At 45.5% G+C, this 68,429-nt stretch overlaps 2 protein-coding genes across 4 annotated transcripts; one reads left to right on the forward strand and one right to left on the reverse strand.

Moving 5' to 3' along the window:
• Positions 1 to 2,741: 2,741 nt before the first annotated feature.
• On the reverse strand, positions 2,742 to 36,415 carry cgna (cingulin a). Of its 2 annotated transcripts, none has more exons than XM_084192317.1 (20): positions 35,543 to 36,415; positions 28,646 to 29,594; positions 28,457 to 28,521; positions 28,287 to 28,356; positions 16,717 to 16,812; positions 15,921 to 16,042; positions 15,556 to 15,667; positions 15,230 to 15,442; positions 14,601 to 14,749; positions 13,342 to 13,462; positions 13,042 to 13,254; positions 11,096 to 11,317; positions 10,750 to 10,998; positions 9,777 to 9,947; positions 9,189 to 9,440; positions 8,901 to 8,984; positions 8,687 to 8,805; positions 8,296 to 8,404; positions 7,865 to 8,028; positions 2,742 to 5,373 (listed from the first exon to the last, which is right to left on the reverse strand). In XM_084192317.1, the coding sequence occupies exons 2-20, from the start codon at positions 29,591 to 29,593 to the stop codon at positions 5,232 to 5,234; spliced, it is 3,621 nt and encodes a 1,206-aa protein (XP_084048443.1). In that variant the 5' UTR covers position 29,594; positions 35,543 to 36,415; the 3' UTR covers positions 2,742 to 5,231. The 2 variants fall into 2 exon arrangements, with proteins under 2 accessions (XP_084048443.1, XP_084048442.1); XM_084192316.1 differs by having other exon boundaries at positions 28,457 to 28,545; positions 35,543 to 36,414.
• Positions 36,416 to 36,973: 558 nt separating this feature from the next.
• LOC311117361 (SH2 domain-containing adapter protein E-like) lies at positions 36,974 to 47,805 on the forward strand. Of its 2 annotated transcripts, none has more exons than XM_084192318.1 (6): positions 36,974 to 37,786; positions 39,779 to 39,905; positions 40,948 to 41,196; positions 41,407 to 41,731; positions 45,242 to 45,361; positions 46,127 to 47,805. In XM_084192318.1, the coding sequence occupies exons 1-6, from the start codon at positions 37,313 to 37,315 to the stop codon at positions 46,317 to 46,319; spliced, it is 1,488 nt and encodes a 495-aa protein (XP_084048444.1). In that variant the 5' UTR covers positions 36,974 to 37,312; the 3' UTR covers positions 46,320 to 47,805. The 2 variants fall into 2 exon arrangements, with proteins under 2 accessions (XP_084048444.1, XP_084048445.1); XM_084192319.1 differs by lacking the exon at positions 46,127 to 47,805 and adding an exon at positions 45,789 to 45,885.
• Positions 47,806 to 68,429: the final 20,624 nt, after the last annotated feature.

The raw sequence follows: 68,429 nt of genomic DNA on the forward strand, positions 1-68,429 counted from the left end.
TAGTAGCTTAAAGTAAAGAGTTTGGGAAAGGAAATGGATTCCCAATAACATGCAAAAACAAAATAAGTTCCTTTCATAACTCTTGATATTCAGTCACACAAACGATGTAGTACTTCTGAGAAAACAACAAAAACCATTCTTCACACAGAGAATGCCCTTGTGTAGTCTTACAATAACAGATAATAATTCTAGCTCATTCCTGTCCTTGAATAATAGTATGTGTATAGATATACAGGGAGTTCTTGTCTGTTATCTGTGGATATTCAATAGCAAAGCAATTATTAAAAAAAAAAATATATATGTTTTATTGTCCCATACACTGGATAGGTGCAGTGAAATGTGTTGTTTTACAGGGTCAGCCATAGTAGTACAGTGCCCCTGGAGCAAATTAGGGTTAAGTGCCTTGCTCAAGGGCACAGACAGATTTTTCACCTTGTCAGCTCGAGTATTCGAACCAGCGACCTTTCAGTTACTGGCCCAACGCTCTAACCTCTAGGTTACCTGCCGCCCTACAAACCAATATGCTGTAATGTTGTGGGATAATAGGCTATCTATGATTAAACAACAAAGAAAAGAATACACCTCCATACTGACCCTATTCAGCTAACACTGATCATTAAAACTAACTGCACTACAGTCTTTCCCACAACTTAAATGTAACAGGCTCTTTAAAACAAAGTTGGGCCAGCACAACACAGATACGTTTGTATCACAGTGCTAGCATATTCCTGTTCAGTCCTTATCATTCTCACACATTCCAATCATTCCTTTCTCAGTAGCTCTTGCTTCAGTAGTTCTGTTGGGAGTGATACACAGAACAGAAGACATCCATCAAACTAACTTACATTATAAACTGGGTGGTTCGAGCCCTGAATGCTGATTGGCTGAAAGCCGTGGTATATCAGACCGTATACCATTCGTATGACAAACTATTTATTTTTACTGCTCTAATTACATTGGTAACCAGTTTATAATAGCAATAAGGCACCTTGGGGGTTTGTGGTATATTTCCAATATACCACGGCTAAGGGCTGTATCCAGGCACTCCGCGTTGCGTTGTGCGTGGAACAGCCCTTAGCCATGGTATATTGGCCATATAACACACCCCCTCGGGCCTTATTGCTTTAGTAAATTCCTGTGTTCATTGCCAACCTAGCTGAACAGAAAACAGTGGGAGTCAGGCATTTGTCCAGAAAACCACAAAAACAAAGTGTGGCAAGTTTATTACAAAGCTAATTCCAACTGAATACTATGAAAGGTAAAGAGTTTGGCATCTGCAGTAATGCTGCCTCTATCTGTGCACTAATTGCATTTCACGCCTGCATGGCCTTATCTGCAAATCAGAGAACTGTGATGTTCACCAGTGGAGGCTGCGGAGGGGAGGACGGCTCATAATAATGTCTGGAACGGAGTAAACGGAATGGTAACAAACACATGAAAACCATGTTTGATACCATTCCATTCCGGCCATTATTATGAGTCATCCTCCCCTCAGCAGCCTCCACTGATGTTCACCACATCATCAGGGTTTATGTATGCAACGTGTGTGTGTGTGTACCCAGTGAGCAGCAGTGCTTTAGCAGAGGTAATTGTGAAAGGCTAATTGACCCGTTTCCCCTCCATAAATACGTGGATGCCACACACAATCTAAGGCATACATAATACAGTTGAGAGCACAGCCTTTAGGGAGACCGGCCCCCATCCCAGTCCCTCCCCAGAACAGGGGAAACCGGATCAAACCACCTCTCTGCCACAAGAGATAAAAGTTCAGACAATATTGATAGAGAAACACACAGGAGTGTACTGTGGGTTCTAGAAATATATCAACAGGACTGTACTGTATGTGGTCCTCTGTAGCTCAGCTGGTAGAGCACGGCGCTTGTAACGCCAAGGTAGTGGGTTCGATCCCCGGGACCACCCATACACAAAAAAAAATAATGTATGCACGCATGACTGTAAGTCGCTTTGGATAAAAGCGTCTGCTAAATGGCATATTATTATTATTATTACTACTGTATCTTAACTATTTCCCCACATGAAAGGCTGTTTTTAATACACAACAATAAGGGTGGGGTGTGTGGTGGGAGGTAGAGGTATCCAAAAAGAGGCAGTGAGGGGACTGGAGGTAGGTGGGGGGGGGGGTGGGGATTGACATAGCTAACACAGGTGAATGACAAAGAGATAACCACAGAGAGGAGGAATGACTGTCAGATGTTTTTTTTTTTTACAGGATGTTGAAGACAAGGAGATTATAGACAGCCCACTAACAGAGACAGAGTAATGACCCATTACAACAGAAGAGCCATAACAACAATGAAGTGGTTTACCAGTGTAGTGTAGTAAGGTGGGTTACCTAGCTAAACATAGACGTTGATGTTTTGTTTTGAAGGATAGATTTCCAGAGAAGGCTCAATTATTACTGTAATTAAATCAACCGCCCAATAAGAACACTTTGATGAGACACAATGCTTTCTGTTTGAGCAGGCTGCTCTTCCACAGAAAGAGTTTTGGAATGATGGCCGGATGTGGAGGAAGAAAATCATAACAGTTCTAAAGTAAGGAAGATTAAAGGAGGTACATAACTATGTGGTTTATGATGTATAACTATGCCCATTTGCGTTCCAGCTAAAGAGGGCTCTCCTTCCAAAGAAAATAACACAGTGAAACAAAGTCCATTCCATGGAAGGCTGACAGAGTGTTGGGTTATTGGGTGTCGTTTCAACTTGTGCCAGAAAGACAATGAATTTGATTGCTGCGCAATATTTAATTCAATAGAAAACAGATTGGTATTGTGAAGTACAAATTCACAGTATAAAATGACTAATCAGTAATGATCATGTACCATCCCCTATACTCATAGTTACAACAGAAGCCATACAGATAGAAACAGTAAGTATTTGTAGCATACAAGAAACAGGGTACCATACTGTATACAGTCTTTCAAGCCAACTGAACAGTTGGAAGATATGAACATCGCAGCAATTTAATTTACAGTGGTAACTATCATTTAATTTACAATGGTAACGTTCATTGATTGAAAATACAAGATCTCAGATCTCCCCCAAAACGAATTAAATAGAAACAAATAATTTACAAAAATCTATCCAGAGTACACCGAAATAACAATAAGTAGAACTGAAAATTATCCATTACAAAATCATTTAAACAACTTTTAAGGCTGAGTGACTAAGATCTTCACAGGCTTCTCAGAGTATGAACTGTAAGGACTGCATAGAAGTTGTGCACAGATGCTACAGATACAATGTGTAAAGTGTGTGAAAAAATGGCGAGAGAGGATTGGTATCAGAGCAAACTCCATACATGCATCTGTAGTGGCAGGCAGTCAAGTAGTAGAACATACAGCAGAATAGGAATCAACTGTCAGATTTGGTTTATAAAACTATGATTACTTTGACATCACATTCAGTAGAATATTGTTGATTTCATTTGTTAGACAAATGATCTCATTTGTTCATCATTCTCATATATTTGTCAGTATTTATTCCAACCAGGTTTTAAAAACTTAACTTGCATATCGGATATCCATTAAGGAATGTAAGGAATAGTGTTTGCAGCTGCACAGTTGCTGTGCATCAGGTCAGTGTGACAAGACACCAGTAGCATCAGATTAAACAGTGTTTACCCAGTGATAGTAGACATTAACCAGCTAGTGTCAAATATTCACAGTACATGTCCGTGTGGTTGGTCCTATCAGTACTCAGTCAGTGTGACCAAACTCCTTTTCAGTAGAGTAATAGAGTATTGAAGAGTACCATAATAATTACAGTATTAAACAGTACCACAGAATATTGAAGAGTACCACAGTGTAATTCTGCGTATTAAAGAGCACCATAGTAATTACAGTATTGTAGCATACAATAGAGTATCACAGAGTAATGCTGATATTGAAGAGTACCATAGTGTTTTACTGTTCAGTCCTGTAAGTCAGTCAGTCCTGTAAAGTCAGACAGTCCTGTAAGTCAGTCAGTCCTGTAAAGTCAGACAGTCCTGTAAGTCAGTCAGTCCTATAAGTCAGTCCTGTAAGTCAGTGAGTCCTGTAAGTCAGTGAGTCCTGTAAGTCAGTGAGTCCTATAAGTCAGTCAGTCCTATAAGTCAGCGAGTCCTATAAGTCAGCGAGTCCTATAAGTCAGTGAGTCCTATAAGTCAGTGAGTCCTATAAGTCAGCCAGTCCTATAAGTCAGTCAGTCCTATAAGTCAGCGAGTCCTATAAGTCAGCGAGTCCTATAAGTCAGCGAGTCCTATAAGTCAGCCAGTCCTATAAGTCAGTCAGTCCTATAAGTCAGCGAGTCCTATAAGTCAGCGAGTCCTATAAGTCAGCGAGTCCTGTAAGTCAGCGAGTCCTGTAAGTCAGCGAGTCCTGTAAGTCAGCGAGTCCTATAAGTCAGTCAGTCCTATAAGTCAGCGAGTCCTATAAGTCAGCGAGTCCTATAAGTCAGCGAGTCCTATAAGTCAGCCAGTCCTATAAGTCAGCCAGTCCTATAAGTCAGCCAGTCCTATAAGTCAGCCAGTCCTATAAGTCAGTCAGTCCTATAAGTCAGTCAGTCCTATAAGTCAGTCAGTCCTGTAAGTCAGTCAGTCCTGTAAGCCAGTCAGTCAGTCAGTCCTGTAAGTCAGTCAGTCAGTCCTGTAAGTCAGTCCTGTAAGTCAGTCAGTCAGTCCTGTAAGTCAGTCAGTCAGTCCTGTAAGTCATTGTAAGTGCTTTAGACAGTGAGTCATACTGCCTGTTCTTCTCTAGGGGAGAATGTGCTAGTGTTCTGTTACGGTATAAATGTATATTGTCTTGTATTCCTCCTGGGCATCTGAGCTTATTCACCCCCACAATCCTCCACTTCAGTACCACTAGGAGTCTACTGTCCAGTGTAGTGAGTCATCCTCCTCTCCTTCTCCCTGAACCTGTGATCCCTCCCTCCCTCCTTCAGACAGTGTTTTTATAGCAGGTCCATAGACCTGTCCCAGTGTCCTGTACCTGTGTGTAGATGTATATCTGTAGTGCTTAGAATAACCCCCTCTCTCCCACTACTACCCTCCCTCCCTACAACCCTGTAGTGCTTAAAATACTCCCTTTAATCCACCTCCCTCCCTCCTTCCCTCTATCCTCCTACATTCTTCCCTCCTTCTCCTTTTCCTTTTCTCTATAGTGCTCAGAATACCCCCTTTTTATCCTACTACTACCACCACCACTAGCACCACCATTACTCCCCCCCCTCCCTCTAGCAGGAGCTGGTGTGTAGGTTGCTCCCAGTGAGGATGGAGGTGATGCTGGAGGTGTCGTACAGGCCTTCATCATCTTCTTCCTCAGAGCTCAGAGCCGACGAGTCCAGGGCCTGACGCTGTGCCTGCTGCACCTTCCTCCTGAAACACAACACCATCATCATCAGCTTCAGAAATATTTCCTTCATCTTTTGTTCACTAGAACAGAGGCTGTAGGTGGGTCTCGGCAAACATGTAGGAGTAGACAGTTGAGTTCTACAGTAGACAGTGTAATTTCCTGTAGTATCTGTCAGGGAGAGAGCCCTCTGCCTACTAGAGCAGTCTCTACCCCCCTGTCACTGCTGACCTGCACGTGCAGTACCAGTCAAAAGTTTGGACAAACCTACTCATTCCAGGGTTTTTCTTTATTTTACTATTTTCTACATTGTAGAATAATAGTGAAGACATCAAAACTATGAAATAACACATGTAGTAACCAATTTTTTTAAAAACTAATCTAAATATATTTTATCTTCAAATAACCACCCTTTGCCTTGATGACAGCTTTGCACACTCTTGGCATTCTCTCAACCAGCTTCATGAGGTAGTCACCTGGAATGCATTTCAATTAACAGGTATGCCTTCTTAAAAGTTAATTTGTGGAATTTCTTTCCTTCTTAATGCGTTTGTGCCAATCAGCTGTGTTGTGACAGAAGATAGCCCTATTTGTCCATATTATGGCAAGAACAGCTCAAATAAGCAAAGAAAAACAACAGTCCATCATTACTTTAAGACATGAAGGTCAGTCAATACGGAACATTTCCATAACTTTTAAAGTTTCTTCAAGTGCAGTCGCAAAAACCATTAAGCGCTATGATGAAACTGGCTCTCATGAGGACCGCCACAGGAATTGAAGACCCAGAGTTAACTCTGCTGCAGAGGATAAGTTCATTAGAGTTACCAGCCTCAGAAATTGCAGCCCAAATAAATGCTTCACAGAGTTCAAGTAACAGACACATATCAAGTAACAGACACATATCAACATCAACTGTTCAGAGGGGACTGTGTGAATCAGGCCTTCATGGTCGAATTGCTGCAAAGAAACCACTACTAAAGGACACCAATAATAAGAAGAGACCTGCTTGGGCCAAGAAACACGAGCAATGGACATTAGACTGGTGGAAATGTGTCCTTTGGTCTGGAGTCCAAATGTGAGATTTTGGGTTCCAACCGCCGTGTCTTTGTGAGACGCAGTGTGGGTGAACGGATGATCTCCGCATTTGTATTTCCCACCGTAAAGCATGGAGGAGGTGTTATGGTGTGGGGGTGCTTTGCTGGTGACACTGTCTGTGATTTATTTAGAATTCAAGGCACACTTAACCAGCATGGCTACCACAGCATTCTGCAGCGATATGCCATCCCATCTGGTATGGGCTTAGTGGGACTATCATTTGTTTTTCAACAGGACAATGACCCAACACACCTCCAGGCTGTGTAAGGGCTATTTTACAAAGAAGGAGAGTGATGGAGTGCTGCATCAGATGACCTGGCCTCCACAATCCCCCGACCTCAACCAAATTGAGATGGTTTGGGATGAGTCGGACCGCAGAGTGAAGGAAAAGCAGCCAACAAGTGCTCAGCATATGTGGGAATTCCTTCAAGACTGTTGGAAAAGCATTCCAGATGAAGCTGGTTGAGAGAATGCCAAGAGTGTGCAAAGCTGTCATCAAGGCAAAGGGTGGCTATTTGAAGATTCTCAAATATAAAATATACTTTGATTTGTTTAACACTTTTTTGTTTACTACATGATTCCATGTGTGTTATTTCATAGTTTTGATGTCTTCACTATTATTCTACAATGTAAAAAATAGTACAAATAAAGAAAAACCCTTGAATGAGTAGGTGTGTCCAAACTTTTGACTGGTAGTGTGTGTGTGTGTGTGTTCCCACAGCACTGTTGAGTGGGGTTTAAATGAGACACCTTTACACACCTGGGTGAGTGTGACTGCCAAAGTGTGTGTGTTTGAATCAGACTTCTTTATTCTGTAATGACGTGTGTATCATCTCTGTTGAGGGCTCAGAGAGGACCTCAGTGATCCATAGAATGATACACACACGGCTGTGTGGAGTGGACAGGCTGCCAGTAAATGTCATGCATACTGAACTCATGACCAATGAGGTCTGGAGGGAGTTGAGGAGAAGAGAGGAACAGAAAGAGGTCTGGAGGGAGAAGAGAGGAACAGAGAGGTCTGGAGGGAGAAGAGAGGAACAGAAAGAGGTCTGGAGGAGTGGAAGAGAAGAGAGGAACAGAAAGAGGTCTGGAGGAGTGGAAGAGAAGAGAGGAACAGAAAGAGGTCTGGAGGGAGTGGAGGAGAATAGAGGAACAGAAAGAGGTCTGGAGGGAGTGGAAGAGAAGAGAGGAACAGAAAGAGGTCTGGAGGGAGTGGAAGAGAAGAGAGGAACAGAAAGAGGTCTGGAGGGAGTGGAGGAGAAGAGAGGAACAGAAAGAGGTCTGGAGGAGTGGAGGAGAAGAGAGATAATTGGGCTGGTCCATAAGAAGATCCACATCTAGGAGAAAGGAGATACTTAGTCATCTAAGTGGATCAGGTAGAGTGTGTGAGACGTGGAAACACAATAACACACACAGACTTACTTGAGCTCAGTCTCCAGCGCGGTGACTCTGCCCTGTAAGGCCTCCTTTAGTTCCATCTGTTCCTCCATCTCTCTCTGGGCCTTCCTCCTCAATCCCTCCATCCTCTCTACCTCTGTCTCCCCCTCATCCACCTGTCTCTTCAGAGCCTTCACACGCAGAGACAGCTACAACAGAGGACACAGTCAGGGTGAGTGTGTGTGTGTGTGTGTGTGTGTGTGTGTGTGTGTGTGTGTGTGTGTCTCAGGAGGTTGGTGGCACCTTAATTGGGGAGAATGGGCTCATGTTAATGACTGGAGCGGAATAGGGGAAAGGTAACAAATACATCAAACACATGGTTTCCAGGTGTTTGATGCCATTCCATCTGCTCCGTTCCGGCCATTATTATGAGCCGTCCTCCCCTCAGCAGCCTCCACTGGTGTGTGTATGCATACCTGGTCTCGCTGCTCTGTGTGTTGTTGTCTCTCTTCCTCCAGGGTAAAGTTGAGCTCCTTCAGTTTCTTCTCCAGGCGACGCTGAGACGACAACATGGAGTTCTTCTCCCTAAGACAGACACACACACACATTTAAATCTTTAGCACAAACATGAACAAGGTGATTCTGGGTGCAGATGTGTGACCAGTTCATAATATCATACCATAAGCTTCACTTGTCATCAATAATGTGAATCTCAATTTGAAGTGAGGTACCGCAGTGCTACACTTCTCTAACTAATGGCAAACCACCGTACCAACCATATATATCATATTCTAGACTCTGTGGTGCATTGTGGGGTCTGTAGTACCTGGGTGTGGTGCATTGTGGGATGTGTAGTGTGCTGTGTACCTATCCTCGCTGTGGAGGCGTTCCTCCAACTCGTGAACTTTACTCTCCAGCTGAGCCACTCCTACTGAGGAACGAGACTGACCCTCCATATCAGATACTCTGGTCTTCAACTCCTTCATCTGGAGAGAGAGAGAGAGAGAGCGATATTGAAGCATAATCAATCATCACTCTTAGACATTAAGGCAATTTCAGTGGAGACACAGACTAAACGTACATGTCTTTCTAGGGCATTCTTGTCCAGCTCCAGGTCCTGTCTGGAGGATCTCTCCTGCATCAGCTCTGAACGCAGCTGCTCTATCTTCACACACACAGAGAGAGGAGACGAAAGAGAGAGCGAGAGAGAGAGAGAGAGAGGAGACGAGAGAGAGAGAGAGGAGACGAGAGAGAGAGTTAATAAATACATTATTTTCCTAGCCTGGGCCTGGTTCTTTCAACCAACAGACCGGTGAAAGCTGCTAGACACACATTTCTATTTTGTGTGTGTGTGTGCGCGCGTGTGTACCTGGTCTCTGGTCCTGTTGACTCTGTCAGTGAGTAGCTCCACAGATCCCTTCTCCTCCTCCAGCTCCAGCTCCAGTCGTTTCATCTTGTCCTCTGTGCTGCGGAGCTCCCTGCTCTTGTCTGTGAGGCTGCTCCTGCTGTTCTCCAGTTCAGCCTCTAGGTGGTGCAGGCGGTTGGTGAGCAGCTCCTTGTCCAGCTGAGCAGTGTCTCTCTCCTCAACCACAGAGAGCAGCTCCTTCTTCTGACGGGACGCCTGGCGCACGACACACACACACACTGGATCAGCGTCAAACAAGACGAAACACCTACACCCCTCAAACTCAACTCTGGACCTCGAAGCCAGTTCCACTGCGTTTTTTCATTGTTCCCCTCTAATGAGGAACTGATTTAGACCTGGGACATCAGGTGGGTGGTATTCATTATCAGGTAGAACAGAAAAGCAGCAGGCTCTGGACCTCGTAGGGTCAGAGTTGAATGCCCCTGATCTATATCATTACCTCCTGAAGACCCTTTCCTCCTCCTCCTCAGTCTCCTCCTCCCTCCCTCCTCAGTTTCCTCCTCTCTTACCCCCTCCCTCTCTCCCTCTCACCTCCTCCTCCAGTCTCTTGAGGGAGGTCTGGCTCCTCTCCAGTTCTACCAGTCTGTCGTTGCCCTGCCTCTGGGCCTCCTGTGTCTCCCTGCGAGATCTCTCTCTCTGTTCCTCCAGCTGGGCCCTCAGAACCTGCACCTCCTCACCAGACGACTGGGACAGAGACTCAAACTACATGGAGAGAGAATGAGGGAGGACGAGACACACACACAGAGAGAGAGAGAGAGAGAGAGAGAGAGAGAGAGAGAGAGAGAGAGAGGAGAGAGAGAGAGGAGAGAGAGAGAGAGAGAGAGAGAGAGAGAGAGAGAGAGAGAGAGAGAGAGAGAGAGAGAGAGAGAGAGAGAGAGAGAGAGAGAGAGAGAGAGAGAGAGAGAGAGAGAGAGAGAGAGAGAGAGAGAGAGAGAGAGAGAGAGAGAGAGAGAGAGAGAGAGAGAAAGAGAGACAGAGACAGAGAAAGAGAGCGACACAGAGACACAGAGAGAGAGAGATACAGAGAGACAGACAGAGAAAGAGAGACAGAGAAAGAGAGACACAGAGAAAGAAAGAGAGAGACACAGAGAAAGAGAGAGACACAGAGAAAGAGACACAGAGAAAGAGAGAGACAGAGAGAGACACAGAGAAAGAGAGACACAGAGAAAGAGAGAGACACAGAGAAAGAGAGAGACAGAAAGAGACAGAACGAGAGAGTCACAGAGAGAGAGACACACAGAGAAAGAGAAAGACAGAGAAAGAGAGAGACAGAGAAAGAGACAGACAGAAAGAGACAGAACGAGAGAGTCACAGAGAGAGCGACACAGAGAAAGAGAGCGACACAGAGAGAGAGAGAGAGAGAGCGACAGAGACACAGAGAGAGAGAGAGATATACAGAGAGAGAGAGCGACACAGAGAAAGATAGATTTTTATCTGCACATTGTACATTTGTAACTTCAATGCAGTACACAGAGCATCAGAAGAACATGTAGACACTCTCCACCTCCTTATTGAGTTTGTCCAGGGACCGCTCCTGCTGTCTCCTCTGTTCCTCCAGCTGTGTGTTGGTGTGTGTGAGCTGGTCCCTCTCCTTCTCCCTCTCCTCCAGACGCAGGCTGAGCTGCCGGTGGTCCTGGCCCAGCCGAGAGGCTCCTCTCCTGGCCTCGTCAAGCTCCTGCCTCAGCCCCCTCAACTCCGCCTGGAGGGACAGCTCTGCCTCCGAACTCTCTGACGCACTGGACGCCAGCTGGGCCTGGGGGTACACGCACATTTACATACTGTAAAACACAACTAACACCCACTAAGAAAGAGTTGTGAGAAAGAGTTAAGACTGTGTGTGTAGGTCTCACCTCCAGGCGTGAGAGTTTCTCTCGGAGGCGTGTGTTAGCCTCCTCCTGCTCCTGCTGTGAGTCTCTGAGAGCGTTTAGTTCTGTCTGGGTTCTGGCCAGCCGCTCTGTGTTGGACTGCAGCTCCTGCTCAGTGCTGGAGAGTTTCTCTCCCAGTCTGTCTCTCTCCCCACGAGCATCAGTCAGCTCTGACTGCAGGCCAGACACTACCGACGGGTCAGGGAGCTATGGAGAGAAACAAAGGAGAGGTGAGTGATTGAGAGAAGGATGGAGATGGTGAACATAAGGGAGGGAAAGTGGCCATCTTTCCCAGTTACATACAGTGAGGGAAAAAAAGTATTTGATCCCCTGCTGATTTTGTACGTTTGCCCACTGACAAAGACATGATCAGTCTATAATTTTAATGGTAGGTTTATTTGAACAGTGAGAGACAGAATAACAACAAAATAATCCAGAAAAACACATGTCAAAAATGTTATAAATTGATTTGCATTTTAATGAGGGAAATAAGTATTTGACCCCTCTGCAAAACATGACTTAGTACTTGGTGGCAAAACCCTTGTTGGCAATCACAGAGGTCAGACGTTTCTTGTAGTTGGCCACCAGGTTTGCACACATCTCAGGAGGGATTTTGTCCCACTCCTCTTTGCAGATCTTCTCCAAGTCATTAAGGTTTCGAGCCTGACGTTGGCAACTCGAACCTTCAGCTCCCTCCACAGATTTGCTATGGGATTAAGGTCTGGAGACTGGCTAGGCCACTCCAGGACTTTAATGTGCTTCTTCTTGAGCCACTCCTTTGTTGCCTTGGCCGTGTGTTTTGGGTCATTGTCATGCTGGAATACCCATCCACGACCCACTTTCAATGCCCTGGCTGAGGGAAGGAGGTTCTCACCCAAGATTGGACGGTACATGGCCCCGTCCATCGTCCCTTTGATGCGGTGAAGTTGTCCTGTCCCCTTAGCAGAAAAACACCCCCAAAGCATAATGTTTCCACCTCCATGTTTGACTGTGGGGATGGTGTTCTTGGGGTCATAGGCAGCATTCCTCCTCCTCCAAACACGGCGAGTTGAGTTGATGCCATAGAGCTCCATTTTGGTCTCATCTGACCACAACACTTTCACCCAGTTCTCCTCTGAATCATTCAGATGTTCATTGGCAAACTTCAGACGGGCATCTATATGTGCTTTCTTGAGCAGGGGGACCTTGCGGGCTCTGCAGGATTTCTGTCCTTCACGGCGTAGTGTGCTACCAATTGTTTTCTTGGTGACTATGGTCCCAGCTGCCTTGAGATCATTGACAAGATCCTCCCGTGTAGTTCTGGGCTGATTCCTCACCGTTCTCATGATCATTGCAACTCCACGAGGTGAGATCTTGCATGGAGCCCCAGGCCGAGGGAGATTGACAGTTATTTTGTGTTTCTTCCATTTGCGAATAATCGCACCAACTGTTGTCACCTTCTCACCAAGCTGCTTGGCGATGGTCTTGTAGCCCATTCCAGCCTTGTGTAGGTCTACAATCTTGTCCCTGAAATCCTTGGAGAGCTCTTTGGTCTTGGCCATGGTGGAGTTTGGAATCTGATTGATTGATTGCTTCTGTGGACAGGTGTCTTTTATACAGGTAACAAACTGAGATTAGGAGCACTCCCTTTAAGAGTGTGCTCCTAATCTCAGCTCGTTAACTGTATAAAAGACACCTGGGAGCCAGAAATCTTTCTGATTGAGAGGGGGTCAAATACTTATTTCCCTGATTAAAATGCAAATCAATTTATAACATTTTTGACATGCGTTTTTCTGGATTTTGTTGTTGTTATTCTGTCTCTCACTGTTCAAATAAACCGACCATTAAAATTATAGACTGATCATTTCTTTGTCAGTGGGCAAACGTACAAAATCAGCAGGGGATCAAATACTTTTTTCCCCTCACTGTAGATGGTACTACACAACACACACCCGTTTGGTTTTCTCCTGGGCCTTGGCCAGATCCTCTTTGGCTCGATTTGATTGGTCCCTCAGCCTGTCCATCTCATACTTCAGCTCCGCCTCCTGCTCCTGGTTGGCCTTCTTCAGGGAGATTACCTCCATTACCTTTTTATCGAGCTCCACCCTTTTCTTCTCTGCCTCTGATTGGGCCTGCTGCAGATCGGCACGCAAACTCTGCAGCTCCTGAAAGGACAGTGGAGAACAGTGTCAGTGTGTACCTTGTTGAGTGTGTGTGTTTGTCAGTATCAGTGTGTGTGTGTGTGTGTGTACCTGGTTGAGTGTGTGTGTATGACTGGGATCTGGTATCTTCTGTTTCATGGTGTTGACTCTCTCCTGTAGTTCATTCAGCTCTTCCTCAAGCTCCTCTTTCTCCAGACGAGCCTGCAGTATCCTGCAACACACAATATTTTAACCACTACAAGATCCATTTCAAAATCTATAAATCAAGTCACTGATAAGCACTAATCAGACATCGTTTAGTTTGATCACAGACGCTACAGTTCAATCTCCATTGCTGATATCAGTTCATCAAAGTCGATCAAAAGTTTTTGTTGTTGTTGTTGTTAAAATTAGGTCATTCTATGATATCACCATTTCTTCAGTCAACAGTCTGAAGCTGGTTTAACTACAATGTCACTCAAACTACACAGTTATAGACAGTTACACTATTAACCACAGATATTGACCACAGCTATTAAAACCCTGTCTAAACCAGAGAGGGGGGGGTTGTTTTAAGATGGTCATACCAAGGATTATTTAGCTATTTGATTTTGAAGACCCCTTAAGGTATCAAAAATAATTCTGGATGGATTTTCGTAATACTGTTATTAGCCAATAGAAAAACATTGAATAACAGATTCACTACATGGAACAACAGATAGTAAAAAAAAAAAAAATCTAAAAGGAAGTTTGTTCTGAAGTATCTGTTCTATATCTGAGATTTCTTTTAAATGTATTTATCCCCTTATTTTAGGCTCTAAACTATCTCCATATATATTTCCATTCATTTTTTAAACTGGTACCGGGGGCCTTCAGAGGAGTCCAAACCGTTCGGACGCTTCAGACAGAAGTTGGCAGAAGAGGATGTACTGACTTCAGACCAGTCTTGTGAGAGTCCTAGAGCAAAACACCATCACTTTCGTGATCGTCTCATCTTTCAATAGTTCGTACACTACAGAAGTTTTTGTGAGAAGACCAGTTTTCGGGATGTCTCCTGGTCTAACAAACACCGCTCTTGCTCTGCCACTTTTCACCGCAGATGGAATAGCGATATCAGCGGATGCGGTGGATTGAGACACAGCCCATGCAAAAAAAACACATATCTCTAGCTTAAACAGACGGATTGATGGGATTTTTTTTATTATGTTAATTCGATTTCCACAAGGGGATGCGGAAATTGTAGGCTAAAGTTTAACACAGCCGTAAGTGGTTTAACACAGCCGTAAGTGGTTTAACACAGCCGTAAGTGGTTTAACACAGCCGTAAGTGGTTTAACACAGAGAGTGAAGAGCCTGTGTGCGTGTACTCACTCCTGTTTGGTGGTCCGTAGTTCATCTCTAGTACTGTGAAACTGCTCCATCCAGTGGCCACTCTCGTCCCTGCAGTCTTCCAGCTGCTGTTGTAGAGTACGCACTGATGCATTCACACGCAACCGCTCTGCCTCGATACCTGCCTGAGACTGGGGAGAGAGAGCGAGGGGGGAGGGGGGAGAAGGAGAGAGTGTGGGGAGAGAGCGGGAGGGGAGAGAGCAGAGCGGGAGAGGAGAGAGCGGGAGGGGAGAGAGCAGAGCGGGAGGGGAGAGAGCAGAGCGGGAGAGGAGAGAGCGGGAGGGGAGAGAGCGGGAGGGGAGAGAGGAGGAGTAAGACGTGTCACTGTAAGAATGTGAGATCAGCTGACCTACTGTTTGTCTTGTGGCTTTGTCTGTACAGTCAAACGTAACTTTGTGTAATCACTTGTTGTTCCTGCTATAATGCTCCTTTGTGTGAAGCAAGTCCAGTGGGTTTCAATCACTTTACGCTCTGCTGCTCCCTCAGCGTGCGCGTGTGGGAAAGAGCTCTTCTTGGGAAAGAGCTCTCAAGTAAGAATTTCACTGTACTGTTTTAAACCTGTTGTATCCTGTGGATGTGGTGAATAAACTTTGAACCTTGTGTGTGTGTACCTGTGACACCTGCTCCATGGTACTCCTCAGTCTCTCCATGTCAGTGCTGTACTGTTCTCGGAGCGTCTCAATCTCTTTGTCGTGCGTGGCCACCTCGTCCTTCAGAGCTCCCTTCAGGGCTGTCAGCTCCCTCTCTCTCTGTCTCAGAGAATCCTCCAGCTTCTGCTTCAACATGGACACCTCAGACAGAGACGCTTGGCACGTCACCAGGTCCTGCAGACACACAACACACACAGTTAACACATTCCTACAGGACAATTACAAAGATCTTGTGTCTCAAGACCAAGACCACCCAAATGTGTGTGTGTGTGTGTGTGTTGTGTTACCGTCTTGTTGCCATCCTCTCTCCTCAGCTCCTCCTGCAGTTCAACCAGTTGGTCCTCCATCTCTCTGACTCTGGACTCAGCACTCTCTCTCTCCATATGCAACTGACTCAGCCTGACAGAGACACTTGATTTATTAACTTAACCTTTATTTATACAGGTTATTATCATTGAGATAAAATCTATTTTACAAACAGATCTGATGCTCTTTACATCAACACTAACAAAGAACCTTTCAATAAGCCATACTTTATAACCATCAGGGACCTTTAGCTATGATCCAGCGGCCTGGAATCAGTCTCAACCTGCCTGGTTCCACTCACTGTTTCGTTCTACCCAGGTCATTTGTCCTGGTCACTGTTACTCACTCTGAGTGTGTCTGGTGTAGTTCAGTCTTCTTCTTGTCCAGAGTCTCCTGGAGCTGCATGTTCTCATCCAGACATGACTCCAGCTCTGCCTTTAACACAGGATCAGACCTGCCCACAGAGCCCTATGCACACACAGACCTGTACTGTAGGCTACATGACAACAACCACAAATAGCAACAACATCAGACGACAGACAGTGTGGAGGTGACAAAGAGAGGTAGTATTTGAATTACACCATTAGAAATGTTTTGTAGAACAGGCATGATTCTCTATTGAAACGTGTGCTCTACATATTTTCTCTCTGTGCTTGTTCTGTACAGTTCTTTCTGGGTCTGGGTGTTCTTTAGAATAGTGTCAGACAGGCTTGCTTGTTTCCTCGGTAGAATTCACATCCATGATTAAGTGATTATAGGGTGTTAAGAGTTAAATACCAGCCCAACTCTGGGCTGATTCCAACACATAATGACTCATTATCAGATAGAATGCTGTGTGGGTGTGTCCACCTTTAACCCAACAGGTTTTAGTTTAAACTGTTTTAAATAATCTGTGGCCCATTTACAGGGTTTTTATGGCACTTATTCAGATTAGACTCCCACTAAAAACCAAAACAGCAGCGCCTCTCAGAAAACACAGACACACGGTGGGCTCAGCTGGTGTGTGTACTGTTGAAACAGCTCTCTCATTACAGCTCACTGGAGAGCTCCCTAGGTGCCAAACATACACCATCGCTCCACTCTTTCCATCACGTCCCAAATTATCACTCCTTCCTCTTTTTCTCCTCCTCTCCTCCACTCACCCTCCTCTCCTCCTGTAGGGAGGTCTGTAGCTCCATCATCTTCCTCTCCAGATCCCTCTTTTCTCTCCTCCACTCCTCACCAGGGCTCTCACCGGGCTGAGAGGAGGAGAGAGTGACTTTAGTGGATACCCCATAGAATGACAGCTAGCACCACCAATGACAAGCTGAAATAAGCGGATGAGCAGTACTACGGAGGTGTATAGAGATGTATATTAGAGTACTATTGAGGTGTATAGAGATGTATATTAGAGTACTATTGAGGTATATAGACATGCATATTAGAGGACTATAAATGCTGTAATTTCTAAACTATTCACCCAATATGTATAATTTCAAATCCAAAGTGCTGGAGTACAGATCCAATACATTGTCCCAATACTTTTGGAGCTCACTGTGTATAAGAGTACCTTGAGGTGTATAGAGATGTATATTAGAATACTGTTGATATGTATAGTGGCTTGCGAAAGTATTCACCCCCCTTGGCATTTCCTCTATTTTGTTGCCTTACAACCTGGAATTAAAATAGATTTTTTGGGGGGTTTGTATCATTTGATTTACACAACATGCCTACCACTTTGAATATGCAAAATATTTTTGGGGGTGAAACAAACAAGAAGTAAGACAAAAAAACAGAAAACTTGAGCGTGCATAACTATTCACCCCCCGCCCCACCCAAAGTCAATACTTTGTAGATCCACCTTTTGCAGCAATTACAGCTGCAAGTCTCTTTGGGTATGTCTTTTTAAGCTTGGCACATCTAGCCACTGGGATTTTTGCCCATTCTTCAAGGCAAAACTGCTCCAGCTCCTTCAAGTTGGATGGGTTCCGCTGGTGTACAGCAATCTTTAAGTCATACCACAGATTCTCAATTGGATTGAGGTCTGGGCTTTGACTAGGCCATTCCAAGACATTTAAAATGTTTCCCCTTTAACCACTCGGGTGTTGCTTTAGCAGTATGCTTAGGGTCATTGTCCTGCTGGAAGGTGAACCTCCGTCCCATTCTCAAATCTCTGGAAGACGGAAACAGGTTTCCCTCAAGAATTTCCCTGTATTTAGCGCCATCATTCCTTCAATTCTATCCAGTTTCCCAGTCCCTGCCGATGGTGTTCTCGGGGTGATGAGAGGTGTTGGGTTTGCGCAGACAGTGTTTTCCTTGATGGCCAAAAAACTCAATTTTAGTCTCATCTGACCAGAGTACCTTCTTCCATATGTTTGGGGAGTCTCCCACATCGCTTTTGGCGAACACCAAATGTGTTTGCTTATTTTTTTCTTTAAGCAATGGCTTTTTTCTGGCCACTCTTCCGTAAAGCCCAGCTCTGTGGAGTGTACGGCTTAAAGTGGTCCTATAGACTGGAGTATATGTCTCCGCTGTGGAGCTTTGCAGCTCCTTCAGGGTTATCTTTGGTCTCTTTGTTGCCTCTCTGATTAATGCCCTCCTTGCCTGGTCCGTGAGTTTTGGTGGGCGGCCCTCTCTTGGCAGGTTTGTTGTGGTGCCATATTCTTTCCATTTTTTAATAATGGATGTTCAAAGTTTCAGATATTTTTCTATAACCCAACCCTGATCTGTACTTCTCCACAACTTTGTCCCTGACCTGTTTGGAGAGCTCCTTGGTCTTCATGGTGCCGCTTGCTTGGTGGTGCCCCTTGCTTAATGGTGTTGCAGACTCTGGGGCCTTTCAGAACAGGTGTATATATACTGAGATCATGTGACAGATCATGTGACACTTCGATTGCACACAGGTGGACTTTATTTAACTAATTATGCACCAGATCTTATTTAGGGGCTTCATAGCAAAGAGAGTGAATACATATGCACGCACAACTTTTCCGTTATTTATTTTTTAGAATGTTTGGAAAAAAGTTATTATTTTCTTCATTTCACTTCACCAATTTGGACTATTTTGTGTATGTCCATTACATGAAATCCAAATAAAAATCCATTTAAATTACAGGTTGTAATGCAACAAAATTGGAAAAAAACGCCAAGGGGGATGAATACTTTTGCTAGGCACTGTACATTAGAGTACTACTAAGGTGTAAAGAGATGTATATTAGAGTACTACTAAGGTGTAAAGAGATGTATATTAGAGTACTGTTGAGGTGTACAGAGTACGGCTGTCCGGAAAAAAATAATATTGGTCGACCAAGAGTTGTCTGTTCTTTCGACCAATCGATTGGCCGAAAGTTCAAAATGTGTATTTTTCCATATATAGACAAATCCTATGTTTTTTAATCAAATCAACTATATGCACTGAGGTTGTCTGATGCATTAAACTAACTGTGTGATGAAATAATTAAGACACAAATGATTAGAGGGACTCCAACCGCAATTGATTTGATTGTGCAGACTGTCTCAGACTTGCTGCGAAAAAAAAAGTGAGTGACTTTGTGACTAGCACCCGTTGTCTCAGCTCTCCTCCCTGCTGCAGCGACCACCACAGAACATCAGTGTGTATAGTGCTGTCCGTGTTGCTTAAGCTGAAACATAATTATAGCCATTTCTGAATGAAAAGTTGTTACAGAAATCCCTAATTTGTTTAGGAAAAACATTCCCTATTCCCTCAACCCTTGTTCCCGTTTGGAACAATGTAAACACTAAATAAAATAAGTCTTTTTTTAAGTTTTGTCAAGCCTTTATTACAGCAAAGACTAAAAACAGTCGCATTCATTCGTGAATGCAATTTCCCGAAATGTAGCGGTTTACGCCTATTTATTGTTTACGCTAATTATTCAATGGTCACTTTGTTATTTTATTTTCAATCTAAAATGTTTGATTGCATTTCACATCATGAATGACTCGTATGCTGTGTGATGACATGATTGATACAGTAGCCTATATAAACTATTGAAATATAGGCCTAAGTAAGTTACGGTATTAAGACTAAACAGGATGCGCTCTTAGGCCTACAGCTCGATGGTGGTTATACAAGGCTACTATAATAAGCCTAGTAATGATAATGACATTACTTATTATTATAATGATCATAATAATAATAATAACAAACATATTTTTTTCTGACAATTTGGAACAGTGTAAACACTAAATAAATAATACCAGAGGCTGGTCTAATGAAAAGTGTAAAGCCCTTATTACAGCATAGCAAAGATTAAACACAGATGGATTTGTGAAATTGCTGCGTGAGGCTTGGTGCTCACGGAATCAGTAGGCTATCAACCAAACAGGCAACAGAAGCAGGATCTGCCTTTTTTCTGTAGATATACACTACCAGTCAAGAGTTTGGACACAGCTACTCATTCCAGGGTTTTTCTTTATTTTTACTATTTTCTACATTGTAGAATAATAGTTAAGACATCAAAACTATGAAATAACACATATGGAATCATGTAGTAACCAAAAAAGTGTTAAAATCAAAATAAATATATATAGTAGCCACCCTTTGCCTGACAGCTTTGCACACTCTTGGCATTCTCTCAACCAGCTTCACCTGGAATGCTTTTCCAACAGTCTTGAAGGAGTTCCCACATATGCTTAGCACTTGTTGGCTGCTTTTCCATCACTCTGCGGTCCAACTCATCCCAAACCATCTCAATTGGGTTGAGGTTAGGTGATTGTTGAGGCCAGGTCATCTGATGCAGCACTCGATCACTCTCCTTCTTGGTCAAATAGCCATTACACAGCCTGGAGGTGTGTTGGGTCATTGTCCTGTTGAAAAACAAAATGACAGTCCCACTAAGCGCAAACCAGATGGGATGGTGTATCGCTGCAGAATGCTGTGGTAGCCATGCTGGTTTGGTGTGCCTTGAATTCTAAATAAATCACTGACAATGTCAACAGCAAAGCACCCCCACACATCACACCTCCTCAGCTTTGCACATCTGGATTTGTGGATTTTCAGCCATTCCTCCTTGCAGATTTTCTCAAACTCTGTTAAGTTAGATGGGGGAGCGGCTGTGAATAGCAATCTTCAAGTTCTTCCACATATTTTCAAATGAGATTTAAGTCTGGGCTTTGGCTGGGCCACTCAAGGACTTTCACATTCTTGTTCTGAAGCCATGCCAGCGTTGCTTTGGCTGTGTGCTTGCGTTATTGTCCTGTTGGAACATAAATCTTCACCCCAGTCTAAGGTCATTCGCACTCTGAAGCAGGTTCTCATCAAGAATTTGCTTGTATTTGGCTCCATTCATTGTTCCCTCTATCCTTACCTGTCTCCCAGTCCCTGCCGCTGAAAAGCATCCCCATAGCATGATGCATTTCGCTACACCCGCAATAACATCTGCTAAACACGTGTATGTGACAAATACAATTTCATTTGATGCTGCCACCACTATGCTTCACGGTATGGATGGTGTTACACGGGTGATGAGTTGTGCCTGGTTTTCTCCAGACATAGTGCTTTGCATTCAGGCCAAAGATATCAACTTTTTTTCTCATCAGACCACATAATATTTTGCCTTATGCTCTCAGTCTTTCACATGACTTTTTGCAAACTCCAGGTGTGCTCCTGGTGTCCCTTTTTTCTTAGGAGTGGCTTCCGTCTGGCCACTCCCATAAAGCTCAGAATGGTGTGAAGTGCTGTAGTGACTGTTGTCCTTCTGGCAGGTTCTCCCATCTCAGCCAAGGAACTCTTGTAGTTCTGTCAGAGTGGTCATTGGGTTCTTGGTCACCTCCCTGACCAAAGTAATTTTTGCCTGATTGCTGTTTGGTTGGACGGCCAGCTCTAGGCAGAGTCTGGGTACTTCCATATTTTTTATATTATTTCGCAATGATAGAGACCACTGTGCTCTTGGAAGCTTTCAACACTAAAAATTGTTTTACACCCTTCCCCAGACATATGCCTCATCACAATTCTATTTTCGGAGAGACAGTTCCTTGGACTTCATGGTATAGTTTCTGCTCTGACATGCACTGTCAACTGTAGGACCCTATATAGACGACCATATATAGACAGGTGTGTTTCTTTCTAAATCATGTCCAAACAATTGAATTGGCCACAGGTGGGCTCCAAGTTGTAGTGACATCAAGGATGATCAAAGGAAATTGGATACACAGGAGCTCAATTTGGAGTGTCATTGCAAAGTGGTGTGAATACTTATGTAAATTAGATATTTATGCATTTCATTTACAATACATTTGCTAAACAATCTAAAAAAATGTTTTCTAGTGATTATGGTGGTATTGTGTAGATGGTTTAGAAAAATATATATATATTTAAAGTTGCAATTTCCTGCTTGCTAATATTCTAATAGTTTGCCTAATTTCAGTTTGTGACAAAACAAGCAATGTATAATGTCGAGAATCATTGTACCATCTAAACCTTTGAAATATCTTTGCAAATAAATACACATTTTCAGCTGGTGTACAAAACCGAAAGTAAAAGACGCAAGTAAAGTAAAAGACGTACATAGAACAGATCTACCGCTTCTTAAGACTTTATTTATTTATTTTTTATTATTGGGGGTAGACCAGCTTAATATTGCAGATAGATTGTAACTGCCATCAATATAATTGTCTGCATCACTTCCAATCCCCCATGTTTATGTTTATGTTTATATATATATATATATATATATATACACACACATGTATATATACACATATGTAGCTCAGTTGGTAGAGCATGGCGTTTGCAACGCCAGGGTTGTGGGTTTGATTCCCACGGGGGGCCAGTATGAAAAATAAAAAAATAATGTATGCACTCACTAACTGTAAGTCGCTCTGGATAAGCGCGTCTGCTAAATGACTTAAATGTTAAATGTAAATGTAATATACACACACACACACACACACACACACACACACTGGGGAGAACAAGTATTTGATACACTGCCGATTTTGCAGGTTTTCCTACATACAAAGCATGTCGAGGTCTGTCATTTTTATCATAGATACACTGTGAGAGACGGAATCTAAAACAAAAATCCAGAAAATCACATTGTATGATTTTTAAGTAATTAATTTGCATTTTATTGCATGACATAAGTATTTGATACATCAGAAAAGCAGAACTTAATATTTGCTACAGAAACCTTTGTTTGCAATTACAGAGATCATATGTTTCCTGTAGGTCTTGACCAGGTTTGCACACACTGCAGCAGGGATTTTGGCAAACTCCTCCATACAGACCTTCTCCAGATCCTTCAGGTTTCGGGGCTGTCGCTGGGCAATACAGACTTTCAGCTCCCTCCAAAGATGTTCTATTGGGTTCAGGTCTGGAGACTGGCTAGGCCACTCCAGGACCTTGAGATGCTTCTTACGGAGCCACTCCTTAGTTGCCCTGGCTGTGTGTTTCGGGTTGTTGTCATGCTGGAAGACCCAGCCACGACCCATCTTCAATGCTCTTACTGAGGGAAGGAGGTTGTTGGCCAAGATCTCGCGATACATGGCCCCATCCATCCTCCCCTCAATACGGTGCAGTCGTCCTGTCCCCTTTGCAGAAAAGCATCCCCAAAGAATGATGTTTCCACCTCCATGCGTCACGTTTGGGATGGTGTTCTTGGGGTTGTACTCATCCTTCTTCTTCCTCCAAACACGGCGAGTGGAGTTTAGACCAAAAAGCTCAATTTTTGTCTCATCAGACCACATGACCTTCTCCCATTCCTCCTCTGGATCATCCAGATGTAATTGGCAAACTTCAGACGGGCCTGGACATGCGCTGGCATGAGCAGGGGGACCTTGCGTGCGCTGCAGGATTTTAATCCATGACGGCGTAGTGTGTTACTAATGGTTTTCTTTGAGACTGTGGTCCCAGCTCTCTTCAGGTCATTGACCAGGTCCTGCCGTGTAGTTCTGGGCTGATCCCTCACCTTCCGCATGATCATTGATGCCCCACGAGGTGAGATCTTGCATGGAGCCCCAGACCGAGGGTGATTGACCGTCATCTTGAACTTCTTCCATTTTCTAATAATTGCGCCAACAGTTGTTGCCTTCTCACCAAGCTGCTTGCCTATTGTCCTGTAGCCCATCCCAGCCTTGTGCAGGTCTACAATTGTATCCCTGATGTCCTTACACAGCTCTCTGGTCTTGGCCATTGTGGAGAGGTTGGAGTCTGTTTGATTGAGTGTGTGGACAGGTGTCTTTTATACAGGTAACGAGTTCAAACAGGTGCAGTTAATACAGGTAATGAGTGGAGAACAGGAGGGCTCCTTAAAGAAAAACTAACAGGTCTGTGAGAGCCGGAATTCTTACTGGTTGGTAGGTGATCAAATACTTATGTCATGCAATAAAATGCAAATTAATTACTTTAAAATCATATAATGTGATTTTCTGGATTTTTGTTTTAGATTCCGTCTCTCACAGTCTTTGCAGAAAAACAGCCCCAAAGCATGATGTTTCCACCCCCATGCTTCACAGTAGGTATGGTGTTCTTTGGATGCAACTCAGCATTCTTTGTCCTCCAAACACGACGAGTTGAGTTTTTACCAAAAAGTTCTATTTTGGTTTCATCTGACCATATGACATTCTCCCAATCCTCTTCTGGATCATCTAAATGCACTCTAGCAAACTTCAGACGGGCCTGGACATGTACTGGCTTAAGCAGGGGGACACGTCTGGCACTGCAGGATTTGAGTCCCTGGCGGCGTAGTGTGTTACTGATGGTAGGCTTTGTTACTTTGGTCCCAGCTCTCTGCAGGTCATTCACTAGTTCCCCCCGTGTGGTTCTTGGATTTTTGCTCACCGTTCTTGTGATCATTTTGACCCCACGGTGTGAGATCTTGCGTGGAGCCCCAGATCGAGGGAGATTATCAGTGGTCTTGTATGTCTTCCATTTCCTAATAATTGCTCCCACAGTTGATTTCTTCAAACCAAGCTGCTTACCTATTGCAGATTCAGTCTTCCCAGCCTGGTGCAGGTCTACAATTTTGTTTCTGGTGTCCTTTGACAGCTCTTTGGTCTTGGCCATAGTGGAGTTTGGAGTGTGACTGTTTGAGGTTGTGGACAGGTGTCTTTTATACTGATAACAAGTTCAAACAGGTGCCATTAATACAGGTAACGAGTGGAGGACAGAGGAGCCTCTTAAAGAAGAAGTCACTGGTCTGTGAGAGCCAGAAATCTTGCTTGTTTGTAGGTGACCAAATACTTATTTTCCACCATAATTTGCAAATAAATTCATAAAAAAATCCTACAATGTGATTTTCTGGAGAAAAAAAATCTCATTTTGTCTGTCATAGTTGACGTGTACCTATGCTGAAAATTACAGGCCTCTCTCATCTTTTTAAGTGGGAGAACTTGCACAATTGGTGGCTGACTAAATACTTTTTTCCCCCACTGTAAATAACATTCTATTGGTAGCAAGAATTTTATATACAAATTTAAATTGAAAGATTCAAAGTTTTGAATGCGGTGTCGTTTTGCGTATCAGTTCATAAACACTATGCCATGGGATCGGTACGTCAAAAATCTCTTCTCAACTATTTTGCAATCTATATGGGACGGCTGTCAATCCTTTGGTCCTTAAAAATGAAACTGATATATCTTTTTATTTATCACAGTTTTCCTTAACCAATTATGTTCTTTAATGCAAGGCCGACAGACAAGTTCCTTACTTTCTCCTCCTTCCACTTTCCTCTTCCATTTTTGCGGTAAGGCTGCAATTATTTGGTTGTAATTTTGGGTAGAGCAGACATTTCCATATGTTTTTGTTAGCTGCATGTGCGACATAACCCCACCAGTCCTACCGATGATATCATTTACAAAGATTATACATTTTTAAAACATTTTGTCAAAAAAAAAAAAAGGCTTTTTGTCAATTAATATATTTGAGTTTAACCACAATATTTGTTGCATTATTTGTTCTGGAGTTTCTGGAGGATTAAATTGAAATTGAACATTGGGTGAGACAATCTTACTAATTTGCTTGAGAACCAGTTCGGATTTAAGTATAACTTTTGTATGACTGAAGCTTTTAGTGATAGGTCTAATGCTTTAATATTTAATAATTTCTGTCCTCCGAATTCATATTCATTATATAAATAGGCCCGTTTAATTTTGTCTGGCTTGCCGTTCCAAATAAAATTGAATATTTTTTTCTCATATAATTAAAAAAACTGTTCGCTAGGCGTAGGCAAGACCATAAGCAAATAGGTAAACTGGGATAATACTAAAGAGTTAATCAGGGTGATTTTTCCACAAATTGACAGGCACCCACCTTTCCATGGTAGCAAGATCTTATCTATTTTTGCTAACTTTCTATTATAATTTATTGAAGTGAGATCATTTATTTCCTTTGGGATATGTATTCCGAGTATATCCACATCAGACCATTTTATTGGTAAACTACATGGCAATGTAAAAATTGTATTTTTTATTGATCCAATACGTAATATAGTACATTTGTCATAACTTGGTTGTAATCCAGAGAGGTTAGAAAATGTATCTAGATCCTCTATGAGGCTGTGGAGTGATTCTAGTTGTGGATTTAAAAGAAAACATGAATCATCAGCATACAATGACACCTTTGTTTTTAAGCCCTGGATTTCTAATCCCCTGATATTATTGTTGGATCTGATTTTAATAGCTAACATCTCGATGGCCACAATAAATAGATTCTTAGACTTGCTTTCAATGATGATGACAGATCTATAGCTCACATTTCTATGTGAATTTGGTCAGGTCGCCCAAAAATTAACATATTGCAGCATTAATCCATTTTGAAATCAGGAAGTAACACAACAAAATGTGACTCGTTTGAGGAAACTAGGCGTATGTCGCGCGTCACTACACAGGAGAGCCATTTGAACGTAAAGTAATTTTTTATCAAAATGCGTTTTTGGCCAGAAATGTGAACTTCATGTGCCATTATAACAAACTTGTATGCCATCTGTAAATATGAATAAAATGGTTAGATTACGAGCCTAGTTGGTTTAGCCACGGAAAAAGACAGCAACCTTCCCGCTAGCCATAATTGGCTGAGATAATGAGAGGGCTGGACATGCCGAGAAATGAGTTCGGATTGGTCTGCCATGTAGCACGCTTCTGTCTATAACGTGAGCTGGCCGGTATGTGTAGGTAATCCTTTCTAAAGCAGCTTTTTTGAAAATATATCACGTAGTAGAACTTCATAAATGTTGCACTCCAATTTCTGGAGGACTGAGTTTTGAAATCAGTGGAATTAGAGTATGATAGCTAAGGAGATGGAGAAAATTCTGGCGTTTGATTGCAAATATGCAGACGGAGTCAAAAAGAGAACACACAGAAGGCTGTGGTATCAAACACCTGTCTCTGGATTACATCTTCAAACTAAGGACAACCATGGCATCCGTGACAGAGAGGGAGAAGCGTTCAACCATGTATACGGGTAAGAGAGTCTAGCTAGCTACATTTTCAGATATTACACGTTTCTAATTTTGTCAGAAAGTCGTTTTCATTTCAAGTTAAACTGTACTGTTAGCTAGTCAAGTTAAACTGTACTGTTAGCTAGCTAACGTTAGCTGGCTGGCGCGCTAGCTAATGTTACGTGTATGATCTGTGTAGTAATATTATTCGTATCTCAGAGCCATTTGCATTGCTAGTTATAGCCTAATGTTAGCTAGGTAACATTGAACCTGGTTGGTTAGCTACCTGCAGATTCATGCAGGGTAGTAACTTTATGAGTTGGGATTATGGTTCATTGTTTCACTAGTTAGCTAGCTACATGTCTAAACAAAAGACTCCACTATGCAAGTAACCATTTCAATAGAATGTTCATGTCACTGCGACAACTGTCGATAGATGTAGCTGGTAAATTCGCTCTGGCTATCTACTCCGATTTCAGAGCACTCTCGTCTGAGTGTGCCAGAGCGCAGAATAACTGACGAATTTACGAACGCTCAACAGCCGTTGAATATGGCCGGTGTCAGTAAACATTGGCAAAAAAGCGTAATTAAATTGTTGCCAGCAGCACAGTTGCAGTCACCAGCGCTCTGAATAACATAAAAACAGCCTAACCAGCTCTGCTAGGGCGAGTAAACTGGTCAGTGACCTGTTCTCTCATTTGTGTCTGGAAGTAGCTAGCAAGCTAGCCAACGTTAGCCAGTTAGCTTGGGTGCTTGACTGCTGTTGTTAGGACAGAACGCTCGGATCAACTCTACTCCAGTGTGCGCTCTGAATGTTCCGAGAGCGAAACGCTCTGAATTTACGAACGGACAATCTGACAACGCTCAGTTTACGAACGCCCAGAGCACACTCCAGATTAAATTTATGAACACACCCGTAGTATAAACCAGCCTTTAGTCTTGAAATCTTTGGTTGTTAAGTACATGGCCTCACATGTGAATCCTTAAAGAGATGGGTGGGGCTAAAGCTTAAGAGGGTGTGAAAGTGCTGAATGGGTGTAGACAAAGAAGAGCTCTCCAGTAGGTGTACCAAAACATTCAAGGGTCATTTTCTCAAAATTGAGGAAGTTTATCAACTTTCAAAGCAGAATTACTTTCCCATTGTTCCTCATCTGTAGTGTATGACATACCATTTTCTAGCTCTGAGTCTCTACTTTTATCCAATGTAAAAAACACTATTTCAAATTTTGCTACATAGGACTGAATCGAGCCTGTGGTCACAAATGTAGAATAAGTCAAAGGGTATGAATTCTTGAGTCCAGTACTACTCAGGTGTATAGAGATGTATATTAAAGTACCTTGAGTCCCTGGATCTTCTGGAAAATCACCCTGACTTTGTGTCTGATGATCGAGTCACTCTCACTAGTCCTGAGGGGTGAAGAACAACAGGTCAAACACACATGGTCAGAAGGATGTTGATAACTGGCCTGAAGTAATGGTGAATGACACAGTAAGATAAATGCTGTACCCTTCTCTGAGGATGCTGTAGATGGTCTGCATGACCTGCTCCTCCTCACTGGTGACCTCTGAACTCTGAAGCAGAAGGTCAGGGGTCACCTTTAGACAGAGCTCAGTATTAGTACGTTTTTAAACTTTACTGGAGGTACTGATAGTGTACTAGTTAGTAACCGCTCTCCCCTCTTGTCCAGTCTCTTACCAGAGGGTCTGTCCGATTGGCTGACGGCGTCTCCACAGCGACAAACCTCCCTGGCGGAGCCCACGGATTGGCTGGTTGGACCGTTGCCTTGCCGACGGAGCCTTGGCCCTGCCCCAGGCTGCAGTGAGTGGAGGAGGGAGGGGAGGAGTAGGGGTTGGGGGCGTGGGAAGGAGAGGCGGTGTCTCTAGGGTCCTCTGCTACAGGAGAGCGCCCCCTCTGTTGTCCTCTGGTACTGCTGCTGCCGTCAAACCTGCTGATCAGTCTGTTGACAGGGTTCTGGCGGTGGGGCTGTGCTGGGTAAGGGGGGGTCTGGGGGTGGGGGTTTGCCGTGGTCAGGGGGGGCTGCACTGTTTGGGAAGGATGGAGGTCAAGGGCAAACTGACTCCCCCCTCCCCTCCCCAGTGACCCATTGATCCCGGACTGATACGACCCACACATTACATTCCTCTCCATACCCCCCTCCCTCACCCCTCCTCCATCCGTTCTCTCTTCCGCGACCCCAATCCCTCCATCCAGGTTCCCATAGCTACCAGACCTCCCATCCCCTGGTGGTCTCCCAAATCCTCCTCCCCCCTCACTCTCCAGTAATGAACCATGTGACTGTGCCCTGCGTAGCGCCCCTCCCTGCCCTCCTCCTCCCCCCTCTCCCGCTCCTCCCTGCCCCCCTCCCTCCTCTCTGTCTCTCCTGCGGGGCAGACTGCTGCAACCCGGGGGGTAGTGGGTACGGAGCTGCACCCCGTACGAATCTCCCTTCGGGCCCCCGTCCTTCAGAACCACATAGGGCTGTCCGGCGATGCCCTGGACCCTGACAGCCACCCCGTACTTCGAAGTGGAGGGGGGCTTGGGTCTGGGCTGGGTTGAGGGGATCCCCCCTCCAGAGTCACTGATGAAGCGGATCTGAACCCCGTAGTCAACGGGGCTCTTACGACCTGACGACGGAGTACTCATACTGGGGAGGGAGAGAGAGAGGGAGCGAGAGCGGGGACGGGGTCAGAGGAGGAGGGGAGACAGCAAGAGGGGAAGAGACAATATCAGTACAGCTATTCCAAGTCTCATACTTTAAAGAAGTGAATGTGACAGCAGTCATTTATTGTTTGCTCTCCCGGGAAAGTATGTAAACTGAATATCTGACTGGTATGAATGTCATGCAGACACAGAGAAAGTGGACTGTGTGTGTTTGTATTGTGTTTGCAAGTTACAAAAGGTGTGTGAGAGAATGAGTCTCAGTGGAGTTGCTTTAGAACAGACTTTGTTCTTATTGACCTTCATTATTCATTAACCTGGAAACACACACACTACTTCCCACTCTCTGACTCCCCTTACGTGTGTGTCACACACTTCTCCCAGTGTACTCGCTCGCTCTCTCTTTACTTCCACTTGGTTTAGTTTCCTCTTTTCCTTCGAAATCCCTGCCTAGGCCAGCCCTGCCCAACCAGCCCAGCAAAGGTGAGTCTCCTTCCTCAATCTAGGATCTTTATTAGATCACTCAACTGTAATCACACATGATCCAAAGCCACTCCTTGTGAATGATCCTCCCTCCGTTTCCCTCATTCCGTCAACTCAGTCTCCCTCCCTCCCTCTCTCGATGCCCCTTTATCACTTGATCTTCATCTCTGATGTTTTTAGACTGTTGATGTCCGACTGTTCATGTGTTGAAATGTCTCAGGAGTTCCCCCCTCCCTCTCTGTCTTGCTCTATGGTGACCTGTGCCACGTCAGCTGTCATCACTAGGTCATTCCACTGCATGCCTCATTAACATGGTCAGCTCTCATCACTAGGTCATTCCACTGCATGCCTCATTAACATGGTCAGCTCTCATCACTAGGTCATTCCACTGCATGCCTCATTAACACGGTCAGCTCTCATCACTAGGTCATTACACTGCATGCCTCATTAACATGGTCAGCTCTCATCACTAGGTCGTTACACTGCATGCCTCATTAACATGGTCAGCTCTCATCACTAGGTCGTTACACTGCATGCCTCATTAACATGGTCAGCTCTCATCACTAGGTCATTACACTGCATGCCTCATTAACATGGTCAGCTCTCATCACTAGGTCATTACACTGCATGCCTCATTAACATGGTCAGCTCTCATCACTAGGTCGTTACACTGCATGCCTCATTAACATGGTCAGCTCTCATCACTAGGTCATTACACTGCATGCCTCATTAACATGGTCAGCTCTCATCACTAGGTCGTTACACTGCATGCCTCATTAACATGGTCAGCTCTCATCACTAGGTCGTTACACTGCATGCCTCATTAACATGGTCAGCTCTCATCACTAGGTCATTACACTGCATGCCTCATTAACATGGTCAGCTCTCATCACTAGGTCGTTACACTGCATGCCTCATTAACATGGTCAGCTCTCATCACTAGGTCGTTACACTGCATGCCTCATTAACATGGTCAGCTCTCATCACTAGGTCATTACACTGCATGCCTCATTAACATGGTCAGCTCTCATCACTAGGTCGTTACACTGCATGCCTCATTAACATGGTCAGCTGTCATCACTAGGTCATTACACTGCATGCCTCATTAGCATGGTCAGCTCTCATCACTAGGTCGTTACACTGCATGCCTCATTAACATGGTCAGCTCTCATCACTAGGTCATTACACTGCATGCCTCATTAACATGGTCAGCTCTCATCACTAGGTCATTACACTGCATGCCTCATTAACATGGTCAGCTCTCATCACTAGGTCATTACACTGCATGCCTCATTAACATGTCTCCTTTGCACTAACCAACCAACTACAACAACAGGCACTGACCCCGGTCCCACTCGTTCTCTCTCTCGCTCTCTCCTCCTCTCCCTCTTTCACGCACAGACAAACTTTCATTCTCCCACTGCTTCCCTCTCTCGCTCACTGAAACACACAAAAACAGAGAGTACACAGTTTCTCCTTTCTTATCAGTGTGTGCCGTGGTGGTGATAACACCAATGTCATGCTCTTGTTCCTGTGGATAGGAAGCCCTGCCCCCACACATGCCTGCACTCCTCATACACACTCTGGAATTAATTATGTACAAGCACGCACACACGCTCACAGGTGATCAGTGGTGTTGTAAAGCGGGTCAGTGAAGATCTTGGGTGCAGTTTATATATGGCGTCCAGTATAAATCAAAGCCCTGGCTCTCTGAACCTATTCAGGGAGAGGGAGAGAGTGAGAGAGGGAGAGAGAGTTTAAGTACACCATCTCCCTCAGCGTTGAGGTAGCCTAACCATACCTCTCCCTCAGCGTTGAGGTAGCTTAACCATACCTCTCCCTCAGCGTTGAGGTAGCCTAACCATACCTCTCCCTCAGCGTTGAGGTAGCCTAACCATACCTCTCCCTCAGCGTTGAGGTAGCCTAACCATACCTCTCCCTCAGCGATGAGGTAGACTATTTGAAACAGAGTGGTGTGCCATATGAGTAAGACAACATTAATAAGGAGGTTGCAGTTAATCTGTCAATCCAACTAGGTGGGTGTGTGTGTGTGTGTGTGTGTTTGAGGCTTGGCACAATTATTGTATAATCATGTAACCGACAATTAAGGACAATAACGAACTAAAAATTATAATCGTCTTAATACATTAATTTTAGTAGAGAGGGGATTCAACTTTATATTCAAGTAGATTGTTTACTCAATAGCAGTTTTTCTATTTTTACATGAAGTGGGAAAGTTTTTAATAATTTTACAAGCAGAATGGCACAATCGGAAGGAGAAGGTTCATTTCCAAACGTTCCAAGTGGTCAATTCCATTGGTTTTTTAGACAGGGTTGTCACCAAAGCTGTGTGGTATTCATTAAGTATGTCCTAACTCATTTTTACAGATGCATTATAAGCTCACAACATTTTTGCAACAAAAATGACAATAACCATGACCATTTGCATGACAATTAATCGTTACCCCAAATTCCATAATCGTTACAACTCTAGTGTGTGTAGACAGTTCAGCTCATCACTTAGCGCATACCTCGCCCTAAGACAGCCATCCAAAGTGTGCCAATGAAAAAGCACCCCGTAACTGTACATTAGTGCAGACGACCGTGACACAAACACAGTCACACACACACACACACCTCCTAATGGCTAAGTGGCAAGTGGTGGTGAAGAGGTGCCAAAGACAGCTACAAGTTAGGTCTTTCAGACAGAGTACAACAGAAAGACAGCTACAAGTTAGGTCTTTCAGACAGAGGCAACAGAAAGACAGCTACAAGTTAGGTCTTTCAGACAGAGGCAACAGAAAGACAGCTACAAGTTAGGTCTTTCAGACAGAGGCAACAGAAAGACAGCTACAAGTTAGGTCTTTCAGACAGACAGAGGCAACAGAAAGACAGCTACAAGTTAGGTCTTTCAGACAGAGGCAACAGAAAGACAGCTACAAGTTAGGTCTTTCAGACAGAGGCAACAGAAAGACAGCTACAAGTTAGGTCTTTCAGACAGAGGCAACAGAAAGACAGCTACAAGTTAGGTCTTTCAGACAGCGGCAACAGAAAGACAGCTACAAGTTAGGTATTTGATACAGAGGCAACAGAAAGACAGCTACAAGTTAGGTATTTCAGACAGAGGGCAACAGAAAGCCTAGGCTATTTATTTCAAATATAGGTCAACAGACACAAAGGATCTTCAACGCCAACCTTTCTTTCTGCATGTATAGGCTAATCATCCATAATCAGTTTTAGAGGCTGAGTTTAAAGCAGTGTTTCTCAATCCCTGGTCCTAGGGAGTATGTTGTTGACCTCCTCACATTGATTTATTCCATTCTACAGTTTAATCTAGGCACTTGGCAACTCTAAGGAGGGAGGAGCATTGCTTGCCTGTCCCTGGTACTGAAAAATATTGGGAAACACTGCTTGCTTGCGCGCGTGTGAGACACAGAGGCTCAGTCTCAGCAGGGAGCATTGAATAGGACCAAACATAACAGGAACACAGGAGTGGACCCCAACCATTTCCCTCTCTCATTCCATCTCCCTTTCTATGCCTCTCTCTCTCTCCCAATCTTTCTGGGTGTCAGTGTGTCAAGCCACTTCCAACAGGCCAGTTCAGCTGCTAAGCAGTGAAAGGGGACAGTGGAGAGGAGAGGGCCAGGGTAAGGAGAGACTGTCAGGGGACAGAGGGGGAGCCCATCCTATTGTCCAAACGACGTGGTGCAGAAAATGAGGGCAGAAATTCTGGGAATGCAACACTCTTCTTCCCCCTCGCCCTCTCCATCTTTCCCTCCCTCCATCTGGCTGTCTATTTGCCTCGCTTTTATCACTGTTCTGCACCTGACCCTCTCGCTAACCTCTCTCTAACCATCTCCCTAACCTCTCACCATCTCCCTAACCTCTCCCTCTCACCATCTCCCTAACCTCTCCCTCTCACCATCTCCCTAACCTCTCCCTCTCACCATCTCCCTAACCTCTCACCATCTCCCTAACCTCCCCCTCTCACCATCTCCCTAACCTCTCCATCTCCCTAACCTCTCTATCCCTCCCCTGGGTTCCAAATCTCTGTCTCTCTCTGGAGAGAAGTACATGAGGCAGCTGACCGGACCTGCATCAGAGATTGACTGTGGATACTTGTCTGAGGTTAAGACCAACAGGCTTCTGTTTAGCCAGTGCATCACACTATGTACTTTAGAGAGAAAGGTAAGGGACGGTGCTACCGACTTCGGCTACCGACTTCGGCTTGCCTCGAGAAAAACTGTGGCCGAACAGCCAAAAAGAAAAAAGTCCAAAACTAACACAAAAAAAGAGTCACAAAATGTCATAATATATGCACAAACTCTTCTGAACTGAAGAAAAACCCTTGAATGAGTAGGTGTGTCCAAACTTTTGACTGGTACTGTATATGTGTGTTATTATCATTAGCTGGTGTCATTAGAAAATGTAAATACCACACCAACTTGGGTCCCCAAGACAGTCCTTCAGTTAAGACTGTTTCCTTGGTGATTGGCAATTCATCCCTTCATTCATCCATGCTGCCTCTTTATTACATTCTTGACTTACACCAGACACCGCTCGCTCTAAGAGCAACCAATCTGTAAACAGTCATCTCTCTCTCTTCCTCCCTCCCTCTCTGTAACTGTGCCTGTGGCAACAGTAAAAAAGGGCCCTCAGGCTGAGCTTTCTCCCATCGGTCATCAATACACTGCTGTGTTCAATTATACATGCTAACAGCCACAATAATGAATAGACATCAATGTAAAGTTTTAATTCGTATCAACATCTTATCAAACACCTAACACCTGTGATCTTGCATCAGATGAGACAACACCCTTGCCAATTTCTGTAGGCCACATCTCCATGAGTAATCACTGAATGTTGGCCAATAAAATGACAGAGAATGGTAAATAGCTTAGATAACATATGCTGGGTCTCTTTTGAACAGAGTTCACTCGCTACATTGAATTCTTCAGTGTATGCGTCACAGTTTCATCTAGCTGAAGTGAAACTTGTTGGGAGAAGAGAGGCAGTGAGACAAGTTGTTGAAGTTGAGCTCTGAGAAAGCGTCAAATAACTGACATGTAAAAAGAGAATGTGTGACATTGACAGATGGGTACACTGACTGTACACATGGTTTTAAATGAGAATTTCACTACGGGAGAGATCTAGATGAGGCATTGCAATGTTACACCTGCTCCGTGACCTTCGCATTTAAATTCTGAGTGACGTTATCCAGCACCGTTCTGCCATCATTAAAAGTTAACTTAGGTTAGACACCAACAAGATAGCAAGTTATCAAAGACGGAGCGGGCAAATGTATTAGTTAGCTATGTGTCTGTAATGAGCAAGTTAACCCTAAAATACTGTCATAACTAGCTAGCTAGCTGACTGGGTTAGTTCGGTAGCTAGCTTGCTAACTATACACGTTAGCTAACTAGAGCGAACTAAACAACATCCAAAACATACCTGCTATTTGGCCAAAGTAGTACAACTCATCAATTTATTTTCGAGTCCTCTTCTGTTGTTTTACTTGGTGTTAATAAAAACAAGGTTTAAATCAGGCTGAAAATACTTCTGAAAAAGCAGCGTATATCAATTTTTCGAGACAGACAGTTCGTTATATACAGCTCCAACCTGTTACCTTTGTGACCGATGTCAAACGAACCGCCCAGCCCCGCTAGAGGGAATACAGGTATTGGTTGAACACATAGCAGTAGGCGGTGCTCTAGACAGCGCCCGCTTTGAATATTGGTGAGTCTGGTCTGTCAATCTGTGATAAATTGACCCAGGGGAGAAGTCTTTGTGAATGAAAATGCCTAGTGCTGTGATTGTCATAATACAATTTTTTAACTGCTAAGAATGAGGTAAGCTAATGCAGAAACAAACAAACGAAACGCATCACAACTTGTGCATGAATCAGTTTGCGCTCCTCAAATTCCACGCGTCCCATACCAAACCAACCAAATAGTCTAACCGTTCCACTTGATCTACCATATCCCCGGCAGAGGGCGCCTTTAGCACACATGGCCTAGTTATGACAGGTTATTGGAAATTAGGACAGAGGACTAGGGGACAGTTTATTATAGTAACCTGAATCGACCGATGAAATGTCAACGAAAGCATGAGAATCTTTCCCTCGATGAAAAATTCTCCCCACAAATGACATATTTTCTTGTTTTGAAAAAATATTTTTCTCACTCATTGTGGTGCCCAAACATGTGAATTCAAGCTGTGTTCATATTTTTGGATGAAATGTTTAATTGCAGCCTGTTGTGTTGCACACACCACCTTCATACAATGTAGGTTAATATTGGCTATGTTGATTAATAAATATTGGCTATGTTGATTAATAAATATTGGCTATGTTGTAATATGGCTATGATGACTACTAAATAAATGTAGGAAAACAATTAATTTAAAAAAAATCTCAAATTAATGATTAAATTCACAACATGTTGGCTAAGAATGACCATCAATTGAGAAATGCGTTGCCAAAGCTGCCCTGTCTCCTCCCTGTTAGTGAATAATAGCCTACTATAGGCATAGTTATAGGCGTTTTTTGACCATTCTGCTGTAGGCTAGTCCACCACCACACCCATTTCCCAACTCCACCAAACTCTTTCTCTCACACACGCACTTCTCTCTCCAGCACTCAGCTTTGACAGCCCGCTCTATACATCAGTCGCTCCGGGAATGGGATCATCATTAGTGAGTGCGAAGAAAAACTTCCAGTTCTTCCGATTCTACGCTCTCCAAAGATTACTCTTTAAACTGCGGGGATAGCTTCGAGATAAAGAGATAGCGACTGTCAGAAATAGATATTATAGGCGTTTCAAGTCGATGAAAGGAGAGGTAACTTTACGCACCGTGGAACGACAAAGAGAAGTGGGTCAAGCGACAGATGGGTTGAAGTTTGGGGTTGAAATTCTATGAGAACATTTACTACCAAATTTATGCTGTAGAAATCATTATGAATAATTTGTTGAAAGAAATTAACATCACAAAAGGGGTAAATCGGATAAGATACCAGGCGCGCCGTGCGTAAACGTAGGCCTATGTGGTCGTGGATGAATGTGCTTGGAAAGTTTTATGTAGGCTTACCAACTATTCTCTGTGTCTCGATTGCGGATGACTTATAAAAAGTAAGACTACGTAGACCTAAGTGAGTGTGTTATATTAGGATAAGTTTAAAGCCAAAGCTAGAAAGAAAAAAACGGTCATTGATCGTAACCAGCCATGGCAAAGTGGTTCAGTTTCCCCATCAATCTGAAGAACGGGACCGAACGCGTCCGCTCAGCCTCCGAATCCGGCCCTCAAACACGACCCAGACACGGGCTAACCCCGGGGACCAGTCTGAAGGGGAACCGGGTCAAGGAAAGTGCTGGAGGGATGGGCTCTATACTGACCGGGAGAAACCGGAAAAACTCGGCCATCGAACTGGGTCGGAACGGCTCGGGTACTGGCGGGAACTCGTTTAAGGACGGTAAGATCTGGGACAGTCTCATCCCTGGGAAGAGTAGGAAGAATTCCAAGCTCGAGACGGGGGCATCTGAGGAGCATCGGCCCACCAGGACATCCAGTTTGGCGCATGCGTACATCAGCAGGATGATCAAGGTGGACAAACAGGACAAGGGCCCCAAAAACAGCGGTACAAGTGAACAGGTGGGATTCGAAAACGAGAGGGGGAAGGCGGACATCAAATCAGCGATGGTGAGTGGCTCAGATTTGGTACTGACATCTTTGTCAACAAAGTCTTAGATTGAACAAACAAAAATGAAAAAGGCATTTGGCAGCAACAATATATGCTATAATGCTATAATTAGCCCTACAGTGTTATTAGGCTTACTGTAATTCACATTTGATCCTGTTGTTTATTGTGGTATGTGTATGGAAGCATATGGAAGCTCATTATATTTATAATTATGAGATAATAAGTCTGGATCATGGACATTGAAAAGTCCTGCAGGCCACGACCCCTTTTAAAAAGGAAATCTGTGATTCAAACAAGAACAAAGCGTACTCCCCGCCACTTTATTTGGTAAACAGCTGAGGAATGGGGCAGGAGAAATGTAACCACTCTTAAATACATAGACACAAGGACTCTCACATACAGATGTAGGATCTTACACACACACAAAGGTACAGACACATGCATACGCACACATAGTGATATTGTTGTATGGTGCTATTAAACATTTTGTATTGTAGATATGTAGAGGTGTAATAATGTTATATGATGTACTGTTTTATCTTTTGTTTTATATGTAATATAAGTGCTTTAATATGTTTGGACCCCAGGAAGAGTAGCAGCTAATGGGGATCCCTAATAAATACAAAAAATATATATAATCCTGCAACAACAGGAAATGTGAATTATTATGTGGATTATAATTCATGGACATGTTTCTCTCTCTCTCTCTCTCTCTCTTTCTTGCTCTCTCTCACACACACACAAAAGCGCACACACACACACACAAAATGTGTGATTCACGTAATACTGATTGCCTAAACGTATTTCATAATTATGATGAACTATCTCATAACAATGATTTACTATCTCATAATTATGACTTAGTATCTCCTAATAATGACTTACTATCTCAGAATTCTGACCTAGTATCGCATTATTATGACTTACTCTCATGATTATGACGTATTGTCTCATAAGAACGACTTACTATCTCATAATTATGACTTAGTATCTCATTACAATTACTTACTATCTCATAATTATGACTTACTATCTCATAGTCAGATTATTATTATTTTGGGTGGAGGGAACGAGCTTCCATACATGTATGTGTGCACTGATATAAAGAAAGAACTGTAGCTCTGAGAGTTGTGATCAGTATCTCTCTCCCACCTCAGCCTTTGTCTCTACCCCTCCCTCCCCCCTCTTGTCTTTCTTTCCTCACCACACAATGCACTGTGCTTTTAGAACCAGCTGCATTCATGCCACAGCGCTCGGGACCAGCCATACAGAAAACACACAATGAGACCTAACCTCATTCCCCCAGTCTGTCTTCCTGTGTCCCTTCCTTTCCTTTCCCCCTAACTGCTGTCACACACACACGCACGCACTCACACACACACACACACACACACACACTATACCTCTTTCTCCTCCTCTATTTCTGCCCCCAGTGAAGGCTTTGTCTGAGGCATAATATCACCTAACACTGTTGTGACTGTAGCTCTCCCACAGGTAGCTCAGATCGCTTTGGATCCACTTTCATAAAGATCATACAGGCAGTCAGACAGACACGTAAACACTCAGACACACACAGAGCCATGGGAGGGAAGACACACACAGAGCACAGAGCAGGGGAGATTCCCCAAGAAACATTCCCAGATCGTAAAGGAGACGTTTCCATACCAACTAGACTGTTACAGTGTAATTACATAGGTTATTGCAGTTACTCTGGCAGAAGGCCTACAGTATAATACTGTGAAGGTTAGGTAGAGTGGCGCAGCGGTCTAAGGCACTGCATCTCAGTGCTAGAGGCATCACTACAGACCCTGTATCACAATCTGGCCGTGATTAGGAGTCCCATAGGGCGGCACACAATTTGCCCAGCGTCGTCCGGGTTTGGCTGGGGTAGGCCGTCATTGTAAATAATAATTTTTTCTTAACTGACTTGCCTTGTTAAATAAAGGTTAAATAAAAATACATTTAAAAAAACCTTCTCTCCCGCTGTGTAGCTGATTATTCTGGAGGACTATGCTGACCCGTTTGACGCAGAGAAAACGAGGGAGCAGAGGGAGGCGGAGAGGGAGGGAGAGAACGATGGATACATGGAGCCCTATGACGCCCAGGTCATCATCACAGGTCAGTCAGGTCAAAGGTCAGGGGTCAGATCTTGTCCTGGAGAGCTACAGGGAGTCCAGGCTTTTGTTCCAGCGCAGCGCTGATACACACTGGCTCAGTTAATCAACTAATCATTGAGATCTTGATTAGTGGAATCAGGGCTGGAGTTAGTGCTGGGCTGGAACAAAAGCCTGCACTCCCTGCAGCTCTCCAGAGTCAAGGTTGTAGACTACTGCTCTAAAAGGTTTTTAAAGGATCGGACTAGAACGAGACCCTCCGCTCTCTCTCCCCTGACTTCCTTCCCTACGGGCGGTTGCTATGGGAATGGTGTTGTGCTGCGACAATGGGTGCAGCTTCCTCTTGGACTTCCTGTCTCCTGCCTCTGTTTCCTTTACCCCATTCTCTGGAAAGGAAGTTGCCACCAGTTGTTCCCCCCCACCCCTTCCATTTTACTTTACATTTTACTTTACTTTTGTGTGAAAAGAACCAAAAGACCCCCCCCCCCCCCCCCCCCCCCCCCTCCTCCTGGTCTCACCCAATCACTTCCCAGAATTCAGGAAGAGGTCCGTTCTGTCAGCCAATCAGGCACTGTGTTGACCTTTCTTCCCGTAGCTCCATTGTTTAGTCACACAATAGCCCAGACACACAGGCTACCTGACGGCCTGGCCTCCACAGACATGTCTGACCACATCACAAGCTACGAAGTTGTGTGTTAGACTCTCAGAAAAAAGGCTTCCAAAAGGTTTCTTCTGCTGTACCCATAGGATAACCCTTTTTGGTTCCAGGTAGAACCCTTCTTGGTCCCAGGCAGAACTATTTTGGGTTCCATGTAGAACCCCCTGTGTAAAAGGTTCTACCTGGGACCAAAAATGGTTCTTCAAAGGGTTTTCCTATGGGGACAGCCAAAGAACCCTTTTAGGTTCCAGATAGCATATTTTTTTTCTAAGATTGTAGAACTGAACAATGGATCACAATTATGTCACATCAGCAGTAATATTGCAATGGCTGAGTTGAGGGTTTGATATCAACATGTGACTATGTTATTGTTCTTATGACTTTGTAGGTATTCGTAGGCGGGGCTCCAAGGACCTGCTGAAGGTGTGTGTGCTGCTCCCCAAGGGAGATGGAGAAGGGGGTAAGCCCACACCCCCCCACATCTACGACACTCCCTATGAGGGGCTGCTAGAGACGGAGGGGGAGGCAGGAGGGGTGTGGATCCCTGTGACACGGCCGGAGTCAGACCCTCGCCCCCCTGGAGAGTATGAACTACCCTGGGAGTGGAGGAAGGAGGACATTGTCAGAGCACTGACAGGTAGATATATGTTTTCCAGAGGGAGGGAGGTAAAAGGAGGGAGGTAGAGGGAGGGAAGGAGAGGGAACATATTGGATACAACAATGATACACAAAAATACACAGTTCTCTCTCTCTCTCTCTCTCTCTCTCTCTCTCTCTCTCTCTCTCTCTCTCTCTCTCTCTCTCTCTCTCCTCTCTCTCTCTCTCTCCTCTCGCTCTCTCTCTTCAGTCCAGTTTAAGAAGGGAATGAGCAGTTCGCCCCCTAAAGAGGAAGCTCCTCCACCCAGCAGACAGCAGACCCTCAGTCATCAGCAGACCCTCAGACAGAAGACCTGGAACAAGAAAGTCCTCGTCCCCTCTCCCTCCTCCCCTACCTCCCCCATTCTCAAACTCTCTCCTCCCTCGCCTCTCTCTCATTCCTCTCCCCCCTCTCCCACCTCTCACTCTTCTCCCACTCCCAAACTTTCCCCATCCTCCTCTCCTCCCTCCCCCACCTCCACACCCAAGGCGGAGACAGGCAAAGTGGACCCCACCCTGCCCATGGAGAAACAGAGGTAAGGGAAGAGGAGAAGGAGAAGGGAGAGGCTGGATGGGGGGGGGGGGGGGGGGGGGGGGGGGGGGGGGGGGAGATTGAGATACACTATATATACAAAAGTATGTGGACACCCATTCAAATGACTGGATTCGGCTATTTCAGTCACACCTGTTACTCACAGGTGTATACATTTGAGCATCAAAGCCATGCAATCTCCATGCAGACAAACATTGGCAGTAGAATGGCCTTACTGAAGAGCTCAGTGACTTTCAACGTGGCACCGTCATCAAATCAAATTGTATTGGTCACATACACATATTTAGCAGATGTTATTGCGGGTGTAGCGAAATGCTTGTGTTCCTAGCTCCAACAGTGCAGTAGTATCTAACAATTCACAACAATACACACAAATCTAAAAGTAAAGAATACAATTAAGACATATATAAATATTAGGACGAGCAATGTCGGAGTGGCATTGACTAAAATACAGTAGGATAGAATACAGTATATACAAATGAAATGAGTAAAGCAGTATGTAAACATTATTAAAGTGACTAGTGTTCCATTATTAAAGTGACCAGTGATTCCTTCCATGTCTACAGTATGTACATAGGGCAGCAGCCTCTAAGGTGTAGGGTTGAGTAACCGGGTGGTAACCGGCTAGTCATAGGATGCCACCTTTCCAAAAAGTCAGTTAGTAAAATTTCTGCCCTGCTACAGCTGCCCTGGTCAACTGTAAGTGCTGTTATTGTGAAGTGGAAACGTCTAGGAGCAACAACGGCTCAGCTGCGAAGTGGTACGAAATGCAAGCTGAAGTGCTGAAGCACGTAACGTGTAAAAATCGCCTGTCCTCGTTTGCAACACTCACTACTGAGCTCCAAACTGCCTCTGGAAGCAACATCAGCACGAGAACGGTTTGTGGACTCTGGAGCAGTGGAAACGCGTTCTCTGGAGTGACGAATCACGCTTCACCATCTGACAGTCCGACGGACGAATCTGGGATTGGCGGATGCCAGAAGAACGCTACCTGCCAGAATGCATAGTGCCAACCTTAATGTTTTGAGTTGGAGGAATAATGGTCTGGGACTGTTTTTCATGCTTCTGGCTAGGCCCCTTAGTTCCAGTGAAGGGAAATCTTAATGCTACAGCATACAATGACATTCTAGACGATTCTGTGCTTCCAATTTTGTGGCAACAGTTTGGGGAAGGAAGGCCCTTTCCTGTTTCAGCATGACAATGCCCCTGTGCCCAAAGCGAGGTCCATACAGAAATGGTTTGTTGAGATCTGTGTGGAAGAACTTGACTGGCCTGCACAGAGCCCTGACCTCAACACCATCTAACCCCTTTGGAATGAATTGGAACGCCGACTGCGAGCCAGGCCTAATCGCCCAACATCAGTGCCCAACCTCATTAATGCTCTTGTGACTTAATGGAAGCAAGTCCCCGCAGCAATGTCCCAACATCTAGTGGGAAGCCTTCCCAGAAGAGTGGAGGCTGTTATAGCAGCAAAGGGGGCACCAACTCCTTATTAATGCCCATGATTATGGAATGAGATGTTCGACTGGCAGGTGTCCACATACTTTTGGTCATGTAGTGTAGCATGATGCCGCCAACACCATGCTTGAAAATATGAAGTGGTACTCAGTGATGTCTTGTGTTGGATTTTCACCAAACATAACACTTTGTATTCAAGACATAAAGTTAATTTCTTTGCCACATTTGTTGCAGTTTTACTTTAGTGCCTTATTGCAAACAGGATGCATGTTTTGGCAGTGGTTGAAAAAGTACTCAATTTTCATACTTGAGTAAATGTAAAGATACCTTAATAAAAAATGACCCAAGTAAAAGTGAAAGTTACCCAGTAAAATACTACTTGAGTAAAAGTCTAAAAGTATTTGGCTTTAAATATACTTAAGTATCAAAAGTAAATGGAATTGCTAAAATGTATTTCAGTATCAAAGTAAAAGTAAAAGTATAAATCATTTCAAATTCCTTATATTAAGCAAACCAGACCACACAATGTTTTTATATTTTTTTATTGACGGATAGCCAGGGGCACACTCCAACACTCAGACATAATTTACAAACGAAGCATTTGTGTTTAGTGAGTCCTCCAGATCAGAGGCAGTAGGGATGACCAGGGATGTTCTCTTGATAAGTGTGTGAATTGGACCATTTTCCTATCAAAATGTAACGAGTACTTTTGGGTGTCAGGGAAAATGTATGGAGTAAAAAGTACATAATTTTCTTTAGGAATGTAGTGAAGTAAAAGTAAAAGTTGCCATAAATATAAAAATTTAAGTAAAGTACAGATACCCCAAAAAACTACTTAAGTAGTACTTTAAAGTATTTTTACTTAAGTACTTACACCACTGTGTTTTGGAATATTTTATTCTGTACAGGCTTCCTTCTTTTCACTTTGCCAGGTTAGTATTGTGGAGTAACTACAATGTTGTTGATCCATCCTCAGTTTTCTCTTATCACAGCCATTAAACTCTGTAACTGTTTTAAAGTCACCGTTGGCCTCATGGTGAAATCTCTGAGCGGTTTCCTTCCTTTCCGGCAACTGAGTTAGGAAGGACGCCTGTATCTTTGTAGTGACTGGGTGTATTGATACACCATCCAAAGTGTAATTAATAACTTCACCATGCTCAAAGGGATATCCAATGTCTGCTGTGTTTATTTGTACCCATCTACCAATAGGTGCATTGGAAAACCTCCCTGGGCTCTGTGTTTGAATCTGTGTTTGAAACTCACTGCTCTACTGAGGGACCTTACAGATAATTGTATGTGTGGGGTACAGAGATGAGGTAGTCATTAAAAAACACTATTATTGCACACAGAGTGAGTCCATGCAACTTCTTATGTGACTTGTTAAGCACATTTTACTCATGAACTTATTTAGGCTTGCCATAACAAAGGGGTTGAATACTTATTGACTCAAGACATTTCAGTGTTTCATTTTTTATTAATTTGTCAAAATTCCACTTTATGGGGTATTGTGCCAGTGACACAAAATCTAAATTTAATCAATTTTAAATTCAGGCTGTAACACAACAAAATGTGGAACAAGTCAAAGGGTGTGAATACTTTCTAAAGGCACTGTAGACTGTATATCGTCATAGTGTATTGCTGTAGTCTGTACTTAGTCCTCAGCCTGAAGTGTCCCCACCTGCGCCAGCGAATACTTAACTTTTCGATGGCGCTGACTGGTAAGATGCTTCAGGAGAGCGGTTATGTGTGCTAGCAAGGCAGAGGTCCTGGGTTCGAGCCTCAGTGTGAGCCGAGTCAGGAGGAAGTGGCACTAGCTAAGCAAGCATTCTCTATCTCTCCCTCCTACCGTCCTCTAACTCCCCACCCCTCCCCATATTCCTCCCCCTAACCTTCAATATGACATTCATCCCCATCCATATACTGCTCTGAAGCTCTGCAGTACCTTCATGGAGCTCTAAAGATTATATGTACTGTATGTTTGTTTCTCTCTCTCTTTCCCCTCATCCCTCTCTTCACCCCCCTCCCCCTCCTCTAGCTGGTACCATGGCAGTGTGAGCCGCCAGCAGGCAGAGGCTCAGCTCCAGCGCTGTAGGGATGCCAGCTTCCTGGTTAGAGACAGCGAATCAGGGACCAGCAAATACTCCATCGCGCTCAAGTGAGTGTGTGTGTGTGTGTTACACTTATCACTCTTCAGTGAGCGCTCATCATGAACCACATTACACACCCACATACATGGAGGGTGAGCAGCATGTGTTGGAATAACTAAGCCCCTAACCCTTTGCCACAGTCCAGACATCCCTACTGTATCCTCTAGTTATGTAGCTATAGCACTGCATCTCTCCCTGTTACTGAAGTAATATGGTTGTTTTTCTCTCTCTCTCTCTCTCTCTCTCTCTCTCTCTCTCTCTCTCTCTCTCTCTCTCTCTCTCTCTCTCTCTCTCTCTCTCTCTCTCTCTCCTCCCCCTCTCCCTCTCCCCTCCCTCTCTCTCTCTCTCTCTCTCTCTCCCCCCTCCTACCCCTCCCTCTCTCTCTCCTCACTCCCTCTATATCTCTCCCCCCTCCTCTCGCTCTCTCAATTCAAGGAGCTTTATTGGCATGGGAAACATATGTTTACATTGCCAAAGCAAGTGAAATGGGTAAACAAAAGTGAAATAAACAATAAAAAGTGAACAGTAAATATTACACTCACACAAGTCTCTCTCTCTCTCTCTCTCTCTCTCTCTCTCTCTCTCTCTCTCTCTCTCTCTCTCTCTCTCTCTCTCTCTCTCTCTCTCTCTCTCTCTCTCTCTCTCTCTCTCTCTCTCTCTCTCTCTCTCTCTCTCTCTCTCTCTCTCTCTCTCTCTCTCTCTCTCTCTCTCTCTCTCTCTCTCTCTCTCTCTCTCTCTCTCTCTCTCTCGCTCTCTCTCGCTCTCTCTCTCAGGACCAGTCAGTGTTGTGTCCATATCATCGTGGCCCAGACTAAGGGCAGTAAGGGTCTGGGTTATACCCTGGACCAGAGTAGCTGTGTGTTCAACAGCATACCAGAGGTGGTGAACCACTACTGTACACACAGACTGCCCTTCACTGGAGCTGAACACATGACCCTGCAACACCCTGTACCCAGGCCACACTGAACACATTGAACACACACTGAACACACACACACCACTGCAAAGGAGTAACGGGTCTCACCCAAACGGCCTGAGAGGTACAGTATCATCTTGAGTTTCTCCCATGCACAGCCTAGTGGCCAAACCCTCACACTGCATAGCACAAACACACACACACACACACACACACACACACACACACACACACACACACCGCAGTGACTGTATTTATAGTACAGATGAAAACAATCCCTCTTTTCACAGTACTTCTGTCTCATTGTTCAGAACTACTCACATAAAAACAGAATTAAACACCATGCACAACTGGGTCATATTCAACTCACCCACTGTTATGACCAAATAACTAGAGATGTAGATATCATATGTATTGTTATGAATGTGGATCAGAACACCAAAGATTTGATTTCATCATTTGGCACATGGCAACCAATGGCATTATGTGATTACAGTTATATATATATATATATATAGTTTTTTATGGTCTGTGACTTCTTCCTGCTTCATTCTGAATGAAACACATTTTTTCCTCTTTCTTCCTTAGGTAATCACTGATCTGAGATGACTGGATTGATGACAGCTATGCAGCAGCATCAATTAGCTCTCAGCGATCCAGTCGTGTTAGATTAGTGATTCATTTAAGGGAGGGTTAAAGGGGGAAGGGAGCATGTTAGCAGTATTAGGAGTTCCCTTCCAGTGAGATATATAGTAGGCTACTACTGGGTATTGACATGTCCTATCAACTATCAGCTATAGCCCATATCAATACAGTTGATTGGAGTGCATTCATTCATTCAGCAGATAGATCAATCTATCGTCTATCTATTACCAATCAATCAATCCTGAAGATCGGGCTCATTACAGGTGCTATCTGTCTGTCAACAGAAAGCAGCTTTATTGATTGGACAGGGTTCAGGTGTGGGGGAGGAGCTTTCAGGCAGGAATAATGTTCTGCACTATGTATTATGTAATGTGGAAGAGTAGCTGATGCTTTTGCAGCGGCTAATGGGAAGCCTAATAAATACCAAATACCAAATGTTCAGCTAGTTAGCCTGAGTACCTGTGTGTGTGTTCATGTGTGTGTCACGTGCACTGGGTAGTATTAGGCCTCATTGATTTGATAGCTGCCTGTATTATCATCAGACACATACAGTATGGGCCTGTCAGACAGCAGTATGATTTGTTTTTGATGTGAATATATTTGGACATGTGATGGTTTCTGTAATAACCCAGGCTTGTTACTGTAATATCCCAAGCTTGTTACTGTAATATCCAAGGCTTGTTATTGTAATAACCCAGGCTTGTTACTGTAATAACTCAGGCTTGTTACTGTAATAACCCAGGCTGGTTACTATAATAACCCAGGCTTGTTAATGTGATAACCCAGGGTTGTTACCGGAATAACCCAGGCTTGTTACTGTAATAACCCAGGCTTGTTGTACAATGTGTGAAATACTGTAATGTTGACTGGAATAAAGTGAATGTGCATTTAGATTCTTCTGTTTTTTAGAAAAAGGCAATTGACTAATTACGACACACACACACACGCACACACACACGCGCACACACACACACAAACACACACACACACAGATCAGAACAGAAAAACATATGACTTGGGGGATGATTGCCTCGTGATGAGAGTGAGAACCTAACTACAGGATGTGTGAGCTGATCTCCTCTTTAACCGCATAGCCATTGACCTGGGTAGTAAATCAATTAGACACTACACAGGAACACACACAGAGAGAGAAACACACACTCACAAATGCACATGCACACCTCACGTATACACCATGCATACAAAAGTTGTACACAGACAACCACTCTCATTCACATGGCTTTTTAAAAAGCCACAAACAACAATCTTCTTTTGAAAATAATAAGCTTCATCATACATGTGGCTACCAGATTAACTAAATGACTTCTATGCGCGCTTCGAGGCAAGCAACACTGAAGCATGCATGAGAGCACCAACTCTTCCGGACGACTTTGTGATCACGCTCTCCTTAGCCGATGTGAGTAAGACCTTTAAACAGGTCGACATTCACAAGGCCGCAGGGCCAGACGGATTACCAGGACGTGTACTCAGAGCATGCGCTGACCAACTGTAATACCTACATGTTTCAAGCAGACCGCCATAGTCCCTGTGCCCAAGAACGCCAAGGTAACCTGCCTAAATGACTACCGACCCGTAGCACTCACATCTGTAGCCATGAAGTGCTTTGAAAGGCTGGTCATGGCTCACATCAACACCATCATCCCAGAAACCCTAGACCCACTCCAATTCGCATACCGCCCCAGCAGATCCACAGATGACGCAATCTCTATTACACTCCACACTGCCCTTTCCCACCTGGACAAAATGAACACCTACGTGAGAATGCTATTCATTGACTACAGCTCAGCGTTCAACACCATAGTGCCCTCAAAGCTCATCACTAAGCTAAGGACCCTGGGTGTGTGCTTAGTCCCCTCCTGTACTCCCTGTTCACCCACGAATGCGTGGCCAAGCACGACTCCAACATCATCATTAAGTTTACCGACAACACAACGGTGGTGTCACGGTTCAGACAGACGACCAGAGGACCACAATTGCGTCACACCAGAAAGTTTATTAAAACTTAAGGGAAAAGGGAAGTAGGGAGTGAATGAAGGCTCCAGGGGTAACAGGGATCCCGTCCAATGTGCTGGGTCTGTGCCCCCCCCAGTGGCAGCGATGCGTCCTATGAAGCCGGTGGTGGGTGGTCCAGAAGTCCTGGGGGGGGGAGACACAGACACAACAGGGCGGAATGAAACAAGGCAGCAGTACAGTTCAAGGGAAATCCAAAATACGTAGTAGCAAGGCAGAAGGCTGGTCAGAGTTACCGGGATTGAAGAGTAGTCAGGAGTCGTTATGGCAGAAGCAGGTCTGGATCTCCTGGGGCAGAAGAGTATCCAAAAATCAGGCAGGTCCGGGGTCACAAAACCAGGGTGAGCCAGAAGCGCGAGCAAACAGGTTCCGGGTGTGAGCTTTGCAGACGATCTGACACCGGAGAGCTGAAAGACAGGGCCTTAAATACTGGGAGAGGTAGTGGGTAATGCAGCGCAGCTGGCAGAGTAATTAGAGCAGAGCAGAGCAGGGACAGGTGGAGCTAGTTAGGCTGAGTAGAGAGAGTGGTGAGCAGAGTGGAAGAAAATTAAGGTGGTAACCCGGTGGAGTGAGAGGCTCATGACAGAACCCCCCCCCCAAGGGACGGCCCCAGAAGTCCCAAGAGCAACACCACGCCGGGCGGGAGGAGGGGAGCCGGAGGAGGGCTAGAACTCCTCCGAACGGTCCGAGTGAACGTCCTCATCCTCGGAGGAAGCCGGAGGGCCGTGGTCGGGAGATGGGACAGGTCCCGAGACAGGATCAGGCACAGGACAGGAAGCCGAGCGGGCAGGACGGTTAGGGACTCCTCTGGGGCGGCCCCTACGGATTGCAGGTTGATCAGGATGCCGTTGGTGGAAAGCGGTGATGAGAGTCCTATCCACAATCCGACTAGCTGGCACCCAGGTCCTTTCCTCAGGTCCATAGCCCTCCCAGTCAATGAGGTACTGGAGACCCCTACCCCTCCGTCTGGACCGAAGCAGGCGGCGGACGGTGTAAACCAGACCACCATCGACGAGCCGTGGAGGAGGAGGACAAGGCGCAGCAGGGACCAGCGGACTCTCATGGATGGGCTTAATCTTAGACACATGGAAAGTGGGGTGCACCCTCAGGGAATTAGGCAGTTGGAGCCGGACAGCAGTTGGGCTAATCACTCTTATAATAGGGAATGGGCCAATGAACCGAGGTGCCAGCTTCTGCGACTCCACCCTGAGTGGCAGGTTCTTTGATGACAACCACACCCTTTGACCAACATGGTAGGTGGGAGCAGGAATTCTCCGACGGTTGGCCCCGGTAGTGTAGCTGGCAACGGATCTGAGGAGTGTGGCTCGGGCTTGTGACCAGGTGCGGCGACATCGACGGGCAAAAGCCAGTGCAGATGGGCAAGTAACCTCCTCTTCCTGGCTGGCAAATAGAGGAGGCTGGTATCCATAAACACATTGGAAAGGGGACATACCGATGGCAGAGCAGGTCAGAGAATTGTGTGCGTACTCCACCCATGTCAATTGCTGCGACCAGGAGTGGGGGTTGCGTGAAGTCATGCATCGCAGTGCCTTCTCGAGCTCCTGATTAGCCCGCTCTGACTGCCCATTGGATTGGGGATGGAATCCGGAAGTCAGACTGACTGTGGCTCCCAGCAGGTGACAGAACTCCTTCCAAAAAGCGGAGGAGAATTGTGGGCCACGGTCAGAAACTACATCCTTTGGCAGTCCGTGGATCCGGAAGACGTGTTCCAGGACCACCTGGGCGGTCTCCTTGGCGGTTGGGAGCTTGGGGAGGGGAATGAAGTGTGCCATCTTGCTGAAACGGTCAACTATGGTAAGAATGACGGTCATGCCACTTGAAGGGGGCAGCCCCGTGACAAAGTCAAGGGCGATGTGAGACCAGGGACGTCTGGGCACAGGCAGGGGCTGCAGCAATCCGGCTGGGGGCTGGCAGGACGACTTGTGTTGGTTGCAGATGGGGCAGGCTTGGACGAATTCCCGTACATCCTTTCTCAGAGAGGGCCACCAGAACCTCTGGGCGAGCAGGTTGTAAGTGCGGGTGGAGCCAGGGTGACAAGCTAGGCGGGAGTCATGTCCCCACTGAACGACCTGGGACCTCAGGTCTTCGGGGACAAAAAGGCGGTCAGCTGGGCAAGTGCTGGGACCTGGCTGGTTACGGAGAGCCTCCAGCACCTGTTCCTCAACAGCCCAGGTCAGAGCTGCAACGATGCAGGGACTTGGCAGAATCGACACAGGGTCCTTGGAGGGGGTGTCATCCTTCTGGAATTGACGGGAGAGGGCGTCTGGCTTGGTGTTGCGTGATCCAGGCCGGTATGACAGAGTGAAATTAAACCTGGTGAAGAACAGGGCCCAGCGGGACTGCCTGGAGTTCAACCGTTTGGCCGTGCGGATGTACTCCAAGTTCTTATGATCGGTCCAAACGAGAAATGGAATGGTGGACCCCTCCAGCCAGTGACGCCACTCCTCCAAGGCAAGCTTCACAGCCAGCAGCTCACGGTTCCCTATGTCGTAATTGCACTCAGAGGGGGACAACCGACGTGAGAAAAAGGCACAGGGATGGAGCTTCCTATCCTCCGCAGCCCACTGAGAAATCACAGCACCAACTCCCACATCCGAGGCGTCCACCTCCACAATGAATTGCCGGTCCACATCAGGCATCTGGAGGATGGGAGCGGAGGTGAACCTCACCTTGAGGGTACTGAAGGCCTTGTCGGCTGCTGGGGTCCAGGTGAAGGGTTGCTTGGTGCTGGTTAGAGCAGTGAGAGGGGCAGCAACGGTACTGTAGTTCCGGATAAACTTTCTATAGAAGTTAGCAAACCCCAGAAACTGTTGCAGCTTCTTTCTGTTCTCCGGAACTGGCCATGAAGTGACTGCTGATACTTTGGCAGGATCCATTTGGATACTTCCCTCTGCCACTATGTACCCCAGGAAGGCCACTGTCTTGACGTGAAACTCACATTTCTCTGCCTTGGCGTAGAGGGAATTCTCCAGAAGACGATGAAGGACTTGCTGGACATGGCGGGTGTGTTCAGACAGGTTTCTGGAGTAGATTAAGATGTCATCCAGGTAAACGAAGACAAACTTGTTTAACATGTCCCGCAGTACATCATTCACTAGAGCCTGGAACACAGCAGGAGCATTGGTGAGACCAAAAGGCATAACCAGATACTCGTAGTGGCCTGTTGGTGTATTGAATGCGGTTTTCCATTCATCTCCCTCCCGGATCCGCACTAGGTGGTAAGCGTTTCTGAGATCCAACTTGGTAAAAACAGTGGCTCCCTGGAGCAACTCAAAAGCAGAGGTGAGCAGAGGCAGAGGGTAACGGTTTTTCACTGTGATGTCGTTGAGTCCCCTGTAGTCGATGCAGGGGCGAAGAGATCCGTCCTTCTTCCCCACAAAGAAGAAGCCAGCACCAGCAGGAGATGAAGATGAACGGATTAATCCTGCGGACAGAGAGCCACTGATGTAGTCCTCCATGGACTTTCTTTCAGGAGCAGACAACGAATAAAGACGACCCTTTGGAGGGGCTGTTCCAGGGAGGAGGTCGATGGCACAGTCGTACGGTCGGTGAGGGGGCAGAGATGTGGCTCTTGCTTTGTTAAACACCTCTCTGAGACCATGGTAGCATTCTGGGACATTGGAGAGGTCAGGAGCGGAGTTAGTAGGTACTGGCCGAGGGGGTAGTGCGGCAGCAAGCAGGCAGGTTCGGTGGCAGTCCTCTCCCCACTCCCTGATCACCCCGGTCACCCAGTCGAGCTGAGGGTTGTGCCGGCGGAGCCATGGGTAACCCAGGATGAGGGGTTGGCCTGGAGAGGGGAGCAGGTGAAACTGGATAGTTTCTTGATGGTTTCCGGACAGACCCATCGAGACCGGGGCCGTGACATGAGTGACCGATCCGAGTAAGTGTCCGTCCAGTGCCCGGGCAGGAATAGGAGGTGTCAAACGGAGGTTCTCCAGTCCCAGTTGGCGTGCCAGCTTGATGTCCATTATGTTGGCTTCGGCGCCAGAATCCACCAGAGCAGCCAGGGTGTGAGTTGAGTCAGAGAGGCGGAGGTGAACTTGCAGCAGGGGTTTGCGGTCGGAGGACTGGATGGTCATTGAACTCAACCGGACTCCCCCTATGCCCGGTGGGCTTCGGCCCTTTAAAGGGCAGGTTACCACACGATGTCCATCACCTCCACAATAGAGGCAGAGGTTTGAGGTGAAGCGGCGCTGGCGCTCTGCAGGAGTGAGAGAGGCTCGCCCAATCTCCCTAGGCTCAGACTGATCAAGCTGACCTGGGTGAGTGGCAGTAGATGACAGGAGCCCAGTCGGATCTCTCCGAATGCCGGTAGTAGGTGGACCTTGGCGCCCCCTCTCACGACGACGGGTCTGTATCCTTCTGTCGATCCTGACAGTCAGTGCGATGGCTTCATCAAGAGTGGAAGGCAGTTCATGGGAGACCAACTCGTCCTTGATATAGTCAGCCAAACTATGGAAGAACGCGTCCACCAACGATGGTGTGTTCCAAGAACTTCGTCTAGCCAGGGTTCGGAAGTCGATGGAATGGTCTGCGACTGTACGTCTGCCTTGTCGAATACTGAACAGTTCACGAGACGCCTCTGCGGTTGGTGAATCCAGGTCAAACACCTTCAGCATCTCCTCAGCAAACAGGTCGAAGGTTGCACATGCGGGGGTTTGACGTTCGAACTCTGCTGTTCCCCAGAGTCGAGCTCGGCCCGTCAGGTGAGTGATGGCATACCCAACTTTAGCCCCCTCCGTGGCGAAGGTCCTTGGCTGCAAGGAGAACTGAAGTCGGCAGCTAGTCAGGAATGGCCGGACCTGGGTTGAATCGCCGTTGAACCGCTCGGGGTTTCCAATCTTGGGTTCCGGAGCAGCGGCTGCAATGACCGGGGCAGGTAACTCGGGGGCAGGGCTGGTGGGCAGACTGGCTGGGGTAAGGTTGGTGAGGAGTTGAATGATCATGGCGAGTTGTTGTTGCTGCTGCTGGAACTGCTGCTCATGCTCATCGGTTTCCATGTCGGGGAAAGTGTGCGCTGAGTCCATAATGGTCAGATCGTACTGTCACGGTTCAGACAGACGACCAGAGGACCACAATTGCGTCACACCAGAAAGTTTATTAAAACTTAAGGGAAAAGGGAAGTAGGGAGTGAATGAAGGCTCCAGGGGTAACAGGGATCCCGTCCAATGTGCTGGGTCTGTGCCCCCCCCAGTGGCAGCGATGCGTCCTATGAAGCCGGTGGTGGGTGGTCCAGAAGTCCTGGGGGGGGGAGACACAGACACAACAGGGCGGAATGAAACAAGGCAGCAGTACAGTTCAAGGGAAATCCAAAATACGTAGTAGCAAGGCAGAAGGCTGGTCAGAGTTACCGGGATTGAAGAGTAGTCAGGAGTCGTTATGGCAGAAGCAGGTCTGGATCTCCTGGGGCAGAAGAGTATCCAAAAATCAGGCAGGTCCGGGGTCACAAAACCAGGGTGAGCCAGAAGCGCGAGCAAACAGGTTCCGGGTGTGAGCTTTGCAGACGATCTGACACCGGAGAGCTGAAAGACAGGGCCTTAAATACTGGGAGAGGTAGTGGGTAATGCAGCGCAGCTGGCAGAGTAATTAGAGCAGAGCAGAGCAGGGACAGGTGGAGCTAGTTAGGCTGAGTAGAGAGAGTGGTGAGCAGAGTGGAAGAAAATTAAGGTGGTAACCCGGTGGAGTGAGAGGCTCATGACAGGTGGTAGGCCTGATCAATGTGTCACGTTCGTTTAAGGACGGGTCAGACCAAGGCGCAGCGTGAAAAGCATACATGTTTATTACAACGAAAAACACACTAAAAAAACAACAAAACAACGTAACGTGAAGTCCGAAGGCTAACCACAATACAAGCCTCTAACACGGAACAAGAACCCACAACTAATGAGTGCCAACAGGCTACATAAGTATGATCCCCAATCAGAGACAACGAGCGACAGCTGCCTCTGATTGGGAATCACACCCGGCCAAACATAGAAATACACAACCTAGAAGGCGAACATAGAAAATACAACGTAGAACTCCACACCCTGACTCAACATACTAGAGTCCCATACGTCAGGGTGTGACACAATGACAACAATGAAACAACCTCTCCCTCAACGTGATCAAGACAAAGGAGTTGATCGTGGACAACAGGAAAAGGAGAGCCGAGTACGCCCCCATTCACATCGACGAGGCTGTAGTGGAGCAGGTCGAGAGCTTCAAGTTCCTTGGTGTCCACATCACCAACAAACTATCATGGTCCAAACACACCAAGACAGTCGTGAAGAGGGCACGACAACACCTATTCCCCCTCTGGAGACTGAAAAGATTTGGCATGGGTCCTCAGATCCTCAAAAAGTTATACAGCTGCACCATCGAGAGCATCCAGACTGGTTGCATCACTCCCTGATATGGCAACTTCTCAGCATCCGACCACAAGGTGCTACAGAGGGTAATGCGTACGGCCCAGTGCATCACTGGGGCCAAGCTTCCTGCCATCCAGGACCTCTATACCACGCGGTGTCAGAGGAAGGCCCTCAAAATTGTCAAAGACTCCAGCCACCCTAGTCATAGACTGTTCTCTCTGCTACCGCATGGCAAGCGGTACCGGAGCGCCAAGTCTAGGTCCAAAAGGCTCCTTAACAGCTTCTGCCCCCAAGCCATAAGACTGTTGAACAGTTAATCAAATGGCTACCCGGACAATTTGCATTGGCCCCTCCTTTTTTTTACGCTGCTGCTACTCGCTGTTTATTATTTATGCATAGTCACTTTACCCCTACCTACATTACAGTTGAAATCGGAAGTATACATATACTTAGGTTGGAGTCATTAAAACTCGTTTTTCAACCACTCCACAAATTTCTTGTTAACAAACTATAGTTTTGGCAAGTCGGTTAGGACATCTACTTTGTGCATGACACAAGTAATTTTTCCAACAATTGTTTACAGACAGATTATTTCACTTATAATTCGCTGTATCACAATTCCAGTGGGTCAGAAGTTTACATACACTAAGTTGACTGTGCCTTTAAACAGATTGGAAAATTCCAGAAAATGATGTCATGGCTTTAGAAGCTTCTGATAGAATAATTGACATCATTTGAGTCAATTGGAGGTGTACCTGTGGATGTATTTCAAGGCCTACCTTCAAACTCAGTGCCTCTTTGCTTGACATCATGGGAAAATCCAAAGAAATCAGCCAAGACCTCAGAAAAAAATTTGTAGACCTCCACAACTCTGGTTCATCCTTGGGAGCAATTTCCAAATGCCTGAAGGTACCACGTTCATCTGTACAAACAATAGTACGCAAGTATAAACACCATGGGACCACGCAGCTGTCATACCGCTCAGGAAGGAGGCACGTTCTGTCTCCTAGAGATTAACATACTTTGGTGCGAAAAGTGCAAATCAATCCCAGAACAACAGCAAAGGACATTGTGAAGATGCTGGAGGAAACAGGTACAAAAGTATCTATATCCACAGTAAAACGAGTCCTATATCAACATAACCTGAAAGGCCGCTCAGCAAGGAAGAAGCCACTGCTCCAAAACCACCATAAAAAAGCCAGACTACGGTTTGCAACTGCACATGGGGACATAGATCGTACTTATTGGAGAAATGTCCTCTGGTCTGATGAAACAAAAATATAACTGTTTGGCCATAATGACCATCGTTATGTTTGGAGGAAAAAGGGGGTAGCTTGCAAGCCGAAGAACACCATCCCAACCGTGAAGCACGGGGGTGGAAGCATCATGCTGTGGGGGTGCTTTGCTGCAGGAGGGACTGGTGCACTTCACAAAATAGATGGCATCATGAGGAAGGAAAATGATGTGGATATATTGAAGCAATATCTCAAGACATCAGTCAGGAAGTTAAAGCTTGGTCGCAAATGGGTCTTCCAAATGGTCAATGACCCCAAACATACTTCCAAAGTTGTGGCAAAATGGCTTAAGTACAACAAAGTCAAGTTATTGGAGTGGCCATCACAAAGCCCTGACCTCAATCCTATAGAAATTTGTGGGCAGAACTGAGAAAGCGTGTGCGAGCAAGGAGGCCTACAAACCTGACTCAGTTACACCAGCTCTGTCAGGAGGATTGGGCCAAAATTCACCCAACTTATTGTGGGAAGCTTGTAGAAGGCAACCCGAAACGTTTGACCCAGGTAAAACAATTTAAAGGCAATGCTACCAAATACTAATTGAGTGTATGTAAACTTCTGACCCACTGGGAACGTGATGAAAGAAATAAAAGCTTAAATAAATCCTTCTCTCTACTATTATTCTGACATTTCACATTCTTAAAATAAAGTGGTGATCCTAACTGACCTAAAACTGGGAATTTCTACAAGGATTAAATGTCAGGAATGGTGAAAAACTGAGTTTAAATGTATTTGGCTAAGGTGTATGTAAACTTCCGACTTCAACTGTACATATCACCTCATTTACCTCGACTAACCTGTAGCCCCGCACATTGACTCGGTACTGGTACCCTCTGTATATAGCCTCATTGTTGTTAGTTTATTTACATTTTTTAAACTTTAGTTTATTTAGTAAATATTTTATTAACTCAATTTTTTATTAAAACTGCATTGTTGGTTAAGGGCTTGTAAGTAAACATTTCAAGGTAGGTCTACACCTGTTGTATTCGGCGCATGTGACAAATAACATTTGATATAATTTTATGTTAATAGGATTATTGTGTGTGTGTGTGTGTGTGTGTGTGCGTGTGTGTGTGTGTATGGGAGGATATGGCTGGCTTCCTCACTTCAATGTGTGTGACTTCATATGTGTGTCCCTGTGTGTGTGTGTATTTGTGTGTGTGTGTGTGTGTGTGTGTGTGTGTGTGCTTGTGTGTGTGTGTGTATATGTCACTGAATATGTCAGAATTTGTCTGCTAGATAAGGGATTACCAGGTTCTGCTAGATAAGAGATTACCAGGTTGCCATGGTGAGAGCGAGGTAGGTCCATCTCTATTGGGAGGAGAAAGAAGGGGGGGGGGGTTAGAGAGAGGGAGGAAAGAGAGAGGGAGACAGAGACAGGGAGGGAAGAGAGACAGAGAGGGAGAGACGGAGTCAGAGAGGGAGAGTGGGGGGGGGAGACTGCAACATAAAAAGAGCTATGAAAAACGGTGAATAAGCGTGGCTGTAAGCGTAGCTTCCTGTTTGTGAATGAAGGGCAGTGAGATGGAAGTCAGAGGAAAGACAGAAATAAAGTTATTTACTGGCCCTCTGACTCTGACCCTCCTGCCGGAGCTACATTCCCCAAAACACTTTCTGACCCGCGATACACAACAAACACTTTCTGACCCGCGATACACAACAAACATCATCCAGCCGTCCATCTCTTTACATCCCTCTCTCTCTCTCTCTCTCTCTCTCTCTCTCTCTCTCTCTCTCTCTCTCTCTCTCTCTCTCTCTCTCTCTCTCTCTCTCTCTCTCTCTCCCTCCCTCCGTCTGTCTCCCTCGTTCGTTCCTCAATGGTCTCTTATTTAGAGCACTATATATTGGTCACAGTGAGCTAGAGGCTGAGGAGTTGGACGTACAACCGCCGCTGTGTCCGTCTGTCAGTCCATCGGTCAGTCTGTCATGCACTCATCCACACATCCATCCACCCTTCCATCCCTCCATCTTTCTCACTGAGTCCATTGGTTTGTCTGTATGTCTAGCTGATGGTGATAGAGTTTGCTGGCTGTGTGAGCACATCCACATGTTCTATACATCCATACATTAACCCTAGCACAGTCAGTCCCTACACCACACACAATGTATGAACCTGTGGAGTTGATAGTGCAGCAGTCAGATCTGAATATGTGACAGTCAAGCAGTCACACACGCACGAGAATGCACCAGGCAATGACCGCAGTCGAGAGAGAGAGAGGATGACATAGAGGGAAAGAGGGAGGGAGGGACTAAGGGACAGAGAGAAGGAGGGAGCGTAAGGGTGTGTGAGGGGAAGACAAGTACTCCTGGGGGTCCCAGCTTCTAAATAATTCAGAGAGAGACTCTGAGCACTCAGTACAGAGGAATAGCACTGTCAGATCAACTCATTCATAGCAGAGAGAGAGAGAGAGAGAGAGGAGAGGAGGAGGGATTGAGAGAGAGAGAGAGAGAGAGGAGAGGAGGGGGGATTGAGAGAGGTGTGGGAGAGAGGGAGAGGGGGGAGAGAGAGAAAGGATGAGGGGAGAGAGAGAGAGAGAGAGAGAGAGGAGAGGAGGGGGGATTGAGAGAGGTGTGGGAGAGAGGGAGAGGGGGGAGAGAGAGAAAGGATGAGGGGAGAGAGAGAGATGGGGAGAGGGAGGAGGTTGGAGGGTGGAGAGAGAGAGGTGGAGGAGAGATGAGAGGGGGAGAAGTGGGGAGAGAGAGAGAGGTTTGGGAGAGATGAGAGGGGGAGAGATGGGGAGAGAAAGGAGCAGTAGAGAGGAGAGAAATAGTGGGGAGAGAGGAAGCGAGAGATAGGTGGGTGCAAGAGAGAGTACAGAGAGAGTACAGAGAGAATACAGAAATAGTACAGAGAGAGTGGGGAGAGAGTACAGAGAGAGTACAGAGAGAATACAGAGAGTACAGAGAGAGTACAGAGAGAATACAGAGAGTACAGAGAGAGTACAGAGAGAGTACAGAGTGTACAGAGAGAGCACAGAGAGAGTACAGAGTGAGTACAGAGAGAGTGAGTACAGAGAGATTAAAGAGAGAGTACAGAGAGAGTACAGAGAGAGTAAGGGAGAGTACAGAGAGAGTACAGAGAGAGTACAGAGAGAGTACAGAGAGAGTGAGTACAGAGAGATTAAAGAGAGAGTACAGAGAGAGTACAGAGAGAGTAAGGGAGAGTACAGAGAGAGTACAGAGAGAGTACAGAGAGAGTACAGAGAGAGTTAGGGAGAGAGTGGATGGAAAAGGACCTCACTGTGAAAGTGCTTGTGTGTGCGTATGTGTGTTTGTGTGTGTGTGTTAGAGATGAAAATAGAAATGAAAGAGAAACAGGTCGTTTTCCTCTCCTCCCTCCCTGTTCTCTTTTTGTCACCACGGCGACCGTCTTCTCCCTCCATCCTGCACTAATTTTTACCTTGTTACTCTCTCCTCCCTCCTACGCTCCTCTGTTTTTCCCCTCCTCTCCTCTCCTCTCCTCCCTCCCTACCTCTGTTTGTATCCTACTCCTCTCTCCTTTACCACAGTACCTCCTTCCTTCATCCCTTGAACACCAGTGAGCTTCTCATCATTTCATTTCAGGAACTAAATCTTTCCTCCTATTTCTTCCTAAGAAACAGGCGTTCCTCTCTCATATCAGCAGTCTAAATGAGAACAATCACTAGATTATCAGAACTTCATGCAGTTACAATAACCCATCATGTTTTAGACTTATTTATCCTTTCCTAGCCCTTTCTCCCCCCTCCTCCCCTCTTCTTCCACGTCCTCAGTCCCTCCTCCACCTGACCCCATCCTCCAACACCTCCCTCTCTCTTCCACTCTCCTCCCACTTTTCTTCTTCTCCACTACCTCCCTCTCTCTTTCCCATAGCCGCGGGCAGTAGTTTGGTGTGCTGTTTGGGGGGAGGGGGCAAGGGGGCACCCCTAGTTCTCATGGCTATGCTCATGCCCTTTCCTCCTCCACCGCTGGTTGTCATTGGGAAGGTGGAGTGGAGGTCACTTCTATCGGGGAACCCTGAGGGGGAGAGGACCAGAATAGGCTTTTACCCTCTGAGAGGAGAATGGACTGACATTCAGGAGGAGAAGAGAGAAGAGGAGAGGAGATGGAGGAGGGAGAGGGGAAATGAGAGGAGAGGGAAGAAAGGGGAGGGGATGAGGAGGAGGGGGGAGTGGGGAGTGGGGAAATGAGAGGAGAGGGAAGAAAGGGGAGGGGAGGGGAGGAGGAGGAGGGGGGAGTGGGAAAATGAGAGGAGAGGGAAGAAAGCGGAGGAGAGGGGAGGAGGAGGAGGGGGGAGTGGGGAAATGAGAGGAGAGAGAAGAGGAAAGGGAAGGGAAGAGGAGAGGAGAGGAGAGGAGAGTTATAGCTTTCCTGTATCTATAATTATTCATGGCCTAATGACTACACGACTTGTGACTCTCAACTCTAGAAAACCACTGGTTGAAGGATGGAAAGAACAGAGTGAGGGAGCCAGGGGGAGAATAGGAGAGAGAGAGAGAGAGAGAGAGAGAGAGAGAAGTAGGAGAGAAGTGAACAAACAGAGAGGGAGGGAGTGTGGAGAAGAGAGGACATAACAGTGAAAGTGTTTGTGCATGTGTGACTGTGTGTGCGTATGTGTCTGTGTGTGTGTCTGTGTGTGTGTGTGTGTGTGGGTGTGACTGTCTTAAAGATATTTATTGAGGTATTCTAGCCAGCGGGCACATACAGTACGTATTGAGATGTGAATGTTGAGTTGCTGTCAGCTCTGTCACAGTCAGACTCATCCTGGGGACTGGGGACAGACCACAACACACACACACACACGTCACACCCATATGCACGCACACACTCAGTCATACACATGCACACGCACACACACACACACACCTCTCTGCGACCCTTTTCTATCAGTGAATGACATGTTTTTCCATCACTCAGTCACATGCCAGGCAGAGCAGGAGAAAGCATGCAGGTAGACTACTGGACCACAGACAGACTACTGGACCACAGACAGACTACTGGACCACAGACAGACTACTAGACCACAGACAGACCATTTCGAATCCCACCATACCTTCTCCGCTATGCAATCCGGTTTCCGAGCTGGTCATGGGTGCACCTCAGCCACGCTCAAAGTCCTAAACGATATTATAACCGCGATCAATAATAGACAGTACTGTGCAGCCGTCTTCATCGACCTGGCCAAGGCTTTCGACTCTGTCAACCACCACATTCTTATTGGCAGACTAAATAGCCTTGGTTTCTCAAATGACTGCCTCACCTGTGTCATGATTTAACTGGATTTGAACCCAAATGCAGACAACTACACCAAGCCAGAGAAGGTTTAACAGGTTTATTTACAATGTTCAATTAGTCCAGGTTTCCAATAATAGGGGAAGAGCAAGTCCAGGTTACAGGGAGGGTAACAGATCCAGGTCAGGGCAGGTGTGGTACCGTAATGTCCTAGTGTCCGTGGTGAGTCCAAAAGGGAGGTCCGGTAGTGGAAAGCAGGATGGTGGTGGCAGGAGTGAAGCGGAGGCAGGAGTCAGGTTCCAATAATCTGTGGCACAGGAGAAAAGTAAATAGAACAGGCCAAAAACACAAAGAGCGAAAACAAACAGGTTGAGTCGACAGCGAGACTAACATGGTCGTCTTGACTATGATCTGACGATGAGTGGCAAGTTTGACCGGGTCTTAAAGGCTGAGGTGATTATGGTGAATGAGCTGCAGCTGGAACCCTGACTCCTGCACACCAGACTTCACTCCTGCAATCAAGGACAGACAGAGGGGAGGGGGAGAGCAGAGAGAGAGCTACCTAGCAGCAGTAGGCCTAACAGCCTGGTTCACCAACTACTTCTCAGATAGAGTTCAATGTGTCAAATCGGAGGGCCTGTTGTCTGGACCTATGGCAGTCTCTATGGGGGTGCCACAGGGTTCAATTCTTGGGCCGACTCTTTTCTCTGTGTATATCAATGATGTCGCTCTTGCTGCTGGTGACTCTCACATCCACCTCTACGCAGACGACACCATTTTGTATACATCTGGCCCTTCATTGGACACTGTGTTAACAAACCTCCAAACGAGCTTCAATGCCATACAACACTCCTTCCGTAGCCTCCAACTGCTCTTAAACACTAGTAAAACAAAATGCATGCTCTTCAATCGAACGCTGCTGAATCACTACTCTCGACGGGTCTGACCTAGAGTATGTGGACAACTACAAATACCTAGGTGTCTGGTTAGACTGTAAACTCTCCTTCCAGACTCACATTAAGCATCTCCAATCCAAAGTTAAATCTAGAATCGGCTTCCTATTTCGCAACAAAGCCTCCTTCACTCATGCTGCCAAACATGCCCTCGTAAAACTGACTATCCTACCGATCCTTGACTTCGGCGATGTAATTTACAAAATAGCCTCCAACACTCTACTCAGCAAATTGGATGTAGTCTATCACAGTGCCATCCGTTTTGTCACCAAAGCCCCATATACTACCCACCACTGTGACCTGTACACTCTTGTTGGCTGGTCCTCACTACATATTCGTCACCAAACCCACTGGCTCCAGGCCATCTATAAATCACTGCTAGGCAAATCTCTGCCTTATCTTAGCTCATTGGTCACCATAGCAACACCCACCCGTAGTATGCGCTCCAGCAGGTATATCTCACTGGTCATTCCCAAAGCCAACACCTCCTTTGGCCGCCATTCCTTCCAGTTCTCTGCTGCCAATGACTGGAACGAACTGCAAAAATCTCTGAAGCTGGAGACTCTTATCTCCCTCACTAACTTTAAACATCAGTTGTCAGAGCTTACCGATCACTGCAACTGTACACAGCCCTTCTGAAATTAGCCCACTCAACTACCTGATCCCCATATTGTTATTTATTTTGCTCATTTGCACCCCAGTATCTCTATTTGCACATCATCTCTTGCACATCTATCATTCCAGTGTTAATACTAAATTGTAATTATTTTGCACTATGGCCTATTTATTGCCTTACCTCCATAACTTGCTATATTTGCACACACTGTATATATATTTTCTGTGGTATTTTTGACTTTATGTTTTGTTTTACCCCATATGTAACTCTGTGATGTTGTTTTTATCGCACTGCTTTGCTTTATCTTGGCCAGTTCGCAGTTGTAAATGAGAACTTGTTCTCAACTGGCTTACCTGGTTAAATAAAGGTGAAAAATAAATACAAATAAAATACTATTGGACCACAGACAGACTACTAGACCATAGAAAGACTACTGGACCACAGAAAGACTACTGGGCCACAGACAGACTACTAGTCCAAAAACAGACTACTTGTGCAGACAGACTACTGGACCACAGACAGACTACTGGACCAGACATACTACTGGACCACAGACAGACTACTAGACTACAGACAAGACTCTGTCAAAATGTCAGTTGGTCATGTTGAGTGGATGGAAATATGACCCTTTTACTGAGGCCTGATTTTCAAAAGGTTTGATAAATCGGTCTAGTCAAACCAGATGCCTATTTGCAACATTTAGGGAGACGGGCAGAGTCAGACACATGGCCTAATTGTTGGCATCACAGTTGATTCATTTAAACAGCGTTTTGCTATTTTAGGTCAACAGTCATTTTAATTTCCCCCTCAATATCAACCTAGGCTATTGTGCGAAATGAAATGACAGCGCGTGCTGCCAAGTGACGCTGCCAAGTGATGGGAAACTGCGGTACCCCCCATCCTCCCCACCTCCTCCTCACCCTCGCTTGCTTTTCTAGCTCATCTGCTGCTTAGCACCAACCTGGACTCAGGGGTAGACGTAACATAGTAAATGTAATACAAAACACTCCAATAAGTATGATATGTTACATTTCGTATGGTATGTATTAATTTGTACAATATGTTACGAATTCCAATTTTATTTTCACTAACATTAGCAAGGTGGCTGACACTAACATTAGCTAGGTGGCTAACATTACCTAGGATAGGGTTTAGGGTTAGGGTTAAGGTTAGGAGTTAGGTTAAAGGGTTAAGGTTAGGGTTAGGGAAAGGGTTAGCTAACATGCTAAGTAGTTGCAAAGTAGATAAAATGTAGTAAGTAGTTGCAAAGTTGCTAATTAGCTAAAATTCTAAAGTTGTCCATGATGAGATTCGAAAGGCAACTTTTGGGTTGCTATACTTTCGCGTTATATGCCCACCCATCCATCTTCCCATTATATGTCCACCCATCCACCCCGACCAACCACCTTACTTTAGTTTTTGCCTTAAGTAACCTTCTGTCTTATGTAACCGTACCAAAAGTAACAAATCATACTATTTTTTGTTTCCCGGATTTAGTTTTAGATTTAGTTTTCCACATTACGTCTAGTCTATGAGACCAGGCTGTTAGCACAACACTAACAGCCAATCCCGCTCCGCTCTGCTCCGAAGTATACCTGGAGATTTTAGACACGAAGAAAAACTATGTCTGGTCTGACAAGAGCTGATGTTAGCATGACAGGTACCGAGTGAAGAATTAATAACGGAATATCAAGAAAAGAACACTGCGTGTGTTCCGGAGGCGTTCGCTGTTCGAGTGAGCACCTTTTGGTTCGGAGTGCACACACAAGCACTCATCTGAGCAGTGATGGGCGCTTGGACGCTGCTGCTGTGCCTCCTCGCCATTGTGAGAGGTGAGTAAGTTGTCTGTCGAGGCGGTTTTAATGGCTCGCTGGAGCTGGGAATGATGCGCTTTTGTGTGGCTCTTCTCGGTACGACCACGGGGCTGAAAGCACCATACATTAGTCTTCTATAGATTTAATGGAAGGATGCTTTGAGGGAGGGATGGTTGGATAAATGGAAAGGGGAAGACAATAGAGACATAATGACTGTTTCATTGCTGTGTCACCATCGTTCTCCATAACGGCTGTGTGTGAGTACGTACTAGGCTACAACGGAATGATGATGTTGGGGAGAAATTATACATCATAACTGCATTACGTTATGCGCTCAACTGGGGTGATCTGTTATGACAACATTACTGAAGGCAACGTGGAAGACTATTGATCTTTATGGTATGCATTCATATATTGTAGAATACAATACAATGGAGAAGGTGAGTTCCCCTCCTACGATAAAAGACGCGTTGATCATTTGGAAAAAAGCGAAGCAAACCATGATTTCTGAGTCCCCATTACTGTGTAGTGGATCTGTCTCCCTTTCTATTAAGAGAAGCCAAATGTTTTTCCCATCAACATAGCCTTTTAGTCTATATTTCTTAGCCATTATAATGACGTTACATGACTGATAATGGAAGATTATGTGTCACTGTATAGCTGGCCTGGTTTACAGTAGGCAGATCAAGTAACATTATCACCCTAGTGTGGGGATCCAAGGTTAGAGGTATGATTGATTTTCACACACACACACACACACACACACACACACACACACACACACACACACACACACACACACACACACACACACACACACACACACACACACACGTACGTGGTGGCAGGTAGCCTAGCGGTTAGAGCGTTGGGCCAGTAACTGAAAGGTTGCTAGTTCGAACCGAACCGATAAGGTAAAACATCTGTTGATGTGCCCTTGAGCAAGGCACTTAACCCTAATTGCACCAGGGTCACCGTTGATAATGGCAGACCCTGGCCGTGACTCCACTCTCTGAGGGTGTCTCAGAAAGAGTTGGGATATGCAAAAGAAAATCTAATTCACACGTATGCCAATATAGACTTGTACTTGTGTGAAATAGGACAAATATAAGCACTCACATGGCACACACACACATACCCCCACACTCTACACAATTCAAATCAAATCAAATCTAATGTTATTTGCCACATGCGCCGAATACAACAGGTGTAGACATTACAGTGAAATGCTTACTTACAAGCCCTTAACCAACAATGCAGTTTTTTAAAAGAAAAATGTAAAATAAAAAAGTGTTAATTAAGAAAAATTAAAAATTAAAGCAAATAGCTAAAGAGCAGCAGTAAAATAAAATAGCAGAAGTGAGTCTATATATACAGGGGGGTACCGGTACAGAGTCAATGTGCGGGGGCACCGGCTAGTCGAGGTAATTGAGGTCATATGTACATGTGGGTAGAGTTAAAGTGACTATGCATAAATAGTAAACAGAGTAGCAGCAGCGTAAAAGAGGGGGATGGTGTGGGGTGGGGGGGGGGGGAGTGCAAATAGTCTGGGTAGCCATGATTAGCTGTTCAGGAGTCTTATGGCTTGGGGGTAGAAGCTGTTGAGAAGCCTTTTGGACCTAGACATGGCGCTCCGGTACCGCTTGCCGTCCGGTAGCAGAGAGAACAGTCTATGATTAGGGTGGCTTAAGTCTTTGACAATTTTTAGGGCCTTCCTCTGACACCGCCTGGTATAGAGATCCTGGATGGCAGGAAGCTTGACCCCAGTGATGTACTGGGCCGTACGCACTACCCTCTGTAGTGCTTTGCGGTCGGAGGCCGAGCAGTTGCCATACCAGGCGGTGATGCAACCTCTCTGTCAACCGGACGGGACCACCTAGTGTTGACACGGAGCCCCGCCGATCCTACACGACTGGTCTGCCGACGAAATCGTCTGATGTGGTTACGACGTTAACCACGAAGATTCCATCTGCTAGCCCCGGCCCGCTAGCACACGCTAGCCGTGGCCTCTTACTCGAACTATCCTATTGCTGTTCACCGGACCTTATGATAACTCAGCTATACAGCTGATGTCTGCTGGACTGTTGCTTTTTACGGTACTACATCCTGTTTATGTTTAGCCTCAGCCCAAACATGGTTAGCTTATTGTTGTTTCGGTTATTTCTAATTGTACTATTTCACTGTAGACCCCCCAGCCCAGCTAAACCTGCCTTAGATAGCTCCTTTGTCCCACCCCCTATACACGCGGAGACCGACTCAATTGATGCCTCCAGCGATGCTATCTCTTTCATTGTTACCCAACGCTTAGGTTTACCTCCACTTTACTCATATCCTTCCATATCCTTGTCTGTACAATTTGCCCTGAATCTTTTCTATAACACCCGGAAATCTGCCCCCTTTATTCTATGTACCCAACGCACTAGAAGACCAGTTCTTAAAGCCTTTAGCCGTATCCTTATTCTAGTCCTCCTCTGTTCCTCTGGTGATGTAGAGGCTAACCCAGGCCCTGCAGCCCTCAGTATCACTCCTACTCCCCAGGCGCTATCATTTGCTGACTTCTGTAATCGCAAAAGTCTTGGTTTCTTGCACATAAATATCAGAAGTCTACTTCCTAAGTTTGAGTTATTCACTGCGTTAGCACACTCCGCCAACCCTGATGTTCTAGCAGTGTCTGAATCCTGGCTCAGGAAGGCCACCAAATTCTGAAATTTCCATCCCCAACTATAACATTTTCCGTCTAGATAGAACTGCCAAAGGGGGTGGAGTTGCAATCTACTGTAGAGATAGCCTGCAGAGCTCTATCATACTATCTAGGTCTGTGCCCAAACAGTTTGAGCTTCTACTTCTAAAAATCCACCTTTCCAGAAATAAGTCTCTCACTGTTGCCGCTTGCTACAGACCCCCCTCAGCCCCCAGCTGTGCCCTGGACACCATATGTGAATTGATTGCCCCCCATTTATCCTCAGAGTTCGTACTGCTTGGTGACCTAAATTGGGATATGCTTAATCCCCCAGCCATCCTACAATCCAAACTAGATGCCCTCAACCTCACGCAAATTATCAACGAACCTACCAGGTACAACCCTAAATCCGTAAACATGGGTACCCTCATAGATATCATCCTGACTAACATACCCTCTAAATACACCTCAGCTGTCTTCAACCAGGATCTCAGCGATCACTGCCTTATTGCCTGCGTCCGTAACGGGTCCGCGGTCAAACGACCAC

This window comes from Coregonus lavaretus (assembly GCF_964263955.1).
Source record: "Coregonus lavaretus genome assembly, contig: HAP1_SCAFFOLD_2584, whole genome shotgun sequence".
Lineage (NCBI taxonomy): Eukaryota > Metazoa > Chordata > Actinopteri > Salmoniformes > Salmonidae > Coregonus > Coregonus lavaretus.

Coding starts and splice junctions, on each gene's coding strand:
- cgna (XM_084192316.1), bottom strand. CDS start 29,593: ATGAGTACTCCGTCGTCAGGTCGTAAGAGCCCCGTTGACTACGGGGTT. Junction 15,668..15,920: donor CTACACCAGACACACTCAGA/GTGAGTAACAGT, acceptor TGTCTCTGTCAG/GCTGAGTCAGTTGCATATGG. Junction 5,374..7,864: donor GCGCTGGAGACTGAGCTCAA/GTAAGTCTGTGT, acceptor GTTGTGTTTCAG/GAGGAAGGTGCAGCAGGCAC.
- LOC311117361 (XM_084192318.1), top strand. CDS start 37,313: ATGGCAAAGTGGTTCAGTTTCCCCATCAATCTGAAGAACGGGACCGAA. Junction 37,787..39,778: donor CGGACATCAAATCAGCGATG/GTGAGTGGCTCA, acceptor CCCGCTGTGTAG/CTGATTATTCTGGAGGACTA. Junction 39,906..40,947: donor CGCCCAGGTCATCATCACAG/GTCAGTCAGGTC, acceptor ATGACTTTGTAG/GTATTCGTAGGCGGGGCTCC.